We start from the raw sequence: 70,476 nt of genomic DNA, 5'->3' as shown, positions 1-70,476 counted from the left end.
TCCTGGCACCCTGACTGCCAGTGCTGGGGTGGATGTTCAAAGCAAAGGTTCCCTCTACCCACCACGCCACCAGTGCAACATGGAGCAAGTGGATTGCTCTCATCACACAGCGCACCCGTATTGGAAACCTGAATCGCCCTGGGATTCTGGAAGTAATTACAAACTGGCCTGAAGGTGAGAATTTTGGTCTCGCTGATGAAGAACAACAAGAAGTGACACGTGCGGAAGAAGCACCACCATACAACCAACTGCCGGCAGAAGAAACATGTTATGCTCTTTTTACTGATGGCTCTTGCCGCATTGTGGGAATGAAACGAAAGTGGAAAGCAGCCGTATGGAGCCCCACACGACAGGTCGCAGAAGCCACTGAAGGAGAGGGTGGATCAAGCCAACTCGCTGAACTTAAGCCGTTCAACTGGCCCTGGACATTGCTGAAAGAGAGAAGTGGCCAAAGCTCTAACTCTACACTGATTCGTGGATGGTAGCCAATGCGCTGTGGGGCTGGCTGGAGAGATGGAAAGGGGCTAACTGGCAGCGTAGAGGAAAACCAATTTGGGCTGCTGAAGAATGGAAAGATATTGCTACCAGGTTAGAGAAACTACCTGTGAAGGTTCGCCACTTAGATGCCCATGTCCCCAGAAGCAGAGCTAATGAAGAGCAGCAAAACAATCATCGGGTAGATCAGGCTGCAAGGATAGGGGTGTCACAGATAGACCTAGATTGGGAACACAAGGGAGAGTTATTCCTAGCTTGATGGGCCCATGATGCCTCAGGCCATCAGGGTAGAGATGCCACCTATAAGTGGGCACGAGACCGAGGGGTGGATTTAACCATGGACAGTGTTTCTCAGGTTATCCATGACTGTGAGATGTGTGCTGCCATCAAACAGGCCAAGCGAGTGAAGCCCCTATGGTATGGTGGGCGGTGGTCCAAATACAAGTATGGGGAGGCCTGGCAGATTGACTACATCACACTGCCTCAAACCCGCCAAGGCAAGCGCTACGTGCTCACAATGGTAGAAGCCACCACAGGATGGTTGGAAACCTACCCCGTGTCTCATGCTACCGCCCGTAACACCATCTTGGGCCTTGAAAAGCAGGTCCTTTGGAGGCATGGTACCCCTGAAAGGATTGAGTCAGTGTCGTGGGGACAGGACATTTTCATGCTCATTATCCCAATCGTGGTTTCTGTTCCCTGTTCTCAGTTTGTTTTGTCTTCCTTCCCCCCGCCCCGGCTCGCTGCTGGCTTGCTGCTTGGCTTGCTTGCTGCTTGCTTGCTGCTGGCTGCCCGCTTTGCTGGCTGTTTTCCTCTCTTTTTTCTTTGCTTTTCGCTTGCTTGCTTTTTTGCCATTTTTTTCCTTTTTCCCTGGTTTCTGTTGTTCCCTTTCCTCCCCCCCCCCCCCCCCCAAAGATATCGGACCTACTCCGGGCAGGAGCTCCCCCGGGGTCTGCGAAAGAAGCTTCGTACCCTCTGCGGCAAAGAGAGATACAGCTCAACCCCCTTGGACTGGTGAAAACATCTGTGGTCATCTCGGGCTATTTCTCTTGTGCTGGGGAGTGTTTTTTGTTGTTCCTTAATAAACAAGTTTTTTCCACTTCCCCTCTAAAGAAATTCCTCCCGAACTGGTGGTGGGGGGAAGTTGCGGAGGGTTTGGTTTCCTATAAGGGGCTCCTTTGGAGATGTTTTCCCCTAATTTGTCCTAAACCAGGACAAATAATTTGGTGGCCCGTACGGGGAGGCCCAGACAAAGTGGAAAAAACTTTATTCTAATAATATTTTTGGCTTTAACTGTTTTGTGGGAATATTGGTATGTCTCTTTTTAAAGTTATAATGTCATTTGGAGTGAAAGCCTGCCTCTATTTGTGGTCATTAGGGTTCTTTGAAGTTTTGATAGCTTTATGGTCCCTGGAGTTATTTTCTTATCCAGAAGTAGCTCCGGTATTGTCCCTAATACGTAGCTTTTGTAGCAGAGGGGCACTAACGAGAATATTTATCGGGCTGGGCTTGGCTGTGATACTTTGCAAGGGGCTTATAAAAATGTTGTTATCGGCTCCAGGAATGTATAATTCGTGGTTGTGGCTGTGTGCTAAATTTGTCATGGGGGAGGAGGTTTTTCAGCCTTTGCTTTCCTTTTCCTCCTCCGAATTGTTTACATCTCTATTAGAAAATGTCCTGTCCTCCCTGACTGCCAAGGATACCATCTTTCTGTTATTTAATTTAATAACCTGTCTCTATACTGTCTGCAGTTTATATAAGATGAAGGCTGAGATTTCTAGAGGGGCTGGTGAGACCTCTGATTTAGGAGTACAACCAAGGGTGAAAAATCCTGAGTGGTGTGGGAAATGGGAGGATATGGGCCAAATTTTAAAGGAGTTTTCTGATCCTGTAGTTTGGGACTTTCCATCTGAACACATCCAGAACCCAGCTGAGGTGGCGAAGTACCTGAAAGGGAAATGCCAGGATAACCCTAAGGAGAAAAAGATCATTGCAGTGAGCTGGGCCCTGGCATATGCTTATCGCACTCTGCTTGATACTGTAGGGCAGCAGACAGAGGAAGGGGGGCAGGGAGATAAACCAGCAGCAATCCCAGTCACTCAGGCTGCAGCCAACAGCCCAGGCTCGAAGCCAGCAGCTAAACCAGACTGTAAGCCTCAACCGATGGCTGTGGCTACTAGCACGCAGAGTGGAAAGTGCACAGAGAAGACCGATCGACCAGTGGATGACAATGATGAGTATGATGCAGGAGAACGACCCTCAACACCTCCTGACATAAAATCTGGAGTCAAAGCAACTGGCACAAGATCAGAGGCTAATATTGATTCCTTCTCCCTGAAGGACCTTCAAGGCCTAAGGAAGGATTATCGGCGACAGCCCGACGAATCTATAATTAGTTGGCTGGTCCGCCTTTGGGATGCGGCAGGGGAGGCTACCATTCTGGATGGCACTGAAGCGAGGCATTTGGGGTCCCTGTCACATGATCCTGTCATCGACCAAGGCATGATGAGGGGGGCTAGCCCTCACAGCCTCTGGGAACGGGTCCTGGACAGCGTAGCACAAAGATATCTGTGTGCCGATGACCTCTATGTTCAGCAGACACGATGGAAGACCACAGAACAGGGGATCCAATGCCTGAGGGAGATGGCAGTGGTGGAGATCATTTTTTCAGATGACGTAACAATTAGGAATCCGGACCTTGTACCATGCACACCTGTAATGTGGAGGAAACTGGTGCGACTTGGGCCACCTGAATACGCTTCTGCTCTAGCAATAATGAAGCGGGAGGAGGTATATGAGACTGTACTTGATATGGCAAAGAAGCTTCGGGCATATGCGGATGCTGTACATGGCCCGACTCATGCCACAATTGCAGCTGTGGAAACACGACTGCAGGAATTAGAAGACAAAATAGAGGAAAGCCGCAAGAAACTCAGGGAAGAGATTAAGGAGGACCTCCTCCAAATCTCAGCTGTACAAATTAGAGGCCCTGGCACCCAACGCAGACGTTCCCTTGCTGGGGAGAGAAGGTACACCCCACGAGCTGAGTTGTGATTCTTCTTACGTGAGTCTGGAGAAAACATGAGGAAATGGGATAGGAAGCCTACTGCTGCTCTGGCACAACGGGTGCGTGAATTGAAGGAAGGTAAGAAAAGGAAAGCAGCCCCAGTTGCCCGTAGCCGAACAGCCAGGTATGATGATGATGACATGTCTGATCCCCTTGAGGGAACCTCCAAGACATATTCCCAAGGAAAGAAGGATAACCAGGCATAGAGGGGCCCTGCCTCTAGCCAGGTAGAGGCATGGGAAAACCGTATTTTCTGGACGGTGTGGATCCGATGGCCTGGCGCATCAGAGCCACAAGAATATGACGCTTTAGTGGATACTGGTGCACAGTGTACGCTAATACCATTGGGATATGTGGGGGCAGAGCCTGTTTTCATTGCTGGTGTGACAGGGGGATCACAACAACTGACCCTGGTGGAAGCTGAGGTGAGCCTGACTGAGAAGGAGTGGAAGAAACATCCCATTGTGACCGGCCCAGGGGCTCCATGTATTCTGGGCATAGACTTCCTCCGGAGTGGCTATTACAAAGACCCAAAGGGACTCAGGTGGGCCTTTGGAATTGCCGCTGTAGAGGCAGAGAACATTAAGCAATTAAACACCCTGCCTGGACTGACAGAAAACCCATCTGCAGTAGGGCTCCTAAGGATGGAAGAGCAACGAGTGCCAATTGCGACCTCGACAGTGCATCGCCGGCAGTATAGAACGAATCGAGATGCCGTGATCCCCATCCACAAACTGATTTGTGAGCTGGAGAGCCAAGGGGTGGTTAGCAAAACCCACTCACCCTTCAACAGCCCTATTTGGCCTGTGCGTAAATCTGAAGGAGAATGGAGATTGACTGTGGACTACGGAGCATTGAATGAAGTGACTCCACCACTGAGCGCTGCTGTGCCGGACATGCTGGAACTCCAGTACGAGCTGGAGTCCAAGGCAGCACAGTGGTACGCCACTATTGACATTGCTAATGCGTTTTTCTCCATTCCTCTGGCAGCAGAATGCAGGCCTCAGTTTGCCTTTACGTGGAAGGGAGTGCAATACACCTGGAATCGACTGCCCCAGGGGTGGAAGCACAGTCCTACCATCCGCCATGGACTGATCCAGGCTGCACTAGAAAAGGGTGAGGCTCCAGAACATTTACAGTATATTGATGATATTATTGTGTGGGGGAAAACGGCAGCAGAAGTGTTTGAGAAAGGAGAGAAAATAATCCAGATTCTCCTGAAAGCCGGTTTTGCCATCAAGAGGAGCAAAGTCAAGGGACCTGCTCGAGAGATCCAGTTCCTGGGAGTGAAGTGGCAAGATGGGCGGCGTCAGATTCCTACAGATGTCATCAACAAGATCACAGCTATGTCCCCACCAACCAACAAGAAGGAGACGCAAGCTTTCTTAGGCGCCATAGGCTTTTGGAGAACACACATTCCTGAGTACAGTCAGATCGTGAGCCCTCTTTACCTGGTCACCCGCAAGAAGAACAATTTCCATTGGGGCCCTGAGCAGCAACAAGCTTTTGCCCAGATTAAGCAGGAAATTGCTCATGCAGTAGCCCTTGGCCCAGTCAGGACGGGACCAGAGGTCAAGAATGTGCTCTACTCTGCAGCCGGGAACCATGGTCTGTCCTGGAGCCTTTGGCAGAAAGTGCCTGATGAGACTCGAGGCCGACCGCTAGGATTTTGGAGTCGGAGCTACAGAGGGTCTGAAGCCAACTACACCCCAACAGAGAAGGAAATTTTGGCTGCCTACGAAGGAGTCCAAGCTGCCTCAAAGGTGATTGGTACAGAAGCGCAACTCCTCCTGGCACCCTGACTATCGGTGCTGGGGTGGATGTTCAGAGGAAAGGTTCCTACTACCCACCATGCCACCAGTGCTACATGGAGCAAGTGGATTGCCCTCATCACGCAGCGCGCCCGTATTGGTAAACTGAATCGCCCTGGGATTTTGGAAGTGATTACAAATTGGCCTGAAGGTGAAAACTTTGGTGTCACAGATGAAGAACAAGAACCAGTGACACGGGCTGAAGAGGCTCCACCCTACAACCAATTGCCAGCAGAGGAAACACGCTATGCTCTTTTCACTGACGGTTCCTGTCGCGTCGTAGGAATGAAACGAAAGTGGAAAGCAGCTGTATGGGGCCCCACACGACAGGTCGCAGAGGCCACTGAAGGAGAAGGTGGATCAAGTCAACTTGCTGAACTCAAAGCCGTTCAACTGGCGCTAGACATTGCAGAAAGGGAGAAGTGGCCGAAGCTCTACCTCTACACTGATTCATGGATGGTAGCCAATGCTCTGTGGGGATGGCTGGAGAGATGGAAAGGGGCTAACTGGCAGCGTCGAGGAAAGCCAATTTGGGCTGCTGAAGAATGGAAAGACATTGCTACCCGGGTAGATAAACTACCTGTGAAGGTTCGCCATGTAGATGCTCATGTCCCCAGGAGTAGAGCTAATGAAGAACAGCAAAACAATCATCGGGTAGATCAGGCTGCAAAGATAGGGGTGTCAAAGATAGATTTAGATTGGCAACACAAGGGGGAGTTGTTCCTAGCGCGATGGGCCCATGATGCCTCAGGCCATCAGGGTAGAGATGTCACCTATAAGTGGGCACGAGACCGAGGGGTGGATTTAACCATGGACAGTATTTCTCAGGTTATCCATGACTGTGAGACGTGTGCTGCCATCAAACAGGTCAAGCGAGTGAAGCCCCTATGGTATGGGGGACGGTGGTCCAAGTACAAGTATGGGGAGGCCTGGCAGATTGACTACATCACACTGCCTCAAACCCGCCAAGGCAAGCGCTACGTGCTCACAATGGTAGAAGCCACCACAGGATGGTTGGAAACCTACCCTGTGTCTCATGCTACTGCCCGTAACACCATCTTGGGCCTTGAAAAGCAGGTCCTTTGGAGGCATGGTACCCCTGAGAGGATTGAGTCAGACAATGGGACTCATTTTAAGAACAGCCTTATCAACTCCTGGGCTAGGGAACATGGCATTGAGTGGGTGTACCATATCCCCTACCATGCACCAGCTGCAGGCAAGGTGGAGAGGTACAATGGACTGTTAAAAACCACCTTGAAAGTATTGGGTGGGGGATCTTTCAAAAACTGGGAGCAGCATTTGGCAAAGGCCACCTGGTTAGTTAACACCAATCGAGCAGGTCCTGCCCGGTCTGAGTCCCTGAATATAGTAGACGGATATAAAGTCCCAGTGGCACATATCAGAGGTTTGTTAGGGAGGACAGTGTGGATCAATTCTGCCTGCCTGAGGGAGGCAGCCCCTGTCCTGTTCCCCGCACCCTGTCCCCATCTTCCCATGGATCCCAGAGATCCGGGTGGGAGGGAAAAGGAGGGGGGGGGGAATTGGAGCCCCTGCCTCCACATTCCCGTGGTTCCCAGAGACCCGGAAGGGAGGGAAGAGGAGGGAGGGGGGAACAAAAGCCCCCGACTCTGCAGTCCCATGGTTCCCGGAGACCCGGGAGGGAGGGAAGCATGGGGAGGGGGAAGCCGATGTGGGTCTCTGAGCATTTTCGGATTCTGTGGAACGGGTCGAGCTGGCAGCTGAGAGGCATGTGGAGGGATAAGAGGTTCAGGACAAGTCTGTCCTGGAAGCAGCATCCATGAACGCTGACACACAGCTTAAGATCCCTAAAAGGCCCAGAAGCCACGTGGTTGCCTTGGATGCTGTGCCTCCAAAGAACGCTAGTCCAAAGCAGCCTCCAGCAAGATGCCAGTGCTTCCACTGTGATTAGAGAGGACATTTTGTTGTTCAATGTCCATTTTTGGGTAGGGCACCCCCAGGGACAATGGGAGGGGGGAGAGGGGGGGAGGGAGACCCCATTCCCCCCAAAAAACGAAAAAACAACGCGCACCTGCCTCGCGTGAAGATAAAAGTAAGGGAGGCCACAGCACCTTAAGGGGAGCTGTGATTTATCAAGTAATTGTGCAGATGGTAGTTCAAAACATCAGGGTGCCTGTGAGTGCGGCAGATGATCCCACCAATCGGGGGGTTGCATCAAACCGCAGGCAATGCAAAAAGAAAAAGGACCCTACAATCTCCTTAAAAAATGCTTTTCCCCAAAGCCCCAGATAAACTTCCCAGCCACCCCAGTCTGCGTGTGTCCCAAATCCCCATGTTTGTAATAAAGTTGTCCCAGTTCCCCTATCCCCAAGCACCCAGGGAAGAACCACCCCAGCATCATCACAGCAGGCCCTCTCCATCTGCAAAGGGCAGCCATTGCAGCAGCTGAAACGCCAAGAGCAGGAGCTGAGCGAAGAAGCAGTCAAATGAGTAGCAAAGAAGATCAAGCAGCCGTTCTTCTTTTTTATATTTTGAAAAAAGAGGGAATTGTTGCATCCTGGGATTGGGTTTTAGGGGTTCTTATTTGTGTTAGCTAGCCGAGTCCTGTGCATCCCCGCGCTTCCCCTGTGTCGTTCCCCCCCCCCCCCGCCCCCCTCCTCCTGCGGTTTCTGGCCCCATGCTGCCGGCTGCCGGATCTTCCCCCTCTGCCGCTCCTGTAACCACACCTTCGTCCGGCCCCGGGAAACCCCATGACTGCCACCCCAATCCACACGATCCCGCTCAGCCCGAGGCTCGGTGCCCGCCCCTGCAGGGTTCTCTGGTTGGTCGCTGTTGCTGACGTCACCGCCACGGCAGCCGCCCCTATTGGCCAGCAGGCCGTGGATCCTCTCGCCCCGCCCCTCCATAAAACCCTACCCCGCCGGCATGCAGGCGCCATTTTCTCCCATGTGAGTGCCGGGAGCGGTTGCGTCTTTCCATCGACCCGCGCCACGTGGCCAATAAATCGTTCCTGCCAAGCACAGAGTAAATGGACAAATTCCTTACTTCTTTACCAGATCCCTACCCTAGCGCACAGTAACAGCGGCTGGCCAGCCCACACGCCTGAGACACAGAGCCGTGTCCGGGAACCCGCGGCAGAAAACCCCGGCAGCACGTGGAAGCAACGCCACAGCCAGGCTCCCAAGAGCTGCATGCAGCCGGGGAGAACGAAAGTTAATGCCGCAAGCTGCGAAGTGTGGCAAACAGACATCACACACATTCCCAGTTTTGGTCGTCTGAAATATGTGCATGTAAGCATAGACACATATTCAGGTGCAGTTTATGCCTCTGCCCACGCAGGAGAAAGGGCTGTGGATGCCAAACAACACCTGGTGCAAGCCTTTTCAGTGTTAGGGATCTCTAGGGAGATTAAGACTGACAATGGCCTAGCGTATGCCTCCAAGGAGTTCTAGAGTTTGTCCAGCAGTGGGGGGTGGAGCATAAGACCGGTATTCCCCACTCCCCCACAGGCCAAGCTGTGATTGAGCGTGCCCACCATACGCTCAAGCAAGTCCTGGCTAGGCAAAGCAGTTCAACAGCATGGATGTCACCACAACAAAAGCTTTGCAAAGCCCTGTTTACCCTTAACTTTCTGAATTGTTCATTTGGAAATGAGTCCTCCAGTGGTGCATCATTTTTGCAGTGACAATCAGTTTAAGTTATCACAGCATCCACCAGTTCTCATTTACAACACAGAAACTTGGGAAACCAAGGGTCCTTATGAGCTCGTGACCTGTGTGCGTGTCTGTTGGGGAAGATGAAATAGGAAAGCCCTATAAATATGATGGCCTGGCAAAAGATTTAGAAAATACAGATATTGAGATGAGAACAAGATTTGAGATACCAAACCTTAATTACTGAGCAACTCAAAAACAATAGTACAGCCAAATTTAAAGCAATCCCCCCTTCTGATTAAACAATGCCCTTTACCTACAGATAAACCCAAAGGTCAAATGGAATGTTCTGTCTCACCCTCCAATGTATGGTTCATCCCACACCAGTAACCCTCCCCTAAAGTATCAGGTATCTATAACCCCATTGGCCCAAGTCCTGTTCCAGCCCACCTTGAAGCCCCCTGATAAGGTGTGGCCGAGGGTCCGGACGCTCTCTTGGGACCCTCACCTGGAACCCTCTCTCCCCCCTCTCCCCGGGCCTGCCACGAGTTGCGGTTGGCAACTCCAAGCAGGGCCCTTCACCCTTTATAATAAACCACATTTTCTAAAGACCTGACTTCAGAGATCTTTCATCACCACCCATCCAAAACGTCCTGGAGCCCAGTGTTCCCCGCACGTGTCCACCCCCCCAGGCCCACAATGGATACCGCAAAAGTAGGTAAAACCTTTCATCCCCAAAAATCCAGCAGCAGCAGACAGGGATGAAAAGCAAGCAGCCATCGCCTCAAAGAGAAGACAACACCAGGAAGAGAAGGAAGAATCTTCCTAAAAGATTTGGGTACCTTCCAGTAGAATCCTAACCTTTAATGTGTTTTAAAAAATGTTTGTTTTTCCTTTTAGAGAAGAAAATTACCTCCCACCTAACCTCATGATGAGTCCTGTCCAAGTTGCCATCCTGTTCACGCTGAGCAGTCTGACAGCTGCGTGGATCATCCCTCATGCCAAAACATCTGGGTGACCCTGGCATGGACACTCCAACAAGAAAATAAAAGCCTGTCCACTGCAGCAGCGAGAGACCCTATGTCTACCTGCCTGGTGGTGATTCCATTGCAAGCTGGAGAGTTTCCAGCCAAGTTTGACACACCTATGCCTGACCCAGGTCCCAAATCATACCATATCCAACAACACAAAACCCGTCAGTGGCGGGCTGTAACGATTAGGAACCCCATAGAACAGTGGCTGCCAAAGTTACCCGGAGCAGCTCAAGAACCCCAAGAGTTAGAGCTGTTAGGTTCCTCCCCTGCACCATACTGCGCACACTTTATCTATACCCCACAATCTAACACTAAACCTTTTAACAACCTACTGCAGTATTGAGAGGAGTTCACTGCCAAAAGGTGGTGTAATATTTTAAGCCATGTCACAGCAGATAATCCATACCATTCCCATCCCAAAAGCCTCCCTAAAGGTTTGTTTCTAATTTGTGGAGATCGGGCATGGGCAGGAATCCAATTTAGGAGAGCCATGTACCATCGGGTGGTTGCTGCTGTTGACACCCAACCAAACCATGACTGGCAAATGGACTCAAAAGAACATTCAGTCAGCAAAATTCAAAAGAGAAGTGTTGACAATTTGGACCCAAATTGTGATTCAGAAACTTTTCATTGGGCCAAGTCAAAGTAAATTGCTGCATCACTGTTCCTTCTATGGGTCACAGCAGCCAAAGCTCTAGGTGAATTGGGCCACCTAGAGTGCTGGGTAGTCAAACAGGCAAACTTGACATCCACAGCCATCAGCTCCCTCCTAGAGGACTAAGAGATAACCAGGCAGGCCACACTCCAAAATAATGCTGCCATAAACTTCCTCCTGCTGCTGCATGGACATGAGTGCCAGGAATTTGAAGGACTTTAAAACTGCTGCTTAAATTTAACATTGAAAGCACCCAATGTCCACGCAGCTCTCTGAGAAGTGAAAAGCCTGATCAGACAAGTCAAGCAGGAATCTGAGGACTGGTTCAGTGGACTGTTCAAGGACTGGGGACTCTCAGGGTGGTGGGCTTCCATAATTAAGACAATTCTGTTGTTTTTTGTTGTTCTTTTTCTAATCATGTTAGTGTTTGTAATTCTACATTGCATACTTTTAAAAGCTATCAATGGTTTAATCTCCACTACCTCAGAAGTCAACCACACAGAGTTTGTGGGCCTAAAACAAGCTAATAGGCCCGCAAATCATGAGTGGTGGACAAATTCATGATCTGTATCAAAACAGGCCTGACACTTTCTTTTGTTTCTTTCTTTTAACAGAAAAGGGGGAGGTGTTGTATTGCACTAAATAGTTTATTTAGTTGTTGTTGTTTTGCACTGGGTGTTTCGTATTTTGCACTGTTCACATGGTTTGTTCCATACCTCCCCCTCTCCTCCCAGAGCCTTGTGCTGGTGGTCTTAGCCCAGATTACTTCCTCCCCTCGCCCCTCCCATCAGTTGTGCCTCCACCCCTTCCCCCCCGGGTTTAAAATCTCCTGCTATCCGGCATTCGCTCTCTTTTCCCCCTGGGACGTTGCCTGGATCCCAAGGTGAGTCCTATCAAGGAATAAAACAGGATTTTAGTCCCAAGGAAAAGAGTGCCTCATGTCTTTTACTTTTTTCCTTGTAAAGGCTGCAAGGGGCCAGGGTCCAGAGCTAGCCAGACCAGACCCGAAAGGCCCCGAGAGATCAGCTTTTACAATCTCCCTGTCTGTGTGGCCTTCTGTGTGGCCCTTGACCCCTGTGGGATCATCCATTGTAGGGGTGGGGAGTCCGGCACGTACCATGATGAGCCAGTGCTTTGTGCTCGTCGGCAACGCGAGTGGGCAGGTGGCTGCAGTTTGACCCTATGTCGTTTTGGCCCCCATCACTCTATGGGGGCAGGATGTATTGGATGCCTGGGGAATGTGAATTGGGGCGGATTTTTAATAGGGGCCACAGCATTGAAGGGCGAAAGGTATCCTATGCTGCCTTTACAGTGGTTAGTGGACAAACCCATTTGGGTTCATGAGTGGCCTCTGATGGATGAGAAACGGCTCGCCTTTCATGAATTAGTTCAGAAACAGCTGCAGCAGGGACACATTGAGCCTTCTATGAGTCCCTGGAATACTCCCATCTTTGTGATAAAGTCTGGGAAGTAGAGGTTGTTACAAGACCTCCAAAAGATCAATGATGGAAGGTATGGGGGCGGCATTGCAGCCTGGTATGCCCACTATTATCCCTGTGGGATGGGAGATCTTGATTACTGATTTGAAGGATTGTTTTTTTACGATTCCTTTGCATCCTGATGATAAGCCAAAGTTTGCCTTCACAGTGCCTTCAGTCAACAATGCTGAACCTGTGCAGAGATATCAATGGAAGGTTTCGCCACAGGGCAGTCGCAACAGCCCGATTATTTGCCAGTGGTATGTGGCTCAGGCTTTGTCCGGTGTTCACAATCAGTTTTCTGACATGTGTTGTTATCATTATATGGATAACGTGGGTGGCAGCACTCACCCAGGATGAGTTGCTGAGGATTTGGTCTCAGCTGTTCGCTGCTCTGCATGCTTACAGGCTGCAGGTGGCCCCGGAGAAGGTTCAGGAGCACCCTCCTTGGAAGTATTTGGTGGTCAAAATTCTTGACTGAACTATTCAGCATCAGGAGGTGCAATTCTCAGATTCTATTTGGACCTTGAATGATGCCCAGAAGTTGATGGGTGTCATCAGCTGGTTGTTCTTTACTTGGGACTGACCGGAAAACAACTGTCCCCATTGTATGATACTTTGAAAGGGGACCCTGACCTGAGGTTGCCTCAGGAATTGACCCCTGCAGCGCGACAGGCACTGGGTGGGGAAGGCAACCTGGGGTTGCCATGGGAAACAGCAGTTGTATGAGTTCCCCACCCCTTGGAAGAGAATTGTATCCTCCCCCTGCCCTGTCAGTTATTGTTCAGTCTGCCTTTTAGTCTAGAATCTTCTCTGTTCCATGTTTCCCCATTGGTTCCTCCACCAAGACCACTCCTCTCCCCTTCCCTTATTGGTTGATGTCATATCTCCCCACTCTGTAGCCCTTTCCCTGTTGGTCCCTTGCACCCTGGACCCTCCTACCTTCCCGCAGTTAAAAGATCCTTTACCCCGCCCCTCTGGGCTCTCGAAACCTGCCTCCCTTCTGCTTCGTTGTCTCCCTGTCTGCCCAGTCTGCGATCCCTTCAATAAACGAGCAGGATTTCAGTGGTCCAAGTGTCCCTCCCGTTCTTCCGGTGGACCATCACAGTTTCCAGCTATCTGAGCATTCGTGCCGAGAGGCTGCAAAGCCCCCACAGCTCGGCAGAGGAGTTCCAAAGGGCTGTTTCTGCCCATGAGGTTCACCTAATAGATCCTTCCATTGATGTCACTGTCTTCATTACCAATCCAGATTTTCATCCTGCAGGTATTACTGGCCAGTGGAGTGACAAGTGGTCTGATCCCTTGCATGTTTTGGAATGGGTCTTTTTGCCCCATCAGCCGAAAACGACAGCATCCTCATTGTACGAGCTGATTGCTTGTTTGATAATCAAATCAAAGAGCCATTCAGGAATGGGAGGTGGAGCTTCCTCTGTTCCTGAGTGTCTATTCAAAAGAACGCTGAGCAGGTGAGTTGCTTGCATAAAAGAGCCATTCAGGAACGGGAGGTGGAGCTTCCTTTGTTCCTGAGTGACTGATTATAAAAGGCTTCTGGGGAGCACGGTGACCCGGAACACGGCGAACAGGAGCGGGCAAACAGGGTCGTGGTCACAGCAATTTGCACAGAAGTTCGTGCAGGCAGGCAAGTAGGCAGGTTTGCATGTCTTCTTGCTAGTAAGCTGTTCTGTGTGTTGTTTGTTTATTTCTGTTAGCTGCTTGATTTTGGGCTTTCTGCTAATAATGGTTTTAACACGGTTGAAAACTGTGGCTAGGACAAGTGTATGTGACCAAGTGGAACCCTCCAAAAAGGATGTGTCTGTACAGACTCATTCCTGCCTGGAGTGTCTGAGCTTATCCATGGTTTCAGGGGGTGTTGTGGAGGAGGCCTGCCTATGGTGTGAACAGATGAATGACCTCCTTTTGCTGGTAGCTAAGCTTAGGGAGGAAGTTGAAAGATTAAGGAGTATCAGGGAAAGTGAAAGGGAAATAGACTGGTGGAGTTCAGCCCTTACATCTTTAAGGGAGACCCACCAAGAGCCAGAGGACTCATATGCCTCTCACTCCCAGGCAATAGAAGGGCACCTGGTAGATGAAGGGAAATGGAAATGGGTCCCTGCTCGGGGAGGTAATACTAAAAATTCCTCCTGCTCCCCATCCCCTAGCCTGGTGCCACTTCAGAATAGGTATGAAGCACTGGCTCTAGAGAGCCAGCCAGATGATGTGGAAGAAAATGATCTGCCCAGTGAGTCTCCAGTTTATGACTCATCTGTAAGACAGATCACCACCTCTAACATCAAGAAGAAAAGAAGGGTAACTGTAGTGGGTGATTCCCTTCTGAGGGGAACAGAGGGCCCCATATGTTGACAGACCCACCCCACAGGGAGGGCTGCTGCCTTTAGCGGTAAGACAGCTTGTCCTCAAGGCAACTGTCTTCAGGGGTTGGTAGGTCGTGCCAGGGATCAGAATGGTCCTCTTGTTATCTAAGAGAAGGCAGTCAGAGAACTGCTGGGACACTTGGATATTTATAAATCAATGGGACCAGATGGGATTCACACTAGGGTGATGAGGGAGCTGGCAGACGAGCTTGCGAAGTCGCTCTCCATCATTTATCAGGAGTCATGGCTCACTGGTGAGGTTCCAGATGATTGGAAACTGGCCAATGTGACACCCGTTTACAAAAAAGGTAGGAAGGAGGATCCTGGTAATTACAGGCCAGTTAGCCTGACCTCAGTACCAGGTAAGATAATGGAGCAGTTCATACTGAGTGCTATCACACAGCACTTACAGGATGGCCAGGGTATCAGACCCTGTCAACAAGGGTTTACAAAGGGTAGGTCATGTCTGACCAACCTGGTCTCCTTCTATGACCAGGTAACTCGTCTGGTAGATGAAGGAAAGATTGTGGATGTTGTCTATTTAGACTTCAGCAAGGCCTTTTGTTGCGGTGTGTCTTCTCCCTCCTAGATGTATAAGCCCTTCCCCTTTCCCCCACTCCAACCCCTGCTGTGAGCCCTACTTGTCAATCATGGAAGAAGTCCAGACAGGGTATCGAGTGATTGGTAGATTCAAAAGATTCCCCCTGCCCCCCAGGGAGTGTTGGGCAATCTAGGTGCCTTTTTCTCCCTGGGACCCATCTCCCCTCACCTGGTTGGTTAATCCCCTGCCCCTGCCCTCCCCCCTGCCCCCAGGATAAAACCGGGCACTGGCCATGCGGTCAGGACTTCTGTTGGAGCTGTTACTGGATTCAGAAGCTCGTAGCTGGAATAAACACTCTGGATTTAACTCTCTGGCAGAAGTGACTCCTTCCTTCACCATAGCCCAAAGTCTCTCCACTGAGGAATACCGTCCACTGGGGTTTCTGGCAAGCTCGCAGCCACCTGCAGCCTCTGGGTGAGCCAAAGGGTGTCTCTGGGGTTAAACCACCCCAGCTGCTGCCATTGAGCTCAGCAACGGGGCAAGCCCGGGTGTGTTCCCGCAGGAAATATTGGTATCACCAATATTTGGCGCCCAGTGTGGGGCAAATTCAGCCCTGCGACCAGACGGGGACACATCTGAGCTTCGCAAGACCACGGAGAGACTTTTTGGCAGCTTGGCGTCCACTAGCAGAGCTTTGAACTCTTAGCTCACCAGCAGAAACATGGGATCTGTCCTGGAATCAGTTTTGTGGACATTTTGCACCTCTGGGAAGAAAAGCTCCTTTCTGGTGAGCCAGCCTTCCGAGTGGGTGAATGGGGTAGCCTCCACAGCCCTGGAGGTCCTATTCCAGTGAAGAGAAAACCCCGCCAGACCAAGGAGCCTTTCGCATCGATTGGTGAGTATTCCTGCTCCACGGGGGGGTGGGAAGCTCAAAGGGACGTCCCTGACAAGGGATCCCATCTTTTTCGCCCTTACTAGGGCAAGGGAAGGCTGCGCGGCCCTGCGGGATCAGGAAAGAGAGCACGTGTGGCACGGCTTTGTGCGGCACGGCTCCGCCGTTTTTAAAAGTGGCGGGTGGCTTTGCTGATGCAGCGTGGCACGGAGAGGCGTCAGAGCCCGCCCAGCCCTCTCTCGGCACGAGTTCCAGCGTGGGGGGAGCGCGGGGGGAGTGGGGGCGGCAGCCGAGAGGCTGCGGCTCGTGTTTCTACCACGTGCCGAGGCGCGGTGGGCGGCGGCGGCTCCCGGGGGCGGCGGGGGGGCGCGGGCGGCAGGGGGACCGCAGCTTGAGCTTCCTTGCTGCGTGTGGGCGGCATGGCTTGGCCACGTGGTGCGCAGGCGGCATGGCTCAGCCACATGGCGCGCAGGAGTCGGCAGGAGCTGCCGGCGGCAATTTTAAAGCTTGCAGAGGCTGCTGCTTTGTGCAAGGCTGAAAGCCAGGTGTGTTTTCTCTTCCTAACTGCGTTTTTTTTTTTGGAATTCGGTTGCGATTTTGGCTTTGTTTTAGGTCGGCGGGAGATTTAGGTTGTGCCTGTAACATCTAAGATGGGGGCCAAACTTAGCACTGCACAAAAAGGAGTGTATTATCAGATTTTAGGAATTTTCATCAGTGGAAATGTGTCATTTTCTAAGAGAAAATTGAAGCAATTTATAAGATGGCTTTTTCTGCACTTCCCACAAGTTTCACCCGAGGATGTCCGCAGCACCCAGTTCTGGGACAATGTTGGACGCGAATTGGTAAAAATGGGAAAGTCTCTAAATACTTATTCTGCAAAATTTGTGTTTTGGAGTTTGCAAATTCAATCTGCTTTGCTCAAACAAAGGGAAGTGAAGGAAAAGCCAAACAGCAAGGAATGTGCCTCTGCTCTCCCTGTTCCCCCTCACCCCAGTTCTCAACCCTGTACCCCAAAACCTGGTATTTTAAAGGGAGCAGAATCTGCTCATGCCCAGGGAGCTGGTCTTCCCGAGTACTTTAAAGTGTCTGAGACCCCCTGTCCACAAGGTTCTGGCCAGACCAAGTGGAATTCTCCCCCACCCCTTGTCTCCCCAGCTCAGAAACCCCGAGCACGTGTTGGTTTTTCAGAGAGCAGTGATTTCAAAGATGGCTCCCAATCACCAGAGAGCCCACAAAATGGAGGATGCCCCATGGCACCATGTCCCACCTGGTCTTCTCCTTCCCATGAGTCCCCTTGGCATTCCAAAAATCCTTTCTTACCCCTCACCCCTCCTCATCCTCGTGATACCTTCCCTCCCCCCACCCTGCCTGTCTCTCCCTCAGCGCCGCCCCCATACCCTCCCCAGGGGGTGTCTACTGCTGTGATGTCACCAGGCGTCCCCGCCCCCTGTTCCCACGGTCCCCCCCCCCCCCCCGGGTTCCCACAGTGGGAACATGCCCACTGCTTGTTCCTATAACCCCACAGGTGATCCCAATGCTTCCAATTCAAAGGAAAAGGAACAAGGAACCGCAGACCCAATACAGGGTCCCATTTTCTCACTCGCTCCTGTTACATATCAGCATGCAGGGCAAGGGGGAGAAGCCACAACTGCTAATTGGAGAAAATTTGCCCAACAAATAATACAGGAAATTTGCAAAAATCATAAACAATACAGCCCACACAGCCCATACTTCCGTTGCCTTTTAAATGCTGAACTGAGTAGAACTGTAGTAGTCCCACATGATTTAAAACAGTTTTTCGCATGTCTCATGACCACTACAGAATTCTAATTGTGGGAAATAACATGGAAACAACTGCTGAAAGAGGCTCTCCCAGCCTTGCATGCTAATCCTAAAACAGCGAAAGATGTCAACGGTCTCCCAATTACCATTGAGCATCTATCTGGGGAGGGTCAATGGTCGTTGGCCCCAGTACAAGCTGCAGCAATCCCTGTAGAAGTCCTTGAGAGAGTCAAAGAAGCAGCCGAAAAAGCCTTCTTTACTCTTCAACCTGAGGGCCCTCTAGAGCCCTATAGTAAGATCAAACAGCTACCATCAGAGCCTTTTTCGAAATTTGTAGAAAAGTTGACCAGAGCTATTGAAGTCCAAGTTAGGAAAGAAAATGCAAGGGAAGAAGTTTTAGAGGACATGGCATTGGCAAATGCTAATGAACAGTGTCGAGCGGCGATTTTAAGCTTACCTCTAGACCCCCCCCCCCCCCACTCTAAACGATATGCTTCTAGTATGTAACAGGAAGTCCCTCTGATGAGTGTGGCTCAGGACACCAGACCAAAGCTGCTGCCAAGACCACCACAGAGAGTCACCGTTGCCAGCCCTGCATCTGTTCCATCAGCATAGCGGCACACTGGGCAGCAGCGAAGACCAGCAATGGTTGACCCCACAAAGCCATGCATGCTTTGTAAGAACCTTGGGCACTGGGCTCACCAGTGTCCCCTGAAAAGACAATTTGATGAATTTAAAAATAGCAGGGAAAGAGAACTACCAGCTCTCCCAGAGGGTCAACAACAAAAAAATTAAATGGGGAGCGCTGGCCTGCCAGGTGTGCAGACACAAAAAGAGCAGGCCAAGGGAATGAGGGAAGCGAAAAAGACCAAGCGCGCGGTAACATTCCAATTTCTCTAAGTGAAGCAGATGCTTCAAAAACCACTTCTGCTGGTCCACCACCAAATGTGACAATAAATAACCTTTGATATGACTTAGGAGAACCCATTCTAACCACAACTTCTATAAATGAGCCTTTCAGGTTGCAGCTGACGGAACCACTCCACCTGAAAGACACTGACTGGCATCTTGTCTCCGTGAACCCACAACAGCAGGGTACCTGGCACGAAATTCGCTGTAAGTACATCATCACTGGGGACACCAAACATACACCACAAGACATCGAAATTGCTCCAGGAATGATAACATCAGATCTTGGGCAGTTCGTTCTCTGGCTGCACTGTTTCCACCCACCCCTGTTTCTCCCCAAAGGACAAATCATAGCACAAGCTATCCCAGTGCCGAGTCTACCTGAAAGCACTGGAAAACAAGGGCCCACAGTCGCTCGGGTCTGAGCTATCGGGAAGGACAAACCCAAAATCTGGTGTAATGTCAGAGGGGGTGGGGAGTCTAAATGCATTGAGATGCTCTTAGACACGGGTGCAGACTGCACGGTGATCCCAGCACAGGATTGGCCGTCACACTGGGCTTTGCAAAATGTGGCTGGTGACGTTCAAGGTATAGGGGGCTTGCAATTGGCAAGACAATCTAAGAGCGTCGTTCAAATCGAGGGGCCAAACGGACAATTGGCAAATCTACGTCCGTTTGTTTTAGACTATCCAGAGCCCTTATTGGGGAGAGACCTGATGGCCCAGTGGGGAGTCACAATTGACATTCCAGACTCTCCACGGGATTTTTGGGCAGTGGTCACTGAGAAGCGCCCTATCCAAAAAATAAAATGGAAGACAGATACACCAGTCTGGATAGAACAGTGGCCGCTCAGTAAACAAAAACTTAAGGCGCTCGAGGAACTAGTGGAAGAGCAGCTGAAAAAGGGTCACATTGTGGAGACCAAGTCTCCGTGGAACTCTCCAGTGTTTGTCATCCAGAAGGCTGACAAAAAGAGGTGGCGGCTCCTCTCAAGAAATTAATAATGTCATTGAAGATATGGGCTCTCTCCAATCTGGTATGCCATCCCCAGTGATGCTCCCCCAAAATTGGAATTTGACTGTCATTGATATAAAAGATTGTTTTTTCCAAATTCCCCTGCACCCTGACGATGCCCCACGTTTTGCATTCACGGTCCCCTCCACCAACAAAGGAGACCCACAGAAGAGGTACCATTAGAAAGTTCTTCCTCAAGGACTAAAGGTCTCGCCAACGATCTGTCAGTGGTATGTTGCTTCCTTCCCAGTGCGTGCAGCCACAGAAAAGGCCATCATCTATCATTATATGGATGATATCCTTGTGTGTGCCCCCAATGATGATCTACTCACCCAGGCGCTTGACCTAACGATCAATGCATTGGTTGTTGCAGGGTTCGAGCTCCAGGAAAAAAAAATTCAAAGGATGCCACCTTGGAAGTATTTGGGCTTGGAAATTGGAAAGAGGACCATTGTTCCTCAAAAATTAGAAATCAAAAGAAAGATCGAGACCTATGCAGATGTCCAGAAATTTTGTGGGTCTTTGAATTGGGTAAGGCCCTGGCTGGGTCTGACTAACAATGACCTTGGCCCCATTTTTGATTAATTGGAAGGGGAAAAGGACTCAGGGTCTCCTAGGGCTCTTAACCCAGAGGCACAGAAAGCTCTAGAAAAGGTTCAGACAATAACGTCCACAAGAAAGTCCCACCAATGTCAGCCTGATCTGCCATTCCAATTTATCATCTTAGGTAAGTTGCCACATCTCCATGGGATCATTTTCTAGTGGGAGCAGAAACAAACACCTAAGGCAGAGGAAACACCTAAAAAGGGCCAAGACTGGAGGGACCCTCTCTTGATCATAGAGTGGATTTTCCTCAGTCACCAAAGGTCCAAGAGAAAGACACAGCCCCCGGAGCTGGTAGCAGAACTGATCCGGAAAGCTAGGACCCGGATCAGGGAGCTGGCAGGATGTGACTTTGGGTGCATTCACATTCCAATCGAGATAAAATCGGGCCCAATTACTAAACCAATGTTCGAAGGTTTCCTTCGGGGAAAATGAAGTGCTGCAGTTTCCTACTCAGGACAAATTTCTATCCATTGGCCTGCCCACAAACTTCTTGAGGAACAGGCACAATTCACTCTAAAACTGGGAAGTGTTCAAAGTAGGAGACCTTTAAAAAAGGCTTTAACCGTCTTTACAGACACGTCCGGGAAGTCCCATAAGTCCGTTGTGACTTGGATGAATCCCAAAACTCAGGAATGGGAGTCAGACATTGCTGAGGTGGAAGATTCACCTCAGGTTGCTGAATTGGCTGCAGTTGTCAGGGCTTTTGAAAGGTTCTCAGAACCATTCAGTTTGATTACAGACTCTGCCTACGTGGCAGGGGTAGTATCCAGGGCAGATCAAGCAGTACTGCGAGAAGTGTCTAACATCGCACTTTTCTAACTGCTCTCAAAACTTGGGTGGGTTAGTCTCCCACCGAAAGCAACCATTTTATGTGATGCACATCAGGTCACATACCAATTTGCCAGGTTTTCTCGCTGAAGGCAACAGAAGGGCAGATGCCCTTGCTGCGCCTGCAGAGATGGCCCCTCTCCCAAACGTTTTTGAGCAGGCAAAAATCAGCCACCGGCTTTTCCACCAAAATGCACCTGGCCTGGTTCGTCAGTTTCACATCAGTCAAGAACAGGCCAGAGCAATTGTAGCCACCTGCCCCCATTGCCAACAACATGCACTCCCTACGATAAGCGCGGGAGCAAACCTGAGGGGGTTGAACAGTTGTGAGCTGTGGTAAACCAATGTAACACACATACCATCCTTCGGACAGCAGAAATATGTTCATGTCAGTGTAGATACCTTTTCTGGAGCTGTCTATGCCTCTGCCCACACGGGAGAATCATCCTCTCATGCCATAAAGCACCTCCTACAAGCTTTCTCCTTCATGGGCATCCCCAAGGAGCTGAAAACTGATAACGGGCCCACTTACAAATCCAAGGAATTTGGGAGTTTCCTGCAGCAATGGGGAGCAGAGCACAAAAAAGGCATCCCCTACAGGTCAAGCTGTGGTAGAAAGGACTCACCGTGATATCAAAAGAGTCCTGGACTAGCAAAATCAGGTGCTGAAAATCGAACCACCCCCAGAGCACTTTTCACAATTAATTTTCTGAACTGTTCTTTTGACAACTTGAATCCGCCAATCATACGCCACTTTGGGGGGAACAGTCAAATGTCAGTGAAAGAAAAGCCTCCAGTCTTAGTAAAAGACCCTGAGACTTGGAAGACAGTGGGACATTACAAATTAGTTACATGGGGATGTGGATACGCCTGTGTGTCTACCCCCTCTGGTTTAAAGTGGGTTCCATCTAAATGGGTAAGGCCCTATGTCCCCAAGGTCTCAGGGGAGTCTGCAGAAGTGCCCCAGGTGGCTAACACTGCCTGGAGAAGGAAACGCCGCGTGTGTTCCCTGAAAGAAATTCCATTTACACCTCCTATCAGGAACAGTTTGTAATAATTTTTTCCGTCTTAAGTTGCCTTTTACCAGTTTAGATCCTGCTGTTCGTGTGCAGTCTCAACACCATGAGACCAAGTCTGCTCCTCGTCCTGCTCGTGATCACTCCACCAGCGATCTCTTGGATAGTCCCTCAGCCCAAAGCAAATGTATGGACCACCTTGACCAAAGCCCTTGGACAAGATCACATCTGTCTCTCCACAGCAACAGCCTCTGATCCCCTGTCAACTTGCCCGGTGGGAGTTCCCTTTAAATCCACAGAGTTCCCAAACGAAATGTGGCACGCTTTAAATGAAGTTAACTTACTCGCACCTCCTCCTGGTCGCTACCCTGCTGACAATCCTCTACTGTTCTGGCAGGGGTGGCCAAGACAGTTACCAGTGCCAAAGAAAGAGCCACAAGAATTCCATCTCGTGGGCTCCATGAATGCAACCTTTTGCATTCATTTTAAATTTAATCCCCGGGTACCATACTATGAAGCCAAAATAAACACCTACCCCCACCCTAGCAATCCACACTACACAGACAAGAACTGGTGCGAAAACTCAGTCCTAGTCATGCACTCAACAAGTGACAATTATAAGCCCCGTGAACTCCCAAAAGGTGTGTTTTTAATATGTGGACACAGAGCATGGGCAGGTCTCCCCCCTCGTCTGCTCGGAGGTCCATGCACCTTTGGCAAGCTGAGCCTGTTCAGCCCAAACCGAAGATATCTAATGCATTGGCAAATCAAAAACAATACAAATAAATTGGCTATCCAAAAAAGAGACCTAAGGCAATTAGACCCAGACTCTAATTCAGAAATCGTTCACTGGTCCAGGTTTAAGGCCACTGCAATTACAGTCCTTCTGCCGTGGTTCTCGGCAGCAAAAAGCATGGGAGAATTAGGCCAATTGGAGTGTTGGGGTGCAAAACAGGCAAACCTCACTTCTACTGCCCTGAGTGACCTCCTATCAGACGAGGAAATTACCAGGAAAGCCACCCTTCAAAAGAGGGCAGCCATAGACTATCTGCTCCTCCTGCACAACCATTGCTGTGAAGAGTTTGAAGGACTTTGCTGCCTCAACTTGTCATCAAAAGCAGAGAACGTCCATACCACGATTGACAAAATGAGAACCATGGTGAACAACATCAAGAGAGAAACAGACGACTGGCTAAGTGGACTGTTCAAGGGCTGGGGACTCTCGGGCTGGTTGGGATTTATACTGAAAACTGTGTTTTCTGTACTGTTTGTTCTAGTTATTGTTGTTGTAGTTAGCATAGTTTTTGGGCTAATCAAGCGCATGTTTTATAAGTTGATTTCAAGCTCATCTTCCCCTCCTGAAGTCTACCATTTGGAAGCCCCCAGGGCTCCAATGGAGGACCCAGAAGGCTCAGTTAACACTGACCCTCCTGAGGAAGATGACCTAACTTACCAACCATGGTTTGACGAACATTCTGCCCACCAAACCCAGTCCTCTTCATTTTAAAACAAAACAAAGGGGGATATGTTGTGGTGTGTCTTTTCCCTCCTAGATGTATAAGCCCTTCCCCTTTCCCCCACTCCAACCCCTGCTGTGAGCCCTACTTGTCAATCTTGGAAGAAGTACAGACAGGGCGTTGAGTGATTGGTAGATTCAAAAGATTCCCCCTGCCCCCCAGGGAGTGTTGGGCAATCTAGGTGCCTTTTTCTCCCTGGAACCCATCTCCCCTCACCTGGTTGGTTAATCCCCTGCCCCTGCCCTCCGCCCTGCCCCCAGGATAAAACCGGGCACCGGCCATGCGGTCAGGACTTCTGTTGGAGCTGTTACTGGATTCAGAAGCTCGTAGCTGGAATAAACACTCTGGATTTAACTCTCTGGCAGAAGTGACTCCTTCCTTCACCATAGCCCAAAGTCTCTCCACTGAGGAATACAGTCCACTGGGGTTTCTGGCAAGCTTGCAGCCACCTGTAGCCTCTGGGTAAGCCAAAGGGTGTCTCTGGGGTTAAACCACCCCAGCTGCCGCCATTGAGCTCAGCAACGGGGCAAGCCCGGGTGTGTTCCCGCAGGAAATATTGGTATCCCCAATATTAATAAATTTCCTTTCATTAATAAATTGGAGCATTCCATTTATAGCACCCTGATGGCCAAGAAGGTCAACAGCATCCTGGCCTATATCAGGAATGATGTGGCCAGCAGGAGCAGAGAGGTCATTCTTCCCCTGTACTTGGCACTGGTGAGGCCACACCTGGAGTGCTGTGTCCAGTTCTGGGCCCCTCAGTTTAGGAAGGACGTTGAGATGCTTGAGCGTGTCCAGAGGAAGGCAACAAGGCTGGTGAGGGGCTTGGAACACAAGCCCTATGAGGAATGGCTGAGGGAGCTGGGGCTATTTAGCCTGGAGAAAAGGAGACTCAGAGGTGTCCTTATCACTCTCTACAACTTCCTGAAGGGTGGCTGTAGTCAGGTGGGGTTTGGTCTCTTTTACCAGGCAGCAACTGACAGAACGAGAGGTCACAGTCTCAAGCTGCGTCAAGGAAAATATAGGTTAGATATTAGGAAAAAGTTTTTCACGCAGAGGATGATAAAGTACTGGAATGGTCTGCCCAGGAAGGTGGTGGAGTCACCATCCCTGGATGTGTTTAAAAAAAGACTGGATGTGGCACTCGGTGCCATGGTTTGTTGAGGTGTCAGGGAACAGGTTGGACTCGATGAGCTTGAAGGTCTCTTTCAACCTTGTGATTCTGTGTTTCCTGTTTTTCTCAAAGTTTATAAGAAAGGTGTTTTTGTTAATTAGCCAGTCAGGTGAAATGTATTGATTAATTGACCAATCTGGTCTGTCTGTATTGGAACAGTGCATAAAAGAGAGATTTTCAAAGTAAAGCGAGATGCTGTGCAAACTAGCCTTCTGATGAGTCTTTGTCGTTTCTTACTCAACAGCGACAGAGGGGGAAGCTGAAGACAGCAGACCAGACTCCCTCAGAGGTCAGGGGCACCAGCAGGGGCAGTCACTTTCCCCAGCACCAGCAGAGGGTCTTACCCTACAGGAAACCATGGGTGAAGAAGATCCTCTCTGGCAGCAGCTGTTACAGCACAGACTCCCCCTCCTTGCTTCTGTGCCTGGAAGAGTGCAGGGTTTGCATTAACTCCTTCTGGAGGGATTAGACCAATGCTGAGTTTTGTGCAGCAGGGTTTGCTGAGCCAGGGGCTGGCTCTGGGGCACTGCTGTGCCTTCTGCCCCCACACCAGGGCCAGCAGAGCCAGGACCAACTGCACAATGCACAGGAGTGGAATCCCCTGGAATCTCCCTGCTGAGAGAGTAGCTGGAGCTGGGCAGCCAACACCCCCCCCTGCACTGCTTCCTATTCTGCCTGCCAGCCCTGACATCTGGCATAGCACAGGGAGCTTGTGGTGGCCCCTCTGGCCAGGAAATACCACAGGGGCAGTCCATGCATGGAGCCTGGGGCTTTTCTTGCTGGATTTTGGGGAGGCTGGAGCTTCCTCTTGCACTTATTTGTGACTACACTCTTCCTGAGCAGACACCAGTTCATGGAATATCCTGAGTTGGAAAGGACCCACAAGGGTCATTGAACCCAACTGCAGCTCAGAAATGGCATGCCCAAAACCCACACCAGGCATGCTTGACCAATACTGCTTCAGTACTGTCTCTTACTCCCAAAGTGCCAAAAACAAGAACCCTGGCTTGGAACAGGGGTTGCCAAGAGGATTTGCTCCTCCTCACAGACTTCCCCTCGTGCCACTGGGAGCTCCTCAGATCCGCCAGCTGCTGTGGCAGCTGCCCTGCTGCCACCCCACTTTATCAAGCAATGGCCAGCACACGCCACCAGGATCCCTACTAATCCAAGCTGGAGCACAGACCCAGGAGATTAACCAGGTCTGACTAAAAATATCTGCGGTGCAGGCAGCTCCTTCCTCCCCACCCACTGCAGGCAGATCCCTGCTCCAGGCAGGCTCTCCTTACCCTGCGCAGGAGGTAATTATAGCAGACAGGCTCCCAGTGAGCCTCCCACCAGAAGGGTTTGAAAGCAATGCATGGCAGCCTCACACTCTCTCAATTTGTTTTGCCAGCTCCTTAACCACTAGACTTCATCCCACCTCTGATCCGCATTATGGCCTGTAGATTTTACTTGCCCTTGCTCCCAGGCAGCAAACACAATTCCTGAAGGAGGCATTCCTCCCACCCCTGCCCAGCCACCTCATGTCCCAGGACAGAGCACACAGGCTGACCATACTATACTCAGCAGCAGCCTGACATCCCCAGGCAACACAAGCACTTCATGAGGCAGAAACTGTCATTCTTTACACTGCCTTCCAGATACAAGGTTTCCTCAGGATCCCAAGGCTGCAATTCAGGAAAACTTGCTGGGTTCTTCCCTCACCAGAGCAGCATCAACAGAAATGGATAATCACCTGTATAGCTGCAAGAACCCCTGTGCCACTGGCAGCAGCACTCAGGTCTTTCTTCAAACTCAGGCATTTCTTCAATGCCAGGAGCAAACCCAGATGTTAAGGGCCAGGTGTGATAACAAGCCTCAAATGACAAGAATTCTGACCAAAACATTCTCTGGCCAGCTCTGTGGGACCCAACGGCTCTGCAGGCAGACCCCAGCTATGCAGTGCCATAGAGAAGATGAAGATCCCAGCATCTCACATGCCAAGGAGGAATAAATACCTCAAGACCCCCACTCCCACCCTGCCCAAGACAGGAGCCCCTTAGCTCCTGGGGGCTGAGGCCATGGCTCCAGGGACAGTGCAGACCCAGCTGCGTGGTTTGAAATGTGTATACAGCTCCCCATACTCACATTTTGTGGATAATTCCAATGAAGTCACTACAGACCTGGAGCTGGGACAGATCATTGAGGGGATCAGGACAAACCTTTGTGCTGTTCACCTAGAAATGGGGTGGAACAGTCAGAAGGCAGAAACCAAGACAACACTGTGCTGTGCCACTCACCATCTCCAGTCCTGGCAGGGGACAGCAAGACTGGGTGGGAAAGTAAATCTACCCCTTCAAATCGCCCCTGCCCAGGGAACAGATGAACATGATCCCCACAGTTCCACATCTGTGAGTCTGGCACAGGTCCCATTTATCACACTGCTGGAGCCCCTCTTCTCTGGAAAGGCTGAGAGACCTGGGGGTGCTCAGCCTGGAGAAAAGAAAGCTCCAGAGAGACCTTAGAGCTCCTACCAGTGCCTAAAGGGGCTCCAAAAGAGCAGGAGAGGGACTTTGGACAAAGGCCTGGAGTGACAGGACAAGAGGGAATGGCTTCCCAGTAACAGAGACAGGGTTAGATGGGGTATTGGGAAGAAGTTCTTCCCTGTAAGGGTTGTCCAGAGAAGCCAACCAGTCCTATCCCTGGAAGTGTTCAAGGCTAGGCTGGATGTGGTTTGGAGCAAGGTGGTTTAGTGGGAGGTCTCCCTGCCCATGGCAGGGCATTCCAGTTGAATGAGCTTAAAAGCCCCTTCTAACCCAAACCATTCTATGAGTTTTCACTTGGACACAGCAGTGCTTTGTGAGACAGATCCAGCAACCCCTTTACAGTACAGCTGCTGCCTGCTTCAGGCTCAGCTCCATCTCCCAGGCAGTTTCCATAACCAGACCAAGCCATTCCAGCATTTCTGGTTGCTCAACAGGAAGGGTGAGCAAGGCTTCTCCTGCAAACACCCACCTGCCCAGGAACAGTAGGAACTGGACTACCCTAGGACCTGCCCAGACACAATCCCTCCTGTGACAAGCCCCAGCATCATGCCCCAAAGCTGCCAGTAGCATGTCCCATGTATGCAGCGTGCTCTGGCACAGGAGGGGGAACTTACCCAGTCAAGGAGAGCAGCAACTCTTACACTGTGAAGAGACATCATGGCCAGCCTATCAGGTCCCTGCCCAGACCTAAAAACAAAACAAAACAAAACAAAACAAAACAAAACAAAACAAAGAGGAAAAGTATAGTAACCATATTACTAAATGACTCATGCCCAGCACCAGGCACTTGTGCCCACCAAAGGAGGATGTGTCCCTGCATCTCTGCATCTGGCCAGCTGTGCAGGAGCAGCCAGCATCCTCCTGCTTCCCCACAGGCTCAGAATGGGGAGCAATGCTGAGCAGCAACCAGGTCCACTCCCACAGATTAGGATACTGACAAGGGGTCAATGGAAAACTGCTGCTCGGGGTCCTCATTCTCCTGCTGTGCCTTCTTCCCTCCCTCTCGCCTCCAAATGTCAGTAACATTTCTTGCCCAGCAAGGCAGTGGCCAAGCCATTGAAGTGCTGCCAGCTCCCCTTCCCACAGCTGCTAGTGTAAAAACCACCTCCTGGGGGTACAGGGAGCTCGCCGGGCATCGCTGCATTGGGTGGGAGTAGGGATGAGCTGCCCTGACAGGATCTGGGATCACTGCCAGGTCCCCTTCACAGCAACCTTTGCCTCCATGTTGGCTGCCCCCAGTGCCACCCTGGTAGTCTTCCAGGGGAGGGGACTGCTGGGAGCCAAAAAGTCACCCAGATGAGGAGGGGGCTCCTCACCCTGTGTTGCACCTGGACACCCACACCATGACTACAGTGCTCCCACTGCTGTCAGCCCAGGTGGGAAGCTTGGGATCCTCAGCAGGACAGGCCCTCCTTCCAATTTGGCTGAAACCCTTGTCCCATGGCTGGGTCACTCAGCAACTACTGTCACTCCACCCGGTAGCACAGCCAAGACCTCTCCCTAAAAATCCACCCAAATGCACTGGGCAAAGCACTCGAGCAGCACTGGATGCAGACCCTTGGAGAAAACCGTCGAGCTGGGTTTTACCAGAACCAGTCTGCAAACATACTGGTGCCTGGTGTGAGATCTGCACGGGCAGGGCTACCCGCTCCTGCCGCGGTCACAGCCTGGCTTGTCACTGGTGACACTGGCCACCCTGAGGAGCATCTGAGACAACACCACGACCCTCCGTGAGGACGTGCCCTTCGTGGCGGCAGGCGGGAAGTGGTTGGGGAGCCCGGCAGCGGCCGTGAGCGCCTTCCAGCTGCATCCCCGAAAAGAGCAGCTGCAAGGGGGCGGTGGGGACCGGGGAACGAGCCCCGGAGGTGGCGGCGGCCGCGGCGGCATTGTCCTTCCCCTCCTTCCCCTGCGCCGCTCCGGTCACAACACGGCGTTGAGGAAAGTCCGCGCTCCGGAGCTCCCGACGTGCCAACGCGCCGGGGGACGCGCCCGCGGGCCCCGGGCTGTCCCAGGGCTGGGGTCCGGCTGCGGGAAGCACCCAGGCGGGGTGAGCGACCCACGGCAGCCCCCGGCACGGACGGGCCCGCAGCTGGCGCGGGGCGGAGGGGGAGAGCAGCCGCCGACCCGAGCGCCCGGATGTTGGCGAGCCCGACGCGGCCACCCCCGGCCCCGGGCCGGGAGCCGTACGCTGCGGAGCTGAGCTTCGCCGTCCGCGCCTCCCTATCCTCCTCCGCGCCAGCCCCGTAGAAAACAAAACAAGGAAGAGGCAGAAAATCCTTGTTGGGGCCTTACGGGGCCGCGCGGCCGTCGTCGGCAGGCTGGGGTATATTCGCCATGAGCACGGCAAGCGAGAAAGGCCGGGGAGCCAGCGGCCACGCACAAAAGAAAAGTTGTTGAGCTTCTCTTCGGCGGGGCTGGCAGGCGGTGGTTCCCCTTCCTGGCCCTGCGCCACCCCATGTCACCGCGCACGGCACACAAACCTCCGGCGCCTCGCCATGGGGAAGGGCAGCGTCCGGCCCTGGACGCGCTCACTGCCGTCACCCTGCCCAGGCCAAGTGACGGAGAGCTGTGCCGGTGGGGCCGGCACAGACCCGCCCCCGGCCCCAGCGCAGCTCAGGAAAGCCGGGGGCTCGGCAGAGAATGGCCCCCGATGCTACGTCTCCCTCTAACCTGACTGGACTCACATCCCAGCTGACCCCTGAAAAACTACCCCCGATACGCACACACCCCGCGGCCACGGATTCAACGGGAACCGGACCCTACGGGGTCACCAGCTAGACCAGGGAGGAGTCGGGCGAGGAAGAGACGCTCATCCCTCGCTGTTGTTTCGGAGACCCTCGGAAATCATCTCCGCAGCTTCTGCCTGAGGAGGCTCAGGGCCGCGGGATGGGGTAGCCCCGAGCACGGCACAGGAAGGGCACAAGGAGAAGGTTTTTTCCAAACCTGCGCTAGGGGTAGCAAAGGAACCCGCGAGGAATGCGGCCGTCGAATGCCGCTGGCGAAGGCTCCGGCTTTGCCAAAGCCCCGGGAAACGAAGAACCACACGCCCGTCCTTAGGGAAGGGGACCCGCCGAGGCAACCACCGAGACCCGCCTCGTGTCAGCTTTACCCGTACCGTGGCTGGGGAATTCGTGTCCGCCTTCATCTCCTGCACGGCTGCCGAGGCTGGAGTTGTAGCGGGGTTCAGTCCCGGAGCCGGGCCGCGGCCGCTGTTATTCGAACGGCCGCGCCGGCCCGCCCCCGGCCCGGCGGTGCCCAACGGGCAGCGGCGGGGGCGGGCCGCGGGCGGGGCCCGGCGCACACGCTGGACTGCAGGGGGCACGCTCTGCCTGCCGCCGGGGCAGCCTGAGCCTTCTGTTCCCAGAGCATGAGCGCTAGCGTGTGTCTCAAACATAGATAATTGGATGGCTGTTGAGTCTAGCCAGGACTGTTGGTAATAAACAGCTGTAGGGCGGCACTGGAAAAACATCCTTGTTGTATTTTCTACGCTGTAGGATATGAGTGTAGAATGAGATTAAGGCGAAGTGTGTAATTTACAAATAAAACTTTCTGATTATTTGCAAACCCTCTGATTTTGTGCATTCCTTTCGACTGTGAGCATTTATGAATCTTAGCTGCTTCCTTCCCCTTAGCTGGGTCATCATACCTTTTCTGTCCCCCTGTCCTCTTGGCCCTATGGGACATGATCGAAGGGGTGATAAGGGACAGACAGATGTGTGTACCCCCCCACCAGGGCATGGCTCCCCCATCACGTCCATGCTGTGTCCAACAGAGAACAGTGGACACAGGCATTGGATGAACGTGGCTTTACCTACTGTGGCAAAAAATAACAGTAATTAAAAAAAAAAAAACAACAACCAAAAAACAACAAAACCCAAACAAGTAAAATAAAGGTCTAAACATGTAAAAAGGAGAAGGGATGGTGTTGGAGCTACCAGGCCCTACACAGAGCATCACATCTGCCTGGGTCCAGCCCAGCTGGACCATCCTGATGACCATCCTGGGGTCCAGCCCATCCTGATGACCTGGCACATGGTGCTGACCCACAGCAGGGCCTCTTGGCACCAGCTGTTCCCTTTGTGCTTGTCCCTGTGCAAGGCAGCGTCCAGATGACACAGCCTGCTCCCCACACCCCCCCACACACACCCCCATGAGGAGGAGAAAGCCTCAAGCAATGCAGGTGGGCTCGATGTACCAATGATGTGCACCTCGGCATTTAGTAGGAAACAGGGTATCTGTCCAAGTTCTGTGGCAGCAGCATGGGGAGGGAAGGGATATAAAGAAAAAAAAAAAGGGGGATAAAACCAACCCAAAGCAGTGGAGCAACAGTAGTGGGGGCAGGTTCAGGGGATGCCAAACTGTACAACCAGCTCTTCTTTGGTGTCAGCACGGATCTGTGAGAGTGCACTGAAGGTGTAGGCAGGTTTCGGGGACAATTGCAGGCACGAAGACATGGCTGTGTCACCAGTGGCTGCTCAAACTCCTAGCTATCCCAAAGAAACTGTTGCAGGAGGTTAGCCTCCAGCCCTAAGGAGTCCCTAAGCCTGTCCTGGGCTTTGCCCCCACCTCTAACAAGGCCTTAAACCTTACCTAGGCTCTGCTTTCAGCTCTAACAAGTTGTGTCAGGGCTCTGGGCATTACTGCTCCTCCAGGATGAGGATGTGTCTCTGGGGAGCATCGCAAGGGCTCAGGGCTCACCCCAGCCCTGCTCACCTGCTGCAGGTCTGTGAAGGGGACAGGCTCACTGATGAGCACTTGGTGCAGTTGGTTAGTCAGAAATGGCAGTGGGAGCTTCTTCCAGTGCGTCAGGTTGTTGTGAGCATGGCCAGGCATGTGTTGTAAGGGGAGAGAAGCAAACATCAGTGCCATGCCAAGATGTGGGGACATCCAGAAGACGGGTGCTGCACCCCCAGGCACCTGGCACCGCCAGGGGGAGAAATGGAGGGCAGTGGAGCTGCACTTGCAGCATCCAGCCCTCTTCACACCCTGCAGCAGGAGGATGAGGGAGCTTCCAGCTCTCCCACACAGGCACCTTTCAAGCAGAAGCAGTCACATCCAGCTCCCGACCATCTGCCCCAAGGGCTGGATAAACACAGGAGCCCTTTGCCCTGGGCTCTGCTGCCTGCACTGTCGTGAGCATTCCCTGTCATGGGCACCCTGCTGTCTGAGCTGAGGCAGCTCTTCTACATGCTGAGTTCACTCCCCCAGGCCAAAACCCCTGGGACCTGACCAGGGACACACACAGCTGTGAAGGACTGCGGGCACCCCAGCAGAGAAGTGCAGGTCACACCTGTACTGCCTGGCTCTGTCCATGTACTCATGCTGCTCCATGCCCTGGGAGTCTGCTGCCGACACATCGATGATGTTGCTGCAGAGACATGAGACAGTGGCTCCCACTGGAGGCTCATTGCTCCCCATGAGTTCCCTCCCCATCTCAGAGCATCCTCTGACCAGGGCAGACAAAGTCCAGTGCCCCAAAAGAAACATCTTAAGGCCAAACTCGCCTTGCCTTGCTCACAATGCCAGCTGGACACAAAAGTGCCAGGCTGGAGTGGCTGCTTGCCAGGAAAGAAATGCCAGGGACTGTTTGCCCACAGCTGCCCTGGGGCAGAGGGAGGCAGGCAGAGGCTGCAGGAAGCTGGGGGCTGGTCTGGCCTCTGGGGAGCTTGGCATGCAGCCACCTGGAGAAAAAAGGAACCACTGTGAGGGCAGTGTCCTTGGCAGATGTCCTGAGAGCCCTGGTACTGGGCCCTGGGTTCACAGAGGACCCAGGCACTTGCCCAGGGCCCTGCCGCATCCCCATTGTGTGCACCCCTCAGCAAAGCAGTGCTCAGAGCTGCTGTGGCCCTGCGTGCTGGACACACACCAGTGCCATTAGCTCTCCAATGTCAGGCAGGGGAGCAGAGGGGCCTAGGAGCATCCCAAAGCCCTCCCAGACAGGTTGGACACAGCCCTCTCCCCACATTGCCTCTGTGCATTTGAGGAAAAGCTTCCTCAGAAGGGGATACAATGCTGCTGCCCCTCCAGCCACCCTCTCCACATCCCCATGGACTCACTTTCTTATCCAAACCCTGCCCCTATTTCCAGCCCAGCAGCCAAGGGGTTATCTCACATCTGGGGTCTTCTCTCTGTGTCCCCATGGGGTTCAAAGCTGGGGGACAGGGCTGTCTGAAGGCAGAGGGACATGGAGGGCTCTGCCACAGCTCCTCCCTTCCCTTCAGCACATATGGCTGATCACTGGATCCATAGCCAGGCAGCCCCCAAGCTGCGTGCCACATCCAGGGTCACGGCTGGTCCCCAAGGTGTGCTGCCTGCCCCGTGGGCATGGCCTGAGGCTTACATGGCTGTTTTGGCGAGGATGGAGGACAGCATGGCCTGCTCATCGGTGTGTGCCGACGGGAAGTTGTGGTAACTCTGCTCCGCTCCATTCAGCGCCTTGTTGGGTGGGCTGGCTGCTGGCTCCAGCAGCCGCTTTTTCTATTCCTCCTGAGTGAAAGGCAGAGGAAAATCAGCCCTGGCTTCTCCACACCAGCAGCATTAACCCCAAGGGATGAGGCGAGTCTCACCCCTTCCCTCACTTGAAAGGAGGGCTCCCTGTGGATCCCAGTGTAACCCAGAACAGCCTCAGCTCTGCCAAGATGTTCATGTCACCTGAAGCCCCCACAACAGCATTTCTGCACAGAAACCCTCTGCAGCAAGAGCCAGGCTACCAGTGCTGCTGCTCAGCATAGCTGTTGCTTCATTCACAGGCTTTTGTTGCCCAGGATATATAGGGGAATACAAGATGGAAGAAGGAACCTGGAGTCTCATTTGCAGCCTGGCAGGATGGACCACGCATGAGCAGAGTTGTGGTGGGGTCACAACAGAAAAGTCAGAGAAACAAGGGGAAATCTCTGCCCCACAGACCCCTTCCCTGCACCTCAGGACATCCTGCTAGTGACTGACCCTTCTCCATGATGAGCTTGTGATTCTCCACCACCTCCACCTCCATCTCTTCCCGTTTCTTTCTCTCAAAAGCCAGCTGCCCCTTCAGCCACCGCAGCTGAAACTGGGGGGTCAACATGAGGTCCATCATGGGTGAAGACAGAGTGCTGGGCAGGCTGCAGGGAGACACACACAGAGCTGGATTATCCTGATCCAGTGCAGGCCCCATGCAGCCAGACCCACTCTGCTACCCCCATCTCTGGGGCAGGTTCTCCTGTGGCCTCTTGTCGCATTGCTGGGCACCACCAAGCAGAGCTTGTTCCCCGCTCTGACTCCTCCCTGCAGACACTGACAGACACTGATGAGGTTCCCTCTGTCATCTCCTTTTGAGGCTAAACAGCCCCAGCTCCCTCAGCCTTTGTTCACAAGAGAGATGCTCCAGTTCTCTCACCATCTCTGTAGCCTCCACAGGACCTGCTCCAGGAGCTCCCTGTCTCTCTTGTCCTGAGGAGCTCAGAACTGGACACAGCACTCCAGAGGTGCCTCACCAGGGCTGTGTAGAGGGGCTGGATCACCTCCTTTGACTTGCTGGCAATGCTATTCCCAATGCATACCAGGATCCAATTGGCCTCCTTGGCCCACAGGGCACTGCTGGCTCAGGGACAGTTTGTTCTCCACCAGGACCCCGAGGCCCTTCTCCATAGAGCTGCTCCAGCAAGTCAGTCCCCAGCCTGTGCTATGCAATACTGTCCAGAGAGTCCAGACTGTAATTTTCAATAAGCATCTGGATTAAATTGGTTCAGCTAAGGAAAAAAGAATTTTTCACTGTAAGACAGACATTGAAGGGCTGGAGGGTGTCCAGGAAGGGTAAAAGAGTTGGAGAAGGGTCAAGAGCACAAGTCTGGTGAGGAATGGCTGAAGGAGCTGGGGGCCCTCAGCCTGGACGAAAGGAGGCTTAGGGAGATCTTCTTGCAGAGACAAGGCCCTGACAGGAGGGTAGATCCAGGTGGGAGTTGGGCTCTTCTTCCACATATACAGGACAAGAAAAAATGGCCTCAGGTTGTGCCAGGGGAGGTTTAGGATGGGCCCAGCTCCCTCAGCCTTTCCACATAAGAGAGATGCTCCATCCCTTCATCATCACCGTAACCTCCACTGGAGCTGCCCCAGGAGCTCCCTGTCCCTCCTGAGGAGCCCAGGACTGGATACAGAAGTCAGATGTGCCTCACCAGGGCTGAGCAGAGGGGCAGGATTGCTCCCTGACCTGCTGGCAATGCTATTCCTAATGCATCCCTGGATCCCCGCTGGCCTCCTTGGCCACAAGGACACTGCTGGCTCAGGGATAGTCTGTTCTCCACCAGGACCCTCAGGTCCTTCTCAGAGATGTTTCTCTCACTTGACCCTTACCTTGGTACTGAATCAAAAAGGTTTACCAACAGACTTGCATGTGGAGATTAATCCATCTTCTGACAAGCAGGATCAGGAATTTTATAGTGCCCAATTACTCATAGGCCCACTTGCATAGACAAGCAATAATGCCACTGACTTTTTCCCCTCCTGAGCCACAAAATACTCAGAAAAGCTCAAGTCCCTACTCATGCATTTGTGGAGGGGCTTTGGAACAGCTGGAGGATATGGAAGAAAACAATAAAAAATAATCAAAACACAAATAAAACCAACCTGTCCTATGACACCCAGTTATCACTACACATAGGCCAATCAATAACTCTGAACTTTGGGTTATTTCTCAGCTTGAGTTTAAAATCAAACCTAAACCTTTCTTCATGCTAGTTATGCCTGCAGCTCAGCTATAGAAGTTACTCCATTTTCACTTCAAGAGCTAAAAGCACAAAGACTTAACTTTTTTGTGTGTGTGTCTGTATCTTCCACTCGTCCCATCCTCCCCCAGATTTTTTCAGTGCAACTCAGCAACTTTCAGCTACTCAAATGCAGCCCTGCAGTATTTTTGGCAGAGACTAAGATTTCTTGTCATGGTAGACTGATATAAGTTTAAAGAATACAAAGGCTGTTCTGATTTATTATGTATCATTACTACTTCAATTTCAGAATTAAAACATAACAAGGCAGTGTAGTATTACAAATTTATTGAGTTTTGTCAAAGTAATTTTTCAGCATTGAAAATTTCACACATATAAAACAACTTCTATGCATTAAAACCAAAGTATGGATTATTTTTTTAATTTAAAGCAAGTGCTGTGCTTTTTTAAACATCTCATGAACCAAATTCTTCAGTTATAAAGCTGATAAAAATAAGTGATACACCACTAGTTTTTTTTTTTCAACCTGTGAAATTCATCTCTTTGGGAAACAATACTTTTTAAAATTGTATCATGAAAGATACAGACCTGAAAAAGGATAAACAATCATACACAAGGCATAGATGTTACACAGAGTAACTCAGACATTTTATAAAGAGATCTGGAAAAGTACCTAAAATAGTGATATTTATTTAGTATAAAAATTCAATAATAAAATATTGCTCATAATAAATAAGAAAACATGAGTTTCATTAATACTGTTCTCCCCTTAAAGCTCTCTTGGATGTAACAGAATCAGACCTTATCAAAAGTCAAATTTTTATTTTGTCCTCCATATGAAGGAGGCAGTTCAGGTCATTCTTTGCTAGAAACAATTTTATTATAAACAAAACACAGAATTCATTTCAGGGCTCATGCGTAGTTATGGGAAAAAAAATAATAATCCCCAAATGTGAATAAACCTTATTATAGTAGGTTTTAATACCCAAAATATTTGCCCTTTTTGTTAAACCCAAAGTGGAATAAGATTTGCCGCTGCCCAAGTTTTCTCAAAAGCTTCTAAATATGGGTGCAGCTGTACTTAGCGGTTATCAACGCTGTTACGGACAGTTTGCTCTAGGGGGATGGACGTTGTTTCCCTTTATATGGGGACGTTGGATTTCATCCCTGCTCTTCCCATCTGCAGACAGGGCAGTTTGGAGCAGTTCTTCAGCAGCTGCTCGATGGCGATGTGGCGCACATTGAGCTCCGAGGCCAGGGAGTCCTTCTCCTGGACCTGCTGTGCCAGCTCCTCAAACACATCTGCAACAACAGCACTGGGTTAATGCACTTGTCCCTGTACTGACACAGGCTCAGGAAGCAGTGACAAACAACACTGGGGAAGAGGCACACACATGTAAGTGGGATCATGCACAGGAACTCTGCTTTTCCTGGTTCCAGCACAGCTTTGTATGCATTGCACACTGAACAGCATCACTTCATTTCCAGTTATAGACAACCTGAGTCAAGGTGGATCAATTTAGAACTCAAAACAAAGCTGCCTCTGGCCTGTATCAGCAGCAGTGTGGCAGCAGGATGAGGGCAAGGATCACCCCCCCCCTGTGCTGGGCACTGGTGAGGCCACACCTCAAATCCTGTGTTCAGTTTTGGGCCCCTCACAGCAAGGACATGGAGGTGCTGGAGCATGTCCAGAGAAGGGCAAGAGAGCTGGGGAAGGGGCTGGAGCTAAATCCTGATGAGGAGCAGCTGAGGGAGCTCAGCCTGGAGAACAGGAGGCTCAGGGGAGACCTTATAATTCTCTACAATTACCTGACAGGAGGGTGGAGCCAGGTGGGATCAGGCTCTTCTCTCAGATAACAAGTGACAGGATGAGAGGAAATGGCCTTAGTTTGCACCAGGCGAACTTAGATTGGATATTAGGAAACATTTCTTCATGGAAAGGGTTGTCATGCACTGAAACAGGCTGCCCAGGCAAGTGGGGGAGTCACCATCCCTGGAGGGATTTAGCAGGCATGGAGATGTGGCATTTAGGAACCACTTGTTTTTGTGGGGGACTTAGCAGTGCTGGGTTAATGGTTGCACTTGATCTTAAAGGCAATTTTCAACCTTAACAATTCTATGGTTCTAGTCAAATTCTTAAAGAGAATAAATACTGTGTCAATTTGCATCACCAAAGCAGATTACATAATGAAAGCACCTAGAAATCTCTCTATATCACATATTTCCATGCAAAACAAGAGACTTCAGTTAGAAACTTATATGACAGCAAGGCAATCAAAATTACATTTTAAAACCAGACATTTTTTTATGATAAAGCACCACAAACCCAATATGAAGAGTATTGAAGAATTCTCACCCTGGATTTGCTTGAGCAGTTTTTCATTAAGTTGCTTTAACTCTCCTAGAGTCATTGTAGTCACTGCAACAATAAAATATGTTATTACTACTACCAATCACATAAGCATCCCTAAGCAGACTCCTATTTTCTCAATATTTCTCCTATTTGCATCCTAATAATCAACAGATGTGTGGCAGTAAGTCAGAGACAACAGTATTTATTAGTGATTTGAAGAAAGTTTGAAAATTCTCTTTTTAAAGTTGACACAGACAAGGATTTACTCCATTAAAAAACTCTCTCTTCAATACCAAAAAGGTGGAAAATCAAGCCCTGAAAACAGTAGCATTCAGAATCAGAACTGCGTGGCACATTTAAATACTATACCCTCCTCTGACTTCAAAACATGATTTCCCCAGCGTAACCCATGAAAGCACATCTGTTTAATTGTGGGCAATTAAAAGGGGACAATTCTGACAAAAGTCCTGCTAAGTTTCCCAGCCTGCAAGAAGCAGCTTCCTGACAGAATTTTCAGCATGTGGCTCCCTGTTTTGGTTATTAAGGTTTGTGCTTTATGCATACAGGAATAACTTACACAGTTTCCACTGAGTATCTCACTGACAAATGATGAAGGACAATCCTGGCTTGATATGAAGACCAGCATATAAAAATAGGTTTCCTTCTGTGCTCCTGGTGAGAACTATGAGATCCTCTGTACCACTCAGAAGCCCTTCTGTATCTCAGGTTGTGTGCATTGATCATCCTCACAGAAAATACACATTAAGCCTCAGAGAAGGGAACTGTGAAGGTGCTCTTCACTGCCCTTGATCAACAGCAGGGAAACACTGGCCTGCTTCCTAGGATTTCCTCAACCCTGCAGTGGACACACATGGTGCCATGGCTGCTGCTGAGATGCCCTTGTCACCACGGTGAAAAGCAACAATCTGAACACCACAGGGGGTACTGGGCATTGGCACAAGCTTTAAAACCTTGCAATTCTAAAATACTGGTTTTAAACTTCAGAAAAAGCTGTTTCTGCTGCAGTTTAGCAAAGCTCTCATTGCATACTTGAGAGAAAAAACAATGCTGCAGTTTTTAATAGAGATTCCTCTGTGCAAAAGGTTTCTACGTGGCAAATTTAAAGTCCTGAGCTCTGAAAAAGATGGGTTTTAGCTACCCACTGGATTATTTGATTATCCTAAGTCTTCCCTTTCAAACCCTCACAGCTGGCAGCTGTGGGATGTTAAATTGCTGACAGTACTGCCAAACCAAAGAAGCTGGCAATAGCTAAGACTTGGTACTCAAGACATAATCCCAGCTAAGAATAAAACAGATTCACCTTTCTCTGCCATCAGCCAGGTAAAATGGTGCTCCTTCCCACCTTCAGATATCAATATACCTGAAAAATCCCTCTTCACACTTTACCACCCTTTAAGCAACAGGAAACCCCTGACCTAATTTAATATAGTAATTAACAGCTAAAACTGTCAAGAATTCCCCCCCCACTTTTATACCCAATGGTAGGAAGTTACTTCCCCATTCTTCAGCATTTTCATTAACATTTTGTCATCTGGCAGACAGACTGGTTCACATGTTTCATGTGAGTGTTTTGGTACAGGACTGTTTCATGGCACATTATTCTGATACAGAAGGGAAAGAGAGAAGGAACAGAGCACTGAATTTAAATGGTAAAATATTATCCTATCCACAGCTGAGGTAAACTGAAGGAATACTGGCCAAGCTATTTACAGTTCCATTAATACTTTTTTTTTCAGTAGACACCTATGGTGTTAAGAGTGAAAGTATTGCATTAAGAAGGTACCTAATTCTGGCAGTCTAAGTTTTCATCTAACATACAAACTTAATCATAGATTGTCCAAATGAATGGCACTTAAAGGTAAATACTGCAAAATACAAGCAAAAATGCCTCAAAGCTGCATTATGTAGTCAGAAGAAAAAAACCTCTTATTGTGCTCAATGCAGATTTAGGCTCCCGTCCCGAAATCAAAGACTGGAGAGAAATTCCAAGTAACTAACTTCATGGAAGTTAGACAGTTAGACAACCCCATAAACCAGGTCAAGCTTCTGTAATTCCTCTGTTATACGCTGTCCTGATTTATGTAATCCCAATTTATGACTGCAACAGACAGGTGGTCAAACAGCCCAGAGTATCTGTTTTGATTTATGGCTTTAAGGCTACTAATTCACTACAAATGCAACATGACACATCATGCAGCAGTTAAGTAAAATCCTTTCATAAAGAATGAGAAATGACTCAGCTTCGCAAGGACAGAGTTGTCAGTTTGTTTAAAAAAAAAGGGAGGTTAAAGGAGTCAATTCCAACTTTTTACAGTACCTCTTTCTCTGACTCTTCTGACATTCTGATTCCATTATTACCCTGTTTTTCATCACCTGTTTTTCTCTGGAATATTTTATCAGTGCTTTTGTTTTCTTTCTCAGGTCTTTTGAAATTCAGAAACCATCTCCAATTACTTTCCTCATCTACAAATCTAAGAGTGGACATATACCAGTTCAGGACCAAGTACTGCCCAAAAAGCAGGATGGTAACAGCACATACCTCTAGGAATCTATTCCTAACACATTTCATGCAGCCTGATTTCAGAGACACTAAAATACCCTAGCTTTTTCTAAAGATTTCTTCCAGTGATCTTGCTAAACAACAGGGAAACTAAATTTCTGTTATTTTGACCTTCACCACAGTCATCAAAAGACAGCTCAGGTCTTCTGCTACAGCCTTTAAGAGGACATGGTGGCAGAAGGGCATTCCCAGTTTCTTATGCTCAACAAACACAAGGAAGAAAACAAATCCAGTAAAATGCACAAGGAAAGTCTGCTACTATTAAGATTACTTCACAAGTTTGCTCTGCTACATGACCTCTAATTTCCTCTGTTTAGGGCAGGTCTCTGTGAAATGTAATTCAGGGCACTGAGGAAGTTCAATAATAGATATGCAGGAGCTGAGTAACCTCCACCTCCACAGGCAGGGCTGTGCAACTCCAAGGAATGACATACTGAAATGAATTTTTTTGAACAAATTAGGCATGTCCTAATTTGTAGGACATGTAGTATCACACTGGGCTACAGCTAAGAGTAAAAAAAAAAAAAAAAAAAACGAAACAAAACAAAACAAAACCAAACCAAAACAAACAAACAAAAAAAAACCAACCCAGCCAAACCACCCTATTTGCTCAGCTAGGTAGCTCTTTTTTCCACACAGATCTTAACATTCTGGACTTCAGGATGAAAACTAATGCCCTGTGGAGACATGAAGTGGTCAATAGGTATTTGAAGGAATGCTCTTGCTTGTGAGGCTGTGTGTAAATGGATGTATACTCACGTTCCTCCCTGCTGTGTTGAGGATGTCTCCTATGAACACTGGCAAGTGAATCTCCTTCAGCTTTTTCAGCTTTCTGGACTTGGCTGCGGTTGGACCACAAAACACTGCTGCAGCAGAAGGTAGCACCGAGTCTGAAATCAGTGGATTCTCTTGGTTCCAGCAGAGTCTGTGAGCAGCTTGAGATGCCTCCAGATTTCCCATCTATCCATTTTGCAGAGTATCTAGGTACTGGGGAGTCAAATTGTGGGAGTAATTTTCTATCAGTCTGATGTCTGAAGCTAAAAAGCTGGTGTTGGGATGGTTTTGAGCTTTCAGAATCAGAGTCTAAATCCTTGTTTTGTGCGTATTGTATGATCCAGTTAATTTTTTTGCTCAAGAGATTTTTTACTTCTGCATAAGGACTTTTAGAGAGCTTTGATCGTGGACAGTCCTGATTCGCTATTAAGTGGAATTTTTCAAAGCAGTCTCTGTGCCCCCTTAAAGATCTCGTATGTAGAAGATCTGACTTTGGCACTCCTGTAAAGACACAACAGAAAGAAGTTCACTTACTGCTAATTTTTAAAAATCTTTACTCACAAGCAACCAAGAAAACAAAAACTTTAGTGATGCTTTCCTACTAACAGTCTTACCACTGAAGCAAACTAGGGTACCTCACAGTCCAAAATTTGTGAAGTTTCCCTCAGGCTTGAGTCCTTGTCACGCAAAGTGTTTTGCGCACCATAATGTCTGGAGCAGGACTTCAGCGTGTGCCTCTTGCATGGTGACAGAGATAAAGCAAACTGACAACTCCACACATACTGCAATCCCCCTACACACAAGTGTATAAGCTGCAGAAGTAAAATAAACCCAACTGGGTATCAGCAAGTTCTGTAGAACGACAGCACTCATACAAGCTCCCATCTTCTATGCAAATGTTCTGAGCCATCTGCTCAAATACTGCAGGGTGCAGGTTTGTCTCATTCAAGTGGTCAAACATAACTCAGATTTCAGTCATAGTTTATTATGTTGCACTGGTACAAGCCTGCAGCCTAGCTAGGGAAGCAAGCTCTAACACTGTCAATGTTTGCCAACATTAAACTGTCCTGAAATTCACTTGAGGTGTGCTGGGAGAGAGTTAATTTTTATCACAGTGTAATATGGGGCTGTGTTTTGGATTTGTGCTGCAGTGTTTTCATTATCACTGAGCAGGGCTTACACACAGTCAAGGCCCTTTCTGCCTCTCTCACCACCCGACAGCGAGTGGGCTGGGGGCATGCAAGGAGCTGGGAAAGGACACAGGTGGAACAGCTGATCCCAACTGACCCAAGGGATATTCCACATCATATGGCATCGTGTTCAGTGTACAAAGCTGGGGGAAGGAGGTGGAAGGGAGGAATGTTTGGAGTGATGGCGTTTGTCATCCCAAGTCACCGTCATGCATGACAGAGCCCTGCTCTCCTGGGGATGCCTGAACACCTGCCCAACCATGGGAAGCACTGAATGAATTCCTTATTTTGCTTTGCTTGTACGGGCAGCATTTTCTCTCTCTTTAAAAACTGTCTTTGTCTCAACCCACAAGCTGAAATTCTTTCCCCATCCCATTGGGTTAAACCATGACACCACACAAGATGGATGTTTATTTTCCTCTTTGCTCATCCTCCCTCAAAGACTGTTCAAATAGCTACAGCAGGTAACTTAAACCTCTAAGTAACAGCTAGTGATTGACAGGTTAAAAAGGAACACAATCTGTGAAGATCTGCAGTTGGTGAGTGAACACAGATGGTATGAGAAATGACTATTCCAGAAAGTTAATAGTGCCCCAGAACAAAATTACTTTCTGCAACTTCAGTGGATATTTATTTTTCCTCAGATTCATGTACACAGTGGATTCAGAATCCAAGTCCAAGTAATAAACAGTTTGTCATTTATCTCAGTACCCCATATATTACTTGGGAGGTTCCCAATACAATGAAAACCAATTCTGTCTAACAAGTTTGTCACTGCAAATAACAATAATATACCTGTGAACCAGAGGTTGAAAGTGCTTAATGCTGAAGTATTGAAATCAACAAACAATGTAACTGGATCTCTGAATCTAGGCAACATGAACCAACCTGCAGCCATCCCATCTTTTAGTCATTAAAAGTGACTAAAATAAAAGAAAAAACATGAAATGCAACAGGTAACAAAATCTGGTAACAGAGACATTTAAAGACGATTAGAACAAAGCCACACGTTAGAACAAGTCTCAGTTCCAGCTGATTCTTGTGGTAAAGTGTAATCTCCCCACCCCAAACGATTAAAAAATGATACAATGTTTTCGTTAAATTACTGACTGCCACAAAATCCCGCACTACTCTCAAACTAATCTGAAAAGGTAAAATTTTTAACATGAAACTGAAAACAAATCCAAGCACTTCATTTTGATTATCTCACTTGCTGGTATCTGCTGTTTGAAGTTGGGGAGTTCAAACACCTAGAGTAGCCATTACAAATTGTTGATTTTCTACTCTTTGGGCAGCACTGAAACTTAAGTGCATTATTTTCTGGCTGAGTTTCTGAGAGTGCACACAATTTATGGGGCAAAATATCTAGAAAACTGGAAAATAAAAGAAAACAGCAATGGAATTAATTTTGTTCTTAGCAGCAGGGCAAAGGTAAAGTCATGAAAACAGATACTCCTTCTGTTCATGAGGTAACTATTAGAAGAAACAAAACTCACACACTAACCAGAGGCAACTTTTAAGAAGGAAGTTCTGGAGTAAACTATACTCTGTGCCCTCTGTGGGCAGTCAAGATTCTCACTCCACACCTCAAAATACTTTTCAACCTCTTTCAGCAAACAAATATTCACCAACTTTTCTTAAACTCTGCATAATCTGCTGCATACTTGCAATGCTATTTTACCTCTCTATCTTTACAGAGACTTAAAAAACCCCAATAAACATTTCTATTGAAAACAAGAAAGACAAGTAATTTGTTTTGATGACTTATCAGCACCATTTAAATAGAGCAAGCCTGGTGAACTCAAGTAGCATGATGGAAACCTTAAATCTTTAAGCCATCAAGGGAAAGCAAACACTGTCAAGTGAAATTATAAGGCAAATATAGTCACAACACTACAAACCCTAGAAAACCAGAGTGATTTGTTAAATGTTACTTGCTTTTCCCAAGTAATTTGTCAACATTCTACTTTGCTGCTGCTCATAGTGGTTTCTTTTACTTACAGAAAATAATCAATGGGCTGAAAACCATGTTTTGCACAATTTTCCACACAATAATGCTCAGAAACCCACCTAACAAACACACCCTCACAAAAAATGACAGAATACTGATGGTATCACTTAAAAAAAGCATTTCCTTTGAGGCAGCTTCATTATTTCAATGAGAATAAATGTCACTTGTCCAGTAGGAGAGGAGCATGAGACCACACAAAATAGCCAACACACAAATTGTTACACAAAGAAAGAACAAGTGCAGCATGACTTCACGAAGCCTCACCTGAATTATGTTCAAGTCTTAAGCTCAAGGTTATTCCAATCTTTCCTTCTGAACATTGCTAACTTCCCCATTCTAGAGGCATGCTGCTCAAAGAGATCTGCTTTATCTGAACTCAGTAACAGAGTGTCTGAAATGAGCAATTATTACAGAAGAAAAAAACCCATGCTACTTCAGGAGTTTAAGCTTTGCTATTTATATGCCACACATTAGCCACAATGTCCCTCTTTCTGAGTACAGAAGGGCAGGTTATTGCAAAACACTTCCAGTATACAAGATCAGAATTTACATCCTACCCCTTCTCTTATTCCCCTGCCAAACCCCCAAAGGGGTCCTATCAAAGGAATCTTGAATAAAGCAAGGAACTGAAAATACGCAAATCCAAACCAGTTTTGTAGAGAACTGCTAACAGAGCTGCTTCAGCTTTCACATAACTGGCTTGGATTTTTACTGTAACAATCTCACACAAAACTAAAACAAGCATCAATTTCTCTTTTGTCCTAAGGTGACAATTAGTCCTTTCCTATGCAGAGAAAATCGACCATAACCTCCTGGAAGAGCTGAGCAGGGACAGCAGCTGCTGTGCCAGCACAAACTAACAACCACATACCAGAATTACAGCAAGTGAGGGTATGGTTTTTTGGAACAAATCCTTCTGTTGTGGGCAACACCATCAGCCTTATGAGGCAGAAAAAATGTCCATTTCTTTTCAGGAAGACTTCATACTCCACTCAGACAACTTCATATTTTTCCCTTCATCACAACTGCAGAAAAAGCTACAATCTGGTGAGCTGGCATGGACCAAGTGATATATAAAGATGATTCAGTTTTATTGCTTTATTCAACACTATACACCAACAGATGAATAAAGCATGGCAGGATTTCTGTACAAAACAAGAAGCAATACTGTGATTTTGATACACAGCTATTGTGAGTTTCGGGGACTTTCACAAGGTTTCACTTCTGTCTCCACATTTCTGTTTGCCAATATCAACCTCAATCTTTCTTACTTTTTGTCTGGTTCTTCAAGTCTGCAATCATAAAATCATCAACTGCCCCCCCCGCTCCCCCATTTGCAGGTATGTATATTTACTCCTTGTCTTATTCTCCAAGAACAGGATTGCAGACTATGTCCAAGTACGCCCTAAGCTTCATATTTACTTTTTCAGAGAAGGAAAAAAACCCTCATCAAGCAACAAAAAAACCCCACCCAACAACTACCCAGAGAAGAAAAGTTTAATCTGCAGGGGGAAAAAAAGTCCCACAAAACTCCCTAATATCTAGAAGACCATAGCTAACAAACTTAAGACAGCACAGATGCTATTAGGAAACAAGCTCATGCCAGAGATCATTCCTCAAGTGCACATGATTCAGAGATGATGCCAAACCTCCACACAAATCATAAAACAATGTAAGTGCTTACAATCCATTATTTGTTTCTGATTCTAGTAACTCATGTGTCCTAGATGAAATATGAACATATCACTTCACTCAACAATATCTTTGTATATTGACTTGAAGAACAGGACTTCCTATGTAAGTGCCTAATGCTTAGGCAAAAAAACCCTCAGCCCCAACCCTGACTTTCAATTTATAAGCTATGCAAGGCAGGCAGTCAACATGACTCCTAATGCACTCCTACAAAGTAATTTTGTAAATGCATGACTAGCAATCAGGCAGTTTAATACACATTTTTGTAACTTCTATTTATTCATAACAGTAAAGTAGCTGAAAGCAGGGAGAATATTTACCAGATAACCAGGTGAGCAATCATATCTCAACAAATTCTACCCCATTTTAAGGCATTTGTACTTGAAAGTAAATTAGTTTCCATCGTATTAAAGTTTTTCGCTTTCTGTCTTACCCTTTTTTGAGGGTAAGATTTTATTTCTGCCTTTGCAACTGATACACTGAGAACTATGTCTAACTCTTCTTCATTATAAAGGCACAGAACTAAAGTGAAATGTTTGGTCATGTTTATATAAAGCTAGCTAGAAGAGTTGCCCTATTTGGACATTATAACAGTAATCAACAAGTCCAATTCAAAAGGAATGTTTTTGAATACCAAGATTATTCCACATCCCTTCACAAATGCTTCCATAGAAAAAAATAAATCAAGTGATCATCAGCCTGGTTATCTTCAACAGCGTTTTTTTTTTTCATTTGTTTGCTATTCTCTTAAACAAAAAACCAACCAAACAACAAAACTTCTTATTTGGTCTTTCAGATTCATCAGTTGGAAATAATATTAAAGAAAGCCTGCATTCCCTTCTTAGCATTTTCTAAAGTACTGTTGTAAACGAATTGTTTTTTGCAATGGTGAATAGCAGCTGAAGTGGAAAATCCCCCCTGAACCTAAGATGAACTAAAATTAACAGAAATACTTGTAGACACATGAATAGTCAATAATAAGTTTGTACTATGCCATTGGTTACTTAAAGCCTCTTTAAAGAATTTACAAATACTTATGGGTAAGATTTATACCTGTCCATCACTTCTGTCTCCAGTTTGAGTTAGCTGTGGAGACCTGCTTTCACAGCCAGTGAAGAAATGCTTCTCAGGCACAATTGACCTCGTCTGAAACAGTGAGCTCCAGAGAGATTTGTGACAGACACCTCTGCTCTTCTCCTTTAAACTTGGAGTAAGCAAGAACTCTTGCCTGTGGCTGCCCACTTTCAGAGCCCTGGTCTTCACTGTGTGCCTAGATGTTCCAGCTGCTGCTCCCCTCAGCTGTCCACCTCAGGAGCACTCTGTAAACAGGGATGTTCAGCCAGCTCGTGGAACAGCTCCCGGACAGCTGCGAGTGTCCATAGAACACAAAGGTCAGATCAGCTCCAGTGTGGTTTACCTCGCGTGCAGGGCCAAGACCTGCAGCAGACAGAAAGGCTTCACAAGACATTAAATGTTCATGTCTATCTATTTTAAGCCACTGCTGCATAGGCTCTTTACCAAGAGTGCTGAAAGAGGGGGGTTCCCAGAAAAGCAGATCCCAAGACCTGTTCAAAATGCATGAGACAAAAGCTGCCCATGATAACCTAAGATAATAAGTTATCCACATGTCTAAATGACAAAAACCTGATACTCTTCAGCTGTACAATTCTGCCAACATTGAAAAGCAGGATCATTAGAGATGTGTATTTCCAGTACATCTGCCTGACAAGATGTAAAGCCACTGCTATTTTTAAGGGTTTACATGCAATCTCATTTGAGAGTTAAATCTTATGATTTATTAGACTGGCTAGAAGGAAAATGCCAGTGCCATTCATTAACTTCTAAAACCAGACACTTTGCAAATACTAGATATTATCTAGTTCATAAATTAAAGTTCTCTCCTTGCTTTCATATGATAATGCCAGTATTTTCCATACATCAAGTGTGCACACAAATCACCTCCCACTTCATTCCTATCAGCTCATTTGTATTTTAGCACAGAGCAAAGATATCAGACAGAACAGAGATCCAGCTGGCCCCTTAAATGTATTTTCAAAAATCATGTTCCTTATAAACTACTTTACTAAGAAGAATTTGCTACTGTATTAAACAAAGCAAGGCACTCTGATGAAAACTTCACTACTGAAAATATTATGTCACATACTTTGAAAGAAAAATCAGTTAAATAGACCTAGAAGAGAGTGGAAGTCATAAGCCAGTATTTCTGCAGTCTGGATGATGCCAGGTAACATAAATACTCAATTATCTTGTTTGCATGGACAAACCTCCCAGATTTACACATTAAGAATGCAAAAATGTATTTATTGAACCAGCTCCACAGCTTGGCATTACTCAGTGGTACTTGTACAGCATTCAGAGTAAGAATAGCATCTCCAATCATGTTCAGACTTGAATTTGTAGTTAAGAGCTTTAGTAGAAACTGCAGCTAATTTCACATGTCCATTCAAGTTTGCAGAAATGAGTCATACCCCTGGCCTGCAAATGCTGCCTTGAAACAAGTTCTCATCTGTCTAGTTGAAAGGGCAAAAATGGAAATGTTTAGCTTTTATTGCCAGAATAATCTATTTTACTGTTTATCATTTCATTAACACTGAAAAAATAAGGATGTGTAATATTCTGGAATAGAATTAAATCAAACAGTGATTTCCACTTCTTTCAACTATACCTTACAACACATTTTATTTCAGTGAGATATTCTTCTGTAGGGTGTAAAAAAGAAAAAAACTGAAATTCAAGTACTTACAGTTTGCAACAACTAAACCCACCCCCTCCTTTTTTTTTTTTTTTTTTTTTTAATGAACACAGCATGAGGATATTATACAAGATTTTATAGACGTTAACAGGAAAAAAGCTATGTGGCAAGCCAGATTTACTTATAACATCCTTGTCTCAGCCTGGAGACTCAGATTTACTAACCTGATGCTGAAATTGCCTCAAAAGCTGAGTCTATCAGCACTTTAAAGGACCATGGAAACCTAACTACTTCAACATAAATCAGGGGAATGGATGCCCAGTACTTACACTGTCTCTTATTTTACAGGACCTGGGATGGGAAGTGTCATTTGCTATTCAGCTGTTCAGCTCTAAACAGAAATGGAAGTGAGCCAGTTTGCTTGTCAGCCAGCATCCTCCAAGATGTTATTGTAGTTAGCAGCACTGGACAAGCAAAAGAGTAAAAAAATCATCTCAAACAATCATATTTTTCACTTCTATTACCATTTGTCTCCATTACAACTCTTGTATGTGAGGAAATGCAGGTTTTTAAATGATTCTGCATTAAGAAACACCAGCATAAACCCAGTTAAAGACAGATACACTATGTAAAGAAATGTAAAGGTAAGTCATAATTATTATAGACTTCCAAGTTTGATGTTCAAACAAAAACATTCAAGTATTAAGATCTTCAAGCTGGGATTTCCACAGGTGTCCAGAGGATCCCAGGACACAGCTGCCTTGTGCAATGCCTTCCCATGGGAAGAAACCTGAATGCCTCTAAGCAGCACCACAGGCAGGACCCTCTGGCTGCTGCTGTGTGAGGGGTGAGACATGGGACACATGGTCACAGAGCCACAGAGTGGTTTGGGTTGGAAGGAACCTTAAAGATCACCTCATTCCAACCCCCTGCCATAGGTAGAGACAGCTTCCACTAGACCAGGTTGCTCAGAGCTCCATGCCACCTGCCCTTACAACACTTCTAGGGATGGAGCATCCACAACTTGGAAATGCTACAACTGGAGTTTCAATACACCATATTCAGGCAAAGGATTTTGTTTTGTTGATGTATACATTTACAGACAGTTTTTATACATACACAAGTGTGTGTTTTTGAGTTTTCATGCATTTCTCCCCACCTTTGAGGTATCACTGAAGATTTGTTGTTAGTACTCTATCTCTGCTAGCAAAGTTCAGTTAGTCATTTTCTCATATTCTAATGAAATTAAAAAGAAGAACTTTGTTTCAGCTAACACACAACACGTGATTTCCTGGCTCATGCAAACCAGTCACATATGAATTTAAAACATTTCCTGTTTCCATCCACTGATTACTACTGTGACACCTACTCAGAAAAGCAAACAATGCACCATCTCTGATGCTCGCTTCATCTGCACAAGGCAAACAAAACCCAACATTCAAGTCCAGCAGATCCTCCCCACCAGGATATTCTGAACCCCATGTACAACTTTAAAAACACTGTCCACAATCAGCTTCATTTTTCAAAATGTTTAGTATTTCATATGCAAATACTTTGCATATCTTTAAGAAGCACATTAATATTCTGTTGTGTTATATCATCTGACTATGAACCTTCAGACACAAAAGCTAGTTTGGCAACAGAAGTGTTTACATGTAGCTTAGTACACTCAGCTTCCCTGAGTGTGAATCCTCAAACTAAGTGAGCCAGATGAGCCAGTGCAACAGAAAAAAATGCTGCCCTTTCCAGAGACAACACTGCTCTGACCCCTTTTAGACTGAAGACCAGAACTACTAAACTCTCCTGAACATGTTGCTCTTTCCTTGTTCAAGAAAGACTGATGACATTTAACAGGGTTAAGTTTAAACCTGCATATTGCCTTTAGTTATTCCAATGCCTGCCTTCTCTTTTATTCTCCCCTTGCTATCACTCTTTCAGTCAGCTTCAGAGAAATAGATCCTATAATCCATATGTATCACTCCTGAATAAATTCTGGGACAGACAGCACAGGTGATGTCCCAGCTACACTCAAACCAGCAGTTTCTATGAATTAACTGAACTTAGTAAGAAGCATAATCACAGTTTATTTCACTAAAATATTCAAAATCTATTATTAGAAAAAACATGATGGAGACCTGATATCTGATAAAAACCAAAGATTTTATGACACAGTAACTGACTTCCTCATTCAAAAATTCAACAGTTATTTAACCAAGACAGACCACAGATTAAGCTTTCTGTATAGCAGTATTCTCTATAAAGGACTATAAGAAAAGTACAGTTTCCCCCCCCCCCCAGTTATGTAACATTACCAAGATACTGTCCAAATATAATAAAGGTTACAAATAAACACTCCAATGTCAGGAAAGTAAGGGTTGAGCCATGTCGTAACACTAATTCAGAAAGGAGTCATTATTAGAGATGAGGATGGTCTCCAAGTCCCCCATTTCTAATTCCTCCTCTTACTGACCCAGGCCAATCAACAACATCACCATCGAGACACAGGCAAACATGTACAGCTGCTGAACTCACAGATGCCAGGAGATGCAAGATTCACCATCACTAGATTACACTGTAATTAAGTGCAGCTAAGGAAATTGTATTTCTGCAGTATTTTGTTCATAGACACTTGAGAAAGTCTGTTTCAAAGGTTCAGCTGCATCAGTTCCCAGCACATGGATTTGCCATGTCCAGGTTTAAGCAGTCAGATGCTGCTGGCATGAGGGGAAACAGAATTATCCATGCTAGTTTTGTTAATACGACGGCCTGCTAAAAAAAGAAAGCTGGGAAGCCTACTTTCCAGAATTTCATACCTAGACTCACAAATTAGAAGTATATTTAGGTCAGAAAAGACCTCCAAGATCATTGAGTCCAACTGCAAACCTAAGATTGCCAAGCCCACTGCTAGCTCTTGCACATTCATCTGTAATGCTCCTTTCTATCCCAACCCAGCTCCTGGTGCAGACTGCATGGTCAGGAAAGATGGAAGAGGTGCCATATATTCCAATTAAGTCAGACAGCACTTAACACATGGAAGTTAACAGGGTGCTGCAAACAGTGGGAGTACTCAAGCATCCTGCAAGATGCTGAGCTGTGACTAATAGCCTGCCTGCTCTCCAACAGCAGCTATTTCCTGCTTCTCTGAGGGAGCAGTTCCACACGCACATCAACACCAAAAATGAGCAAGCCTGTCTTAGCTGTTGCATGAGTATCTTTTTAGAATTGCCTACTTCACTTCCTGAAATACTTAATATATGCATGGGTTTTTAATTGCTGACAGTTTTAAACATGATGCTACATAAAAAGACAAACTATCAGCAAGATCGACACTCATCTGTAAGTGTGGGATAACACATCTACAAGAGTTGATGCAACTTGCAGCTGATTCTGTTCAACAAGATTTAATGCATCTGAACTCCATTAGAACATAACCAGGAGGTCAGTATGAAAATATCCAGTATAACATTGTGCTTTAATGAATTACCCAGTTCATGCTGTACCCAGGGCTGCAAAAAGACTTATTTGAGACACATAAAAATCGGTCTTTGTCACCAAAAAATACAGAAATGTAGAGATATGTCAAAAGTAGGAAAAGCGTGACCATAGGTATGGCAAAGAGCTGACTAACGCAGCAGTTCAGCTAAAAAGCCTTATAATGACTCTATATAAAAAGTCACTAACACAGCCTCAGCCACCTTTAAGCCTCCCCTCCCTATAAGCAGTAACAGTACATCTTTTCAAAGTGGCATACAAAAGACAGACTATCAGAAATTGAGGCATTTTGATGTTAACATGATCAAAGATACATATACTTTTATTATGCAAAATAGAAGAATTGCAATGGCCTGTGTAACTTCAGGGAAACTTTTATCACTATTCTATTCCAAACAGCCTCCTTTTAAAATTAACTGGAAATTTAGAAGATTATGCAACGGTTTGCACAGATTAAGTCTTTCCTCCTATCAAGGCTATTTAGAGCAAAAAAATCCCAAATCTATTCCACTTAAAACACATGATCACTTCGTAAAGTCACAGCCACAACAAGCAGCTTTGAGAAATCCACAGCTTATCTCAAACAACAGAGCACAGAAACCATCCAGCAATTTTTTGATGTCTTCTATCACTTTCAACACTTTCAAAACAAAACCAGATTAGTAGTGCAATGAAAGCACTTAATTCTCATTGTGTCGGTATGCTTTTAAAGCCTAGAGAGAGAAACATTGTCTCTCCATATTGAGAAGTCTAAACCTAACATTCTAAAGCAACAAGAAAACTCAGACTGAGAGGTTGCTGTAGGTTAGACAGCTGCTCTTGAGTTTTAATAAAAATTGCAAGTACACAGGCATGTCTCTTCTAAACAAAAACAAAAACCATGGCAATCAGTTCTGAAGTATCAAAGTAGTGTTCAGATTGAAATACACTGCCTCTACTAGCAACCTAAGTCTACTATCTGTTATCAAAAAATGATAGCAGAAATGATGGGACTAATCACATAACACTATTGAGATCTTCATATTCAATTGCCTCACAGCAACATAAATTACCCTGCATAGTGATATCTACATATAATTGGTGAAGACCACTCTATGTAAGGGAAGAAGTTACTTTGTTGCTCCAAAGACAAGCAATTTGACTTAAAAAGGGACAAACATAATCTATGGCTCATTCATGCATGAAGAAAAGCAACAAGATGGGGAAATTCTTTACCAAAACAGGTTTAAAATTTTAAAAATACTATTCTGGAGGCCATTCTTGTAGAATGTACTTCTACAAGATTAGTCCTTTAAAAGATAGCAAGAATTCCTACTTTACAATCTGCTGACTTTAGGAAGCTTTGATAATGAACCCTCTTTTATCATATTATACATACCAACATTCTATGAAAACAAAAAGAAATTTTGAAATTTACTTCATCATTTCAAAAAGAAAATATGAAAACAAAAATTCCATTCCCCCGAGCAGATTTAGTGAACGCAAAGTGATCCGCTTCCAAAAACCCCCAAACATTATGCTATAAAATTTCCAATTTAAGCTTGCTTTATACATAGATCCCCTCTAATTACTGAGCAAACCCACTGAATAAAGGCAGAACGTGACTCAGATCCCAAGTTCAACATCAGAGTTCTAATGCCAGGAGATGGAATAAACACCAGGACATTTCAGAGGCTCTGGAAAGAGGGGGCTCACCTTCACATCTGGAGGAGCAGCACCCACCTTTACCAGAGAGGAGCTAGAAAACAAACTGATTTCAAACTTTCTGCAGACAGACGTTTCCAAACCCGCAACTCGACGGAAGCTTTCGGAGGAGCCGGCTGTGCGCCCATCCCACGGCCGGGCTGGCCAAGGAAGGCTCCTGCTCCCAGTCTTACCTTCGATGTTCAGCTCGAAACAGACGTGGCAGAAGGAGAGCGTTTCCTTCTCGGTGCCCAGCTTGCAGACGCTGCAGATGTTGTCATCGTCCAAGTCGATGCTCACGAACTGCTCCTCGTTCATAGTGCCCTGGGGAGGGGGACGGCGGCGACAAGGGACGGGAGGGTTACCGCGGGAGCCACCCGGGCGCAGGTCCGTGCCGCGGAGCGGGAGGGCCCCGGACCGGGGGCGGGAGCGTCCCGGCAAAGTTTTCCCTTTAGAGAAACTGAGGCCAGGCCGCACAGCGGGGCCGCACGGACCGAGACTTCCCCCTTCCCTCGCCCGAAGGCTGCCCCGTCCCATCCCGTCCTGCTCCCCAGCAACTCCATCACCAGCTCCATCATCGCTGCCCCCTTCCTCCCTTCCTCCCTCCTTCCCTCCCTCCGAGCGCCAGCGGCGCGGACGCTCCGCCACAGCTCGTACCGCGACATCCCCGGCTCTGCCCTATCCCCTACCGCTAATCCTACACCGATCGCTAATCCTACACCGATCCCGAATCCCAGCCCCGATCCCGAACCCCAGACCCGTCCCCTCTCACCGCCCGCTCCGGCCGCTCTCCGCTTTGTCCGCCCTCCCGCGCCGCCGCCGCCGCCGGAGCTCTCGGCGCCGGGCACCGCCCGCCGCTTCGGGCCGCCACCACGGCCCGGCGGCACGGGGGGGCACCGCGGGGCTCGGGCCGCACCCCGCCGCACCCGGGCGGCTGGAGTCGCTTCGGAGCTGGGCAGCGAAGAGCGAGGAGCCAGGAGCTGCGCTTCCCCCGGCCCTCCGGGCGGACGGGGCGGCGGAGAGCGGCCGCGCTCCCCCCGCAGCAGTTGGTCTGCGCCGCGCGGGCGGGCGGGCGGTGCTGCTGTCGCGACCGGCGCTGCCCGGCGTGACTCACCCGAGCGGGGCTGCGCCTGGTGGCGCTGGTGCCGAGCGCGCCCGGCGTCCGGGGCGACTAGGTTTTGTTAGAGGTGGGGGCTAAAAAAATAAGGTACAGTGATGGAATGTCGATTCCGTTCAGCAACCGATATTAAATCCCGGCCAGGGCTCTGCTGGCGCTCCGAATCACGGATTCTGGGTATGGTTGGAAGGGAACACAAAGGGTCATTGGTCTCACCTCCCTGCCCAAGCAGGGTCATCCAGAGCACATGGCACAGGATTGCGTCCAGACAATTGTGGAATATCTGCAGTGAGGGAGACTCCACACCCTCTCTGGACAACCTGTTCCAACATGTGTTCACTTGCACAGTAAAGTTCTTCCTCAAGTTTAGGTGGAACTTCCTGGGCACCAGTTTTTGACCGTTCCCTCTTTTTCTGTTGGTTGACAACACCGAGAAGAGGTCAATCCTTTCATCTGGGGAATTTCCACAATTGACGGAAATTACAATCTATGTACGGAAAGTACAGCACATTCCTCCATGTCAAAGTGGGATTATTTATGGGAGAGCTAAGTAATCTTCCAGAGGCTCCTGTGTTTAAACACATCTCTGTAGTTTTAATTGTTTCTTTCATTGTGTTTTCTTGGCGTGTTTTCTTTGATTTTAGTAAAAAAAGACTAACACATGTGATGCCATCCAGACGTATCAAGAAGTGGCCCATGGGAATCTCATGATGTTTGACAAGATGAAGTCCAAGCAGCTGCACCTGGATCTGGGCAACCCCAGTAGCAATCCAGGCTGGCCATGAACAGATCCAGAGCAGCCCTGGGGAGAAGGACCTGGGGGTGCTGGTGGGTGAGAGGCTGGACATTCCTCAACTGTGTGCTCTGGGAGCCCAGAAACCCTCTTGTGCTGGGCTGCATCCAGAGCCCCGTGGGCAGCAGGGCAGGGAGGGGATTCTGCCCCTCTGACCCGCTCTGCTGAGACCCCACCTGCAGGGCTGCATCCAGCTCTGGGCTCCCAGCACAGGAAGGACAGGGAGCTGCTGGAGCCAGGCCAGAGGAGGCACCAAGGTGATCAGAGGGATGGAGCAGCTCTGCTGTGAGGAAGGGCTGAGAGAACTGGGATTGGTCAGCCTGGAAAAGAGAAGGCTTTGGGGTGACCTAATTGTAGTTTTCCCAAAGGGAGTCTACAAGAAAGATGGAGAGAGACTCTTTACAAAGGTCTGGAGTGATAGGATAAGGGGGAATGGCTTAAAACTGACCAAGAGTAGGTTTATATTAGATATTAGGAAAAATTCTTTACTGTGAGAGTGGTGTGGCACTGGAACAATTTTCCTGGAGAAGTTGTGGATGCCCCATCCATGGAAGTGTTTAAGGCCAGTTTGGATTGGGGTTTGAGCAACCTGGTCTAGTGTGAGGTGTCCCTGCATGGCTGGAATTAGAATATAATTAAGGTCCCTTCCAACCCAGGCCATTCTATGCTTCTATGATTTTCTGAAAAAAAAGAAGTCCTGCACTGTGCTGGGGTTCCATCCTTTACTACTCTTAGGCAGCAAGTTGACTTTAGATTTGCTTCTCTTGGAGGATGATGGAGCATGTTTCATCACAGAGCTCACTGGAATCGTCCTCAAATTGTTTCTGCCACAAGCTGAGAACTGGACCTGGGACAGGGGATGCATTTCCTTCTCTCCTTGTCATCTGCTTTTTTGATGGAGGGTAGCAAAGAAGCAGCACCTTGGCTTGATTGCAGAAGAAATATTAAGACAGAAAAAGGCACATCAGCCTGGGTTGGAAGATTTAGAAACGGAAAGGGAGACTGGACAAATGGTGGTAGAGCTTTATAAAATCTATAATTATTGAAGTATTTTCCCCTCCAGGATCTGATGTCTATTGAGTCTCAACAGCTCATTGCCACAATGCAGTAGCAGCTGCTGTGAAATCCAAGGGCAAAAAAGTCATGAATCTTGTTCATAAATGACACATGGGAGACAGTATGGCTCTCAGTAACTGAGCTGCTTTTCTTGTCAAATATTACTCTAAAATATAGAGGTCATTGCAGCAAAAATAGTGAAGGAGAACTAATGTTTCAGGCATGATTTCTGAAAAAAGATAGCAAATACCAAAATGAAGATTGTGAAATCATAGCTGCTGCCTGTGGTGTAGCTTATATGTATTCATACACATTTGTATTTCCTCCCTTGGTTTATCAGTGCATGTGATTCTAGCTAACAGTTTACTTACACTGGAAAATTATTTTAGTAGGAAACAAATCTGTTCTGTCTTTCTATGTTTCTTTTTCGCTACTGAGTTTGCATTTTTTTAACAGGCAGGCTTTGCCAGTGATCATGTTTCACTAATTCCCACTGCTTCACCTTCTCCCAGCTGCTTGGTCATGTTCCCACACTCTTTTCTCTCAGTGTTTCTCTGTTAGTGAGGTGACACAAGGGACTGGATCGCTGGTTTAAAGGAAGAGAGTTAATTCTGCCTCAGACTGATTCACTGTGGTTCACAGTGCAGCCCCACACACACTGGGGGAAGGAAGACAGCTGAAGGGGTAATGCATAGATGACAATGATTACTCTGGACACTGTATCATAAAATCATGGCTTGAGCTCCATCAGGAGCTCCAAATACCGAAGTTTTGGAAAGGAAAGCTTGTGGCAGTGTTTTATAGACATACTGAGTTCCAGTTTTGTGAGCGAAGATTTAGGAATTCTAGAGCTAAATGGCATTTTTACTGAAAAAGACAGTGTTAAACAGGAATCCAGGAGGAGGCAGGGCAAAATACTGCAGTGAAGATTCCCAGTGGAGACCACGAATAATATTGACACTGCCCAAATGAAAGTATCTGTGTAGATTTGCATATTAAAAGAGACTCAAGAAATGAGAAAAGTTTGTCAAAAATCTGAATGTTAAGCTCAGACTAGGTGAAGTAGATCTGCCTCCCTGAAAATTAGGAAGTAACATATTGAAATCAGCCTGACTTCTTTGTCTGCCCTCTCTACTTTCTCCCTTCTGCTCTCCCCTGTGCTTAGGGATGTTTTTCCCCTCGGTAGGTCAGGTGATTGTGGCTTTTCCAGGGACTCTGGCAGATCTTCATGTTCCTCAGGCATTTCTGTCTGCAGTTAATAAACACATGCATTTTCTCCAACTTGTCTGTTTTTTTTTTTTTTTTTTTTTTTTTTTTTGTATTCTGGTGGATTTTTTCCTAGTTTCTTTTACTTGTTGCTGTCCTTTTTTTAACAGATCTTTTGTTGTAGTGTTCTCTGACTTTTCCTAGTTTATTTTATCTTTCACCCCTGGAAGTATAGATAGGAATGATTTGCTGTACCCCCTATCCTGTTACGACTTGTCTATTTTGTGACTGGTTATCTCTTCTTATTCTCCCAGTCCTCTTTCAACTTTATTCAATGTGCCACCTTTACTATAATGTCCTATTTAAAATCTTTATTGACTGGTCTTTGCCCCCTTAGTGTGTGGCATAAAACCTAATTGAAAAGGGGTAGTTCCACATTCCCCATCTCTGCCGTTTCCTTTGTGTTGGATCTGGTGATCCCATGGCTGCTGCAAGGTGAAATGAGTCATTGAGGTGATTACAAAAGAGAAGAAAACAAAATTAAAGAGAAAAATCAAAGCCTTTTTTCACCAGCTCAGTGAAATATCTCTATATTCAGCTATATCAGTGCTAGATATGGTGTTAGGGGTTTTGGGGTGGGAATGCAAATGACCTTTCAGCAGCTTGAAATTTCATCAGACTTGATGTAACCACTAGTTTTATCTCTTGCTCCTAGTCCTGTTTCTTCATCACTCCCTTTGCTTCATCTTCCCTCCAGGCCCTGATCTGACGATCCTCTTTTTTGGCAGCAGTTCTGGCTGAAGTTTTCACTGCTTCTACCCATTTTCCACCTTGTTTTTTTTTTAGGGTTTTTCAGGGATATGTGCTGAAAAGTAACCAGCATCTGTCAGATTCCTGTCCAGTTTCCTGCATGACTGCCTAGACCCACAAGAGAGTGATAGTAGGGTCAATTTAAGCCAACTACCTGAATACCTGTGTAAAGACACTCAGAGAAAGACCAGAGTTTTTCTTCTCCTGCCTTTTTCTGGTTTTCTTTTCTTCCCCTTGTGACTGTTTTTTCTCCTGTCCCTTTGCTCCATGTCCCTCTGGTTCTGCCATATGAAGCCACACAGTTTCTCCACTACTCTTTCTGTAAAAAACCCCGTCTGTGCTATAGCACACCAGCAAACTTTATCTCTTATCTCTTCTTTTTCTTCCTGAGCTCACTGAACTGCATGCCTTCATTAGGATATCCTCCTGTGCAAGTTTAGTTGTGTTCATTAATCAGTGGCAGAAGATACAGGGCTGTTCAGAACGCTCAGTAAACTCAGCACTGGACTTGAAGAGACACCACAAAGGAAAATTTCAAAAGCTTACCATAATACCACTGGTCTGATTCACAGATGTCATCTCAGCAAAGCAATGAGAAAAGGATGGGTTGCTCATTGGTTTTTGGCTTCATGATTGGCCTCTGAAATGAAATACCAAGCTAGTGTGGAAAAGTATTCCTTGGAAAGTCATGTCCTGTATTTTTTGAGGTTAGAAAAACAAATCTCCCACACATCTAATAGGCCACAAAATGAAGGAAGCTGACCCAACCTAAAGTCACAGCAAACAAGGGTGGAGCAACAATTTGTGTCTTATAAACAAAGGCTTGTAGCAGGTTGCTGGCTGCAGTCGATCAAAGACGTGATAAATGAGTATGTGTGTATTCAAACAAGTCATGAATGAGAGACAGAGGAGGGGAGTGACTTCTATGCCTTCACACTCTGGTAAAAGGCTTTCTAGTAACTAGTTTATCCTGATTTTCTATTCAAAAGAACACAAGATTTCCTAATCCTGACAAGATCTCATTGATTAATTGTAACGATGAAATAGCACTTAATTTCTAAATGGTATTTATGCATTCCTTTTTCATCCATAGATTTAGATATCCTTTACAATGCCTCTTGCCCCTTTAATGACCAACTGTGCTCTTTAAAGCTCCTTTGACTTCTTTTTCCAAGGTTAATGGAATGATTTGTCCACTGCCACAGCCTTGTTTGTGGCACAGCCTCATTTTCCTTCTTGATCATCACAACAGTCCACAAAGTTGTGGATGTCTGCAAGTCACAGAAAGTGCTGTCCCAAGCTGAGCATGCCTTCCTCACGCCCAGATCTCAGTCCTCCATTCCACCTGAATCTCCCTTGACCTCTCAGTATCATCTGACAATTCAAGTCATTCCATCATTTCCAAAATCAAGATTTCATATTGGCTTTTGTGTTTTGTCCAGGGTGCCTTCTAATTCTTGGCTATTTCTCTTAAAGCAGCTGATTCTTGTTAAATGCTTTTAATCAGGATCTGTAATACATCCCCTGAAGTCTTCATGGCTGTGAGCCTGTCTCTAGGTCTCTTATCCATGAATTTGGCATTGACTCATCTCTTACTGTGGTGATTCACAGCTCTTCCCCTCAGTTGCTGGCCTGTCTTTTCACGCCCAGTTAAAATCCTTTATGCCACCTCCTTGAGGGCAGCTACCACAGCTTATACTTGGCACAGTACATTCAGGTCCTGTTTTTTTGCTGTCACAAACCTCTCTTTTGCCCTCTTTGTACTGTAAATGACTCACTGCCCTTCCAGCCATTTAGGTCTTTAAATTGAATAGAATGATGCCTTAAGTTTTAGCTTTCATATATTCCAGATTCTGTACTGCTTTAGTATATAACTCTGAACTTCATATGAAGTGTTAGCAAGTTCTCCTCACAGTTTAGTTAGACAAAACAATCCTTTTGCAGCCTGAGAACCAAGGACACCATTGCAGCTTCAGACCCAAACAGGATAAAAACCAGCAAATTGAGGAAAGCCATCTGCGAGGATGGGACTTTATAACTTGAAGCTATAATTGGACAATTAATCACAATTATAATGTAAATGGACCAAACCACAATTTTAATGTAAATGGACCAAAACTTACAAAAGTCTGAAAACGCATGACCCGTCGTCCATCTTGGGTATAGCCTTGGCCAGGCTCTTGTACTGCCCAAGGTGTATCCTTTGAAGGCCTTTTAATAAATACCTACTTTATTCCTTTATACCTACTATGTCTAGCCTCTGTTCTAGGTAGCCTCTCAAGGCATCAGGTCTCTGTGTGCTATACATGAACAACATGCCTATGGTATTTTATTTCTTCCTACATGTCAGTTAAGAGATTCAGCCTTGTTGATTGTCCCGGTGTCCCTGTTTCTTCACACCTTGGCTGTTACCAACTTTTCTGTGCGTCTCCTGCGACTTCCAACGTGTTCTCCAAAAGCTCATTCAGAATTGCACTGTGAGGATTACCTTCCTTGCTGACATAATGTCTATGTCTCTCTTCTGGCCTTCTGGTTCATCAGCATGAAAGGCAAACTCATTGTCCTCTTCAAAGTTTCTGAACAATTGACTCTGCAATGGCTCAGCGTTATTGTCCCATGGAGCACAGCTCTCTGTCAGTAACACTTGTCCTCACTGTCTCATTAGTTGTTTCTCACACAATCACCTCTGGCCTTTTTACAAAGTACCTCCTCCTTTGCTGGATGTTCCTCACAAACTTCAAAGGAATTAGTTCGTGCTGTTGTGTCACCCAAGACTTATTTCTGCATGGTTGCCCAGAGCTGAATGTGTAAAATGCAGTCATTGTGCCCTGTACCCTCCATTTTCTTCACCAGTTTTACTCCTGCTATTTTTGCAACCTACAAATTCTAGTCTTCTTTTTATTACAAATACTAATGCAGTTCCTAACAAGACTTGCAGCCACCTAACTGTGGCTAAATCATCAAAGGTAGTCTGCTAGTCTCCTTTTCCTTGAGTAAAAGTTTTGTGAAAGTTTTGGCTAATTGGTAAATACTATTAAGTGAGAAATTTTGGGAAGAGCCAAAGTGCCACTAGCTCCTTAAATGTTAGGGCCACTGAGTAGCACAGAAAGCCCTGATTTTTGATAAGGAGACTCTTTGTAGTAATATGTTGTAACAACATAAATATAGCATTATGAAAGCTCCATATACACCTACAGCATTATGCAAGTTCTGTGGTCTTTAATGGCTTTCCACATGCTGAAATATCAACATGAGATGGACACAGTGAGGTAGTGAGAGAGAGCAGAGAGATGTGTATCTGTCTGAGAGAGCAGAGAGATGTGTATCCTATATCTGCCTAATATACAGATTTAGGAGTGGCTTCTGAAGCATGTTGGTGTTTCAGTATCGTGGCAAATGCTCTGTACTTTCCTAGAGATCTGGCAGCACCAGTTGTGCTATTGGAATACTGAGTGTGCTGTCCTCATACTAGTCTTCTATAGCAGCAAATGCAAGGAAAACAGCATCCTCACACTACTGTCCTCACAATTTCTTTTTAATCCTAAACTGTTGTTTAACAGGATATCAGAAGGGGCTGATCCTTTACATGGTTCCTTCCCCTCTTCATTTCCCAGAGTAAAATTTCAATAGATTAAAAAAAAATCAGGTGCCTATGTGAAATTGTACAAACTATGACAAACTAAAAACCTTTAGTGAAGGTTGTCAAAAATTAGTACCACCATCTCTTTCAATTATGTTGTTTGAATTATTTCTTCTCTATCCTCTGTATTTTGGTGGTAATGATCCCCCAAGTGGTAGGATTCCTCTGTGGTGGTAAGGCTTGCCTCAAGAAACACATACCTTCTTGAAGTATGTGAATTTTCCACTACAACACCAACTCCAGTTACTGCTGCAACGCAATCATCCTCTTTGGAAACTCATTTAACCAGTGACACTGCTGCTACTTATGCCTCTTGTTGCTGTCTCTGTTTATGTATTTATGCACACACACACATTTAAGGAAATGAATCAATATGGCATCAGAGGGGATGTACTTGCAGAAGCAAGCAGCAATATGAATTTGCACTTGTGTGGATAGTGAACCCACCATCATACTCTGGCACTGAGTTTCCCTGTGGCAAATGCTTTTCCTGTGTGTTTATGCAGAGACAGTTTCACCGTAAGCATGGATGTTGTCTTCCCTGTGTGCAGGTTATTGGCTTAGCCCTGCCTTCCAGTTCTGGTGGGTGTGTTTGGGTGTTTTGCACCGACTGTACATCCAGAAAATGCCTACATCAGCAGCAGGAAGAGTTAGTGCCATAGCAGGGTGTTAAAAGAGACCATTACTAATCCAGACAAGATGCCTAAACATTGGAGAAAATGAAAAACGAGGCAGAATGTAGGCTGTTGATTTTAGAATCACCTGGGCATGACACACTGCAATATTTGCAATCACACACTCAGCTGGGGCTGGCTGAGGCAGGAAGGTACCTCAGGAGATTGCCTGGTCCAACCCCTGCTCAGTGCAGGTCAGCCAGAGCAGGTTGCTCTGGGCTGTGTCTGCCTGGATTTTCAATACCTTCAAGGTTGCAGATTGCTTGTCCTCTTTGGGCACCCTGTGCCCTCACAGTAAAAAAATTTTCATTATGTTTCAGTGAAATTTCCCATATTTCACTTAGTACCAGTTGCCTTTTGTCTTGTTGCTGGATACCACTATGAGCAGCCTGGCTCCCTTCTCTTCAGTCCCTTCATCAGATTTTTTTTACACACTGAAGACATCCCTCTGAACCTTCTCTTGTCCAGGCTGGACACTCTCAGCTCTCTGTGTCTCCGTGTAGGACAGATGCCTTCAGTCACTGAGGCACTCACAGGCTGTCTGCAGTGACACTACACCTCAGCTGCACTGGAGAGCCCAGTGACTGACCCAACCCACCTGGGCTGAGGAGAGGGAAGGATTACCTTCTCTGACCTGCTGGCAACACTCTGCTTAATCCAGCTCAGGAGGCTGTGGGCCTTCTGTACAGCAAGGGCACTTTTCTGGATTATGTCTCACTTGCCCACTGGAGACCTCAGCTCCTTTTCTACAAAGCTGTTTTCCAGCCAGATGGTTCCAGCTTGTCCTGGTGCATGGGGTTATTCCTCCTGGGGTTCAGGACTTTGCACTTCTGTGTCAAACTTCGAACACCAGCTCATTTCTCCAGCCTGTCAAGGACCATCTGAAGAGCAGCTCACCCCTCCCAGTTTCGTGCCAATAGCAGACTGGCTGAAGACACACTGTCTCATCATCCAGGTGGCTGTTGAAGATGTTAAACATCTTGAAGATGTCTTGGCTCTACATCAGCCCCTGGGCTGCACCTTTAGGGTTTGGTTTCCAGCTCATAGTTGCTGATCACAACTTTTTGAGCCCAGTTCCATCAGTTTTCAGTCCACCTCATGTACTTCTATCTAGTCCATGTACTACCAGTTTCTCTACAAGGATATTATCAGAGACAGTCTTGAAAGCCGTGTTAAAGTCAAGATAACACCACTGCTTGTACCTCGTCATCTCAACTACGTATTTTATGGAAGAAGGCTTTCAGGTAGTGAGGCATGATTTTCCTTTCATAAATCCTTTCTGGTCCTAGTCACCTTCTTGTCCTTCATGTCTTTGGAAATGATTTCCAGGATTATAGGTCTCATCCTCTTCCCAGATATCAAGGTGAGGCTGACCAGCCTGTAGCTCTCCATGAACCTAATGACCCTTCTTGGAGATAGGGGTGACCTTTGCTTTGTTCCAGTCCTCAGAAACCCCTCCTGATTGCCATAGCCTTTCAAAGATGATGGAGAGTGGCCTCATAGTGACATTGTCCAGCTCCATCAGCAGTCGTGGGTGGGTCCCAACAGGTATCAGGGCTTTGGGTATGTCCAGGTTGTTTATATACTCCCTAACTGATTCTCCCCCAGTGAGGGTTAAGCCCTTGCTGCTTCAGACCTTTCCATTAGGTCCCAGGTCTCATGGGCCTGTGATTTCTGCAGGCTGGTTTTTACTGGTAGTCAAAGTCATTCCATACCATGGCCTTTTCCATGTCCTGTGTCACCAGATCCCTTCCCCTGTTAAGCAGTGAGCTCCCATTTTTCCTGTAGAAGCTCTTGTTGCCCTTCACAACCCTCAGTAGACTCAACAACCTGTTGTGTGTTGGATTTCCTGACCATATCCCTGGACATACCAGATTCCTGACTATCTTGATTCCACTTATCAGCCTCTGGAAAATGCAGGTGGTGCTCCATGCAGCTGCCCAACACTCATATTGTCTCTAATAAACTTAATGAGAAGCAAAGGCTGTGTTTAGATGTGTCTTTTTACTTAATTAAAATTAAAATGACATATCACTTTATGTGCTGGCTGAACCTAAATCTCCAAAAAGTGCCAATTAGTATTAGGCTCACTATTGACAGTGGCCTAGTTTCCATTGATGGAGTCATTAAAAGTTGTAGTCTGTAAAGTCAAGAAAAAGTGGTGGGTGATAGTCCTGATCTAAAATAAGGGGAAAAGAAAAAAAACTCAAACCCAACCATGATTTGTTAATCCATCCATGTACATGAAAACACCACAGCAGGATTGGGGAACTAATCCCATTTCAAATCAGATGCCTGCTGGTTCTATTTAATGAGCATTATGTCTGTTTCTTTTTTAACCCTAAAATATCTTAATTCCTATAACAGCATTCTGCTTTAAAAAAAAAAATGTATTTTTATCAATTCTGTTAAGTATTTGCTTCTATAGCTGGACGAAAGATGGATTGCTAACTACCATCTTTACTGCCAAGCCATACACTGAACTTCATTCATGTGGAAATACCCAGAAAATGGAATTGGCACAGGGGCCTGTGAGCATTAGTACTAATGAAATTTCCTACAGATGTGTACCTTGTGAGTAAACTCATGTGTGGGAAGAGATAAAGTTATGGGAGATTGTCTTTGAGCTCAGACATTAAAAACATCTTCCTCTTCACACATATCTAATCTCAATAAATATTTTATACCATCACAGTGTACTCTTTTCCTGTGTAGATGCTCTGTCAAGATCTCTTCACTCTACATGCCCACTTTCATTAAATTTGCAAAAAATATATTGTGACTTTTGTCTCACTCCCAAATAAGCCTAAAATTGGAGAAAGATCTAAAACCTATTAGCAGAGGTTAAGGAGGGGCATTTTTCACTCCCCTCTGCCAAAGGCCATGTCAGCAGAATGAGTGAGTGTGTCATGTACCATTTTAATTCAGCAGTGTTTATATCCCTTGATAGCAATGCTTGCATGGAACCCAGGATAATGGAGAAATAATGATCCAATTCTATTGATTATGAATATTAGCTTGACATTATTCTGATAGCTATATAGTGATATTAGGGGAAATAAAAGTATATTTATATAAATTTTATTATTCAGTGTAGACATTAGCTATTATCCTAGTACTGTTTGTTCTCTCAGCATCTACTCTATTAATTTTTTGTCTGATTCATAATTCCTGAGGGGAAAAAAATCCTCATTACCCAAAATATCTTTATCTTGGATGATGTCTAGAAATTTGTTAAAATGATATAGAACATGTTAAAATGGGTGGAAACTTAATTAAAAAGTACATCTACATCTACACCTACAAGTGTTTATGTAAGGGAAAGCCTGCAGTACTAATTTGTTCAATTCTCTTCAGCCTAGACATCCTCATCATCCACTGTTCATTTATTTGTTTAGTTTTCAAGCCAGGGCAGCCTATTCATGTATACAAGAAGCCTAAAGAGTTCCCTCAGTAGCAAAATACTTGCAGTAGCATGTTTGCAAAATACCTGATGTCATGAATTGCAGGCTTGTAACATTAAAGATCAGGTAAATAAGGCCAGAGCATTCAGTCACTTCACCACACAATTGTCAGCTGACCAATTTTTATATTTTTCATGCATTTCAGACTTTGCATCTTGGGATCAGTGACTTGCATAAAGGTATTTATCATCATCCCAAATCTTAGCTGTTGCCCTGGTTTTTAAAAGTGTTAAGTTTTCTTTTATAGTTCTTTTGAAAGTTTTAAAGTTCTCATAAAACTTCTTCAGACTTCTGATCTGTTTACATATTTCTACTAGTTCATGTAAATAATGTAAATAATGATTGCTTTACATTCTTCTTTGTGGGAGGAGAGAATTGATGAACTATTAGTTTGATGTGTGTAGTTAGAGAAGTAGTAATTCCATCCTCCAATCCACAGTCACCTCTGGAATTCTATAAATATCAGATGCTAAATAAAACACTCTCTTTTTTAGCCTTTGGACTTACCAAGAGTTTGTGTATTTACTCCATGTCCAATAGCGACATTACCTAATTTTCCATGTAGTTTGAGTGATTCTTCCTTCTGTGCAACAGCTTAAAAGATAAAATGTTTTTTGGATGGATGAAACAAAAGCTTAGCAGTTCTCCCTTTTTGCTATGATACTTGTCATAACATTGAGAAAAGAGCACAAGTTTGCAAATGATGGGCTGTCATGATTACCAGAAGCCTTAGAAGTGGCTGGAACTACAGGAGATTTCCACCTGTAAATGTATGTCAGGTAAAAAGTCATGTTTCAGTAAAGAAGAGTTACACTGCATGGAGCAGAGCAGTGAGAGGACAGACACGCCACAGCGGCAGCACGGCAGTGCTGACCTACTTGAGCAGGCTGTGCAGGAACCAGCATGCAGCTCTGGCTCTATTTCAGCAAAACAGTGTGTGACCTCCCAAACTGGAATGTAATTTGAAACATTAAATGACTAGGCACATCTTTTGGCATTGCACTTACTAACTTTTGACTTTATCTCCAGCCCACAAGGCCTCCTTTTACATCACAGTGATGCAATGCCTACTAATTGAAAGTCAATTTTCTGCCAGCCAAGGACACAGACAAGGCTGCAAAAAGCAGACACAAATGTGTGCAGAGGGGAGATATAATCATTATTTCTTCCTATCACTCCCTCACTCTACCTGCCATCTCTCTTTGCCAGTCTTTCTCTCTTCCATCTGCCCACACATAAAAAACCCTTAAAGCACAGCTTCATGGGGAAGGAAAAAAGTGGAACGATGTATTCTGGCCATAAGGAATGGTCTCACTATGAGAAACTGTTAGAAATTTATTCCTTAGGATGTTTCTTGGCAAAGTGTACTAGTGAACAGGTGTGTTAAATAACACTGCTATTTGTTTTTTGAAGGAAAAGTTAATAACTGTCTTGATGAAATCTTGAGCAAAGTCTGAATGAAAGTTTGCTTGCTTTTCAGTGCAGGTTTGTTTAGATCCCATTTATATTCAGAAGACATACAGGATTTAGAACTAACATTTCACAAGTCTGCCAAATGCTCTGTCAGCTTTTAATATTTTGGTTAGTGTTTTTAAAAAAAAGCTGGTTCACTCATTATCTATCCTTCCTGATATATTTATCAAAGGCACATTTTTCTACCAGCTATAAAAATCCTAGCAGAGAAAGATTGTTGACCTAGAGGTTTTCTGGATCTTAAGCATTTAGAAATATCTTTCATAAGTAGGATTAGATTATTGCTGAGTGTAGGAGATGCCAAGGTAGCATGTTTCTCTTTTGAATTGCAGCAGGTTTTGCACATAGCATGATCCTGAATGCAGCTGCTTCTGACTGCTCACATTGGGAAAAGCACCCAAGAGACATTAATGCCAAAATCTGGAGGGAACTGCCTGGCTGAACAGAGGCAGAAGCAACCAAAACAATTAGAACATGGTTGGAAGGACTAGTAAGATACAGCTGGAAGAAAGTGCAAATCATAGTTGGCTATTGGGAAGTGACTTCTCTCATGAGTATCCCAAATTTTGGTGCTACCATGTGGTTATACAGGTCACTCACATAAAACTTCATTAATTCAACTAAAGGATTCCCAGTTGTTTCAGTGGGTTTTGGCCCAAAGGGTAGTTGTCCATTCAGTTGTTGTCCTTCTCAGTTTTCCATAACGTCTCTCACTTGGATCCATGGAAACTTCCTGTTTCTTGCTGCAAATCAGATGGATACTCAACCAATGTGCTAATGTAGAAAACTTGGCCAAATCCAGAAAACTGAAAATTGTACCAAATACAATGAATAGTGATATCCAAAGCTGCTTTATAGCTTTAGCAGACACAAACGTGATTGATATGTTTTCTAAGTTACTGAGAGCTCCAGACCCTCTTCCACACCCAGTAGTGTCATTCTGGCATAGCTTTACATTTAAGAGCGTGAGTGAGGCTTGAGGGTATTTTGTGTTTCATCACTTTCTCATCTCATAATTATGTTTTACTCTTTACTGTCTTTAGGCTTGTTACAGGACACCTGATGCTGAAGTTCAGCAAGTGAAGTGTTAACCAATCCAAGGGAGCCTGCCTGACTTGCATGCTGATGTAAATGAAGCTGTGAATTGTGTCATATTAGCCTCATTTGCTTCCCATATGCTTACTCTCATTTTCCCCTCAGAAGCTGCAACTTCACTTTTTGTCTTCATTTGTATGCCCAAAATGCAGCAAGCTTAATTACCAATTATAACCTTGCTCATTTAAAGGCTAAATCAACTGGAAACAATGCTAAAAAGTGTTTCCCTGGAGGAGAACTGAAGGCTTTGTGTTAATTTACTTCACATATTTTGATTCGTATAAAGCACTGTGTAACTTACAAGTTAATCTCCCCAAATGATGTTGATTTTAAATTGAAATGACATGTGCCCACTCATGGGATGACAGCCTGAGGAACCCGCCTTGTCTTCCTCCTTCAACTCTGACCTGCCCTGCAAAATTATCTCTCCCTGGGAAGCTCTCAGTGGAGCACCAGAGCATGCAGGTCTGCCAGCAGCTTTTTATTTATGGCCACCTTTTCCTGCTTTATTTTTTAACTGCCTGACTTGTGCCATTTTCTTGACTTTGGAAGTCCCTTGAGATTTTCTTCTAAATGCAATTTCTTCCATTGTAGGAAATGAGAAGTCCATAA

General features: G+C 46.8%; 3 protein-coding genes across 4 annotated transcripts; all 3 read right to left on the bottom strand.

The window, feature by feature from the left end:
- Positions 1-24,942: 24,942 nt before the first annotated feature.
- Positions 24,943-30,577, bottom strand: LOC128803542 (nuclear mitotic apparatus protein 1-like). Of its 2 annotated transcripts, none has more exons than XR_008435752.1 (4): positions 30,464-30,577; positions 27,963-28,035; positions 26,951-27,039; positions 24,943-25,247 (listed from the first exon to the last, which is right to left on the bottom strand). XR_008435752.1 is itself a non-coding variant. In XM_053970608.1 (4 exons), the coding sequence occupies exons 1-4, from the start codon at positions 29,682-29,684 to the stop codon at positions 25,214-25,216; spliced, it is 240 nt and encodes a 79-aa protein (XP_053826583.1). In that variant the 5' UTR covers positions 29,685-30,577; the 3' UTR covers positions 24,943-25,213. The 2 variants fall into 2 exon arrangements, 1 of the variants encoding a protein (XP_053826583.1); XM_053970608.1 differs by having other exon boundaries at positions 29,641-30,577.
- A 1,114-nt stretch (positions 30,578-31,691) lies between these two features.
- On the bottom strand, positions 31,692-34,420 carry LOC128803178 (ragulator complex protein LAMTOR1-like). Its single transcript, XM_053969834.1, has 6 exons — positions 34,268-34,420; positions 33,689-33,825; positions 32,639-32,716; positions 32,223-32,249; positions 32,049-32,158; positions 31,692-31,771 (listed from the first exon to the last, which is right to left on the bottom strand). The coding sequence occupies exons 1-6, from the start codon at positions 34,418-34,420 to the stop codon at positions 31,692-31,694; spliced, it is 585 nt and encodes a 194-aa protein (XP_053825809.1).
- Positions 34,421-36,357: 1,937 nt separating this feature from the next.
- C2H21orf91 (chromosome 2 C21orf91 homolog) lies at positions 36,358-55,524 on the bottom strand. Its single transcript, XM_053970305.1, has 5 exons — positions 55,309-55,524; positions 54,731-54,860; positions 41,741-42,256; positions 38,404-38,466; positions 36,358-37,349 (listed from the first exon to the last, which is right to left on the bottom strand). Exons 2-5 carry the CDS (start codon positions 54,852-54,854, stop codon positions 37,189-37,191), a joined length of 864 nt encoding a protein of 287 aa, XP_053826280.1. The 5' UTR covers positions 54,855-54,860; positions 55,309-55,524; the 3' UTR covers positions 36,358-37,188.
- Positions 55,525-70,476: the final 14,952 nt, after the last annotated feature.

The sequence above is a fragment of the Vidua macroura genome, chromosome 2 (assembly GCF_024509145.1).
Source record: "Vidua macroura isolate BioBank_ID:100142 chromosome 2, ASM2450914v1, whole genome shotgun sequence".
In the NCBI taxonomy this organism is placed as follows: domain Eukaryota; kingdom Metazoa; phylum Chordata; class Aves; order Passeriformes; family Viduidae; genus Vidua; species Vidua macroura.
This window is presented reverse-complemented; position numbering and strand designations above follow the sequence as displayed.

What these genes read in the sequence shown, in the direction of transcription:
- LOC128803542 (XM_053970608.1), bottom strand. Translation starts at nt 29,684, where the DNA reads ATGGCGAATATACCCCAGCCTGCCGACGACGGCCGCGCGGCCCC. An exon ending in TTGCTGCTCTCCTTGACTGG is followed by an intron (nt 27,040 to 27,962) that starts GTAAGTTCCCCC and finishes CCCCATTTCTAG; the next exon opens with GTGAACAGCACAAAGGTTTG. An exon ending in ATTGGAATTATCCACAAAAT is followed by an intron (nt 25,248 to 26,950) that starts GTGAGTATGGGG and finishes GCACTCTTCCAG; the next exon opens with GCACAGAAGCAAGGAGGGGG.
- C2H21orf91 (XM_053970305.1), bottom strand. Translation starts at nt 54,854, where the DNA reads ATGAACGAGGAGCAGTTCGTGAGCATCGACTTGGACGATGACAACATC. An exon ending in TTTCGAGCTGAACATCGAAG is followed by an intron (nt 42,257 to 54,730) that starts GTAAGACTGGGA and finishes GTGTCTTTACAG; the next exon opens with GAGTGCCAAAGTCAGATCTT. An exon ending in TCAACACAGCAGGGAGGAAC is followed by an intron (nt 38,467 to 41,740) that starts GTGAGTATACAT and finishes TTATTGTTGCAG; the next exon opens with TGACTACAATGACTCTAGGA.
- LOC128803178 (XM_053969834.1), bottom strand. Translation starts at nt 34,420, where the DNA reads ATGGACCTCATGTTGACCCCCCAGTTTCAGCTGCGGTGGCTGAAGGGG. An exon ending in CACTAGCAGGATGTCCTGAG is followed by an intron (nt 33,826 to 34,267) that starts GTGCAGGGAAGG and finishes CAGGAGGAATAG; the next exon opens with AAAAAGCGGCTGCTGGAGCC. An exon ending in GCAGCAGGTGAGCAGGGCTG is followed by an intron (nt 31,772 to 32,048) that starts GGGTGAGCCCTG and finishes TGTCCCCGAAAC; the next exon opens with CTGCCTACACCTTCAGTGCA.